This window comes from Xenopus laevis, chromosome 2L (assembly GCF_017654675.1).
Source record: "Xenopus laevis strain J_2021 chromosome 2L, Xenopus_laevis_v10.1, whole genome shotgun sequence".
Classification (NCBI taxonomy): Eukaryota; Metazoa; Chordata; class Amphibia; order Anura; family Pipidae; genus Xenopus; species Xenopus laevis.
This window is the reverse complement of record NC_054373.1, coordinates 65,819,084-65,891,172: the sequence shown is the minus strand read 5'-3', so window position 1 is coordinate 65,891,172 and position 72,089 is coordinate 65,819,084. Positions and strand designations below refer to the sequence as shown.

The following is a 72,089-nucleotide window of genomic DNA, read 5'->3' as shown; positions in this document are numbered from 1 at the left end:
AGGTCCAGAGTTTTGTTTCACCCCCCATGCTAGCCTACAAAAGAGCTAAAAATCTGAGAGACCATTTAGTCAAGGCTGATGTTGGGAGCCAAAAATCCCAGAAAGGACCTTTTTTACATAGACCCAAGTTTGGTACCTTCCCATGCTTACACTGTTGTCAGTGCAATTCAGTATTAAAAGGGACCCACATTCTGGCAAACAATACAATATACAATACCTGTGAATCCACATATGTTATCTACTTATTAAAATGCCCTTGTGGATTATTGTACATAGGGGAAACCACCCAAAAAAATTAAAGATCACATATCAAAACATAAATCCACTATCCGCAAGGGACTCACCTCTCTACTAGTACCTGATCATTTTCAAACAGCAGGACATTCTGTCAATTGAAATTCCATCGATTCAGTTTCAACACTTAGGAGAGGAGGCAACAGACTATTAGCATTAAAAAAACTAGAGATGCACTGGATACACAGACTTGATACAGTGTGGCCTAAGGGCCTGAATAAAGATTATAGCCCAGCAATGTTTATCTACCAGTAGGTATGTAGACTAATTACCCACACTGATATGTTTTGGGGTAAGATAGAAATCAATATGATTAACAATTTTTCCTTCTTTTTTAAGGTCACTGAATAAGCAATCTGAGTTCTGGTACCGATATCTGCATGATTCGATGAAAATGAATGCAGTACAGGTACCGATTATGCGTCTCAGAAAAATCAGTGTTTATTAACACAATTTTAAATCCTTTAGGATGTATTATGAGGTCAATTGAATTGTCGTAAATTACACAATGGGACTACTGAGAGTCTGCGGATTTTTTTTCATCACATACACAATTTTTGGACTTTGTGCACAAATATGGATATGTTTATATGAAGGATGGCACACAAGGACTTTTATATAAGAACCACATATGATGTAGAAAATATTTTCTCTGTATATACCAAAAGGTGTGTTATAACTTCCCCTTTACCTTTTTTCACTTCCTGCCATCACTTTGCCCCCTTGTTAAGCTATTAAACACAGTACACAGTGTGAAATTTTAGGCTTGATAAAGGTGCCCAGCGTGGTCCAAAACGTTGCCTTATTTTTATCTACTAAGAGCCAGTAACGGAACTAGGTGGGGGTGGGCCCTGGTGTGGGCCGTGCAGCCGCCCCCCCCCTCGTCCGTGTGAATTTATTTTGTGGCTGCAGCCGACTCCAGCCGACTCCAGCCGGCTGCAGCGTGCGCGATCTGCCGGGGAGGCCCTGTGGGGGTGCAGGCCCTGGCCCAGTTGCACCCCCTGCTCCCCCGGTAGTTACGCCACTGCTAAGAGCCAATAAATTACCTTTATAATTGAAACCTGGAGCTCACAGGCAGGATTTTGGGCCTTAAGTAATAACTAAGAGGTACAATTCACAAGGTGGTTTCTGTTCTGATCAGTTCAAAGGGCCACTTCAGTACTAAGTTCACAATCTTACTTATACTTGTGAGTCAGTTCCTTAGCTGCCTTACCCACCTGCAGCACTAATCAATAACAGGAATAACATTTTAGTAGCTCAAAGTGTGATGATTTCATTCTGTATCTCAATGGTTTCATTCCCGCACACAGACACTTTTAGAAACCAAGAGACTTTTGCTACATCATTAAAATAAAAACATAGAAGGTGAGGGTGAAAATGCCTTAATTCATCAAGTTCAGTTTTCAATGACTGATGGACCTCAGCCCAATATGCACTGGTCCAAGACCACAGATTTTGCTTGCTGATTATAGAGATACAATAGGCAACATAAGTGAAGCCCAAGAATGTGGTTGCCAGTGTATTGCTGTTAAATGTTGCATCTATCTCAGCAAAATAGGGGCATAGTGAACTTCTGGTGGCACTTATGCGATATGTCCTCAGAAGAACAGATGAGAAGTGCAAGTAAGCAACCTCTGCGAGGGGTGAGCACTGCAGCAGTGAAGGAGCTGGAGAGAGAGGCCTGGCAGGCACTCGGCAAGCAGGACGTGGGAAAACTGTTGGCACTGGGACTCGCAGAAGAGGCAGGACTGAGCTGACCAAGGGGAGACTGAAATGGAGGGAAGCATTAGGGGACATGCCAGCATTAAAAGAGAGTTCAGAGCAGCACAGAAGTTGGATGCGCTGCATAGTGAGGCTGAGAGGAACAGTGGCCCACAACAAATTGACAGGGGTCTACTTCACAGCACACACAGAGGAGAGGAGGCCAGTTCAGGAGCTGTGCTAGTGCAAGAAGATAGCCGACATTTGTGGGTATGAAGGTACAGCCTGCTGGGGTTCAAGGAACAGTAACACCAAAAAATGAGAGTTAAAGTAATGAAAATATCATGTACTGTTGCCCTGCACTGGCAAAACTGATTGCTCCAGAAACACTACTATAGTTCATATAAACAAGCTGATCTGTAGCAATGGCAGAAATAAAGAAAAAAATGGCTATATGGCACAGGTTAAATAGTGGCTAACAGATAACACCATTATGTTCTACAGTTGATATGCTGTGTAGCCTGAGCCTTTTCTACTTTGAATGGCTATCCCCATTGCTACACAGCAGCTTATTTATATAAACAATAGTAGTGTTTCAGAAGCAAACACACCAGTTTTAATGATGCAGGACAACACTGCATTATTTTTGTATTCCTTTAAAACCCATTTATTTTATGGTTACTCTTCCTTTAACTGGGTTGGAGGGGGCTCCTCTCTCCCTTTACCTTTACAGGTAGTTTCAGGACATGGTCCAAGCAGACGGGGACAGACCAGCAGGAGATGCTGCAGGACCCAGCTCTATGGCAGCTATGAGCAAACACGTGACACTTTTTGCAGTACAAGGTAGAGTCCTGCATCGGGTCGGGTACCCATGGAATACCCACAATGTGATCGGGTCTCTGACAGATCATACTTTTTGTGCCCACTGTGTGGGTGGCCCGTGGGTACCCAGTGAGGTGTACTACAGGCAGCCATTCTTGGGGTAAATTAGGAAAACCTATGCTTCTGATGATAAAAAACGATCGGTGTAATATCAATTCCTGTTGGCATGACATCCTTACCATTTGGCGCAGTGATAGCTGCGGGGAGCGGGTCAGGCGAAAATCATTGGGCATCAGAACGCAGGTATGCAGTACTGGGTATGGCTTAGGCTAACTGGGTCTGGGTTGGGCATGGGTCTTTAAAAAGAGACTGTGGAGGTCTCTAGCACAGGGGCACCAATGGCAGCAGAGGTCTGTTTTCGTGGCACCTGGTCATCAATTAGGGGAGCTGGGGTGGCAGACACACCTCTGCCCACCAAGGAACAAAAGAAGGATGAGGGTCAGAGTTCTGATACTGAAGGGCAGCATTAGAGAGAAAATTTGGAAATGGAAATATATAGACATATTTATCTTATTGCCCCTTGAAAGATTTCATATAGAGAAGTGGGGAAAAAGGAAAAGAACGTCGCAAGGAGAAGGGCAAGTATAAATTGAGATATTGGTTGATTTCTCAGACATTTGGGAATTGACTCCAAGCCTCTTCCATATTGGGCAGCATCACTGGGAAAAATATCCAGAGTACTGTTAAGGCTTATTCTGTTACTTAGGCACTATTTGGGAGGTGCATAGGTGGATGGCATAGATTAAAGGGGACGTGTCACCCTGACATAAAAAGCTGTATAATAAGAGTACTTTTCGAATTAAGCATGAAATGAGAGTGTGTGATAATATTGTGACTAACTGCCAATGTATCCTGGATACAATTGAGCTGTGGGCTACTCCCAGCAGTGAGTGTGTTGGCTCCTAAGAGGGACCTACATGCAATATTTCAATGTGTGATGGTTGTCCACAATAAGCCTTAAATGTACCTGAACATGTTGAAATATTGCATGTAGGTCCCTCTTAGGGGGTTAGTGCAACCTGTCTTGGTGATCTTCCCCAGCACTAGGGATCCCACTGGGTATCTTGCTCCTTGGCACTTTCTTGCTCCTGAGCTCACCCACACGTGTCCCTCTCTGGTAGCTTGATCACCACAAGGGTGCTAACCCCAACTACTGTCCTTGTTGGAGCCAGAAAGCTGGTCACTAAATACACTGTCTCAAACTTTCACTCCTAGAGTGACTAGTACACAAACTCCTATCACTTAATAGAACTGTCCCTAACCAGGGCCTGTCCCAGCTCAGACCCAATCCTGTACCCACCTCCCCACAATGTGACAAAGATAAAGAGAGCTCTGAGCACGTGTGAACTCCCTTTTAAACACTGCCACCTACTGGGCAAGCAATGAACCAGATCAGATTACTGATAACCAGGGCCGCCATCAGGGGGGCACAAGGGGTACTGCTGTACCGGGCCCCGGCCTGAAGGGGGGGCCTGGCCATGCTGCACTTTCAAAATAGCCGGCCCCCCCTTGACTGGTGGGAGTTAATATTTGGCCAGAGACTATATGTTTATAATATGCAGGGAGTGCGCCCGGCCTGTGATCCCTTCCCGACATGCCCCATGTGACATGCTCTAATGCGTTCCGTGTCAGTTACTGATAAAGTTCAGTGAGAGCCCTGCATTCTGACCTCATATCCGGGGGGAGCGGCGCTGAGTGTGTGCGTGGATCTGAATGTCACCATGGAAACCCCTTTGGCTGGTGAGCTGTGGCCCTGAGGGGAGGCACTGCTAGGGTGGGTATGGTAATGTTGCACTGCGGCTGCCAGGAAGAGGAGAATTGTGTTATAGCTCAGGATTGTGCCTTTATTATAGTGCCAGGGAGAGAGGGGGAGGTGGTTGTTAATAGGTTTAGTGTAGTGTGAGGTGTTAGTTTACGTGGGGTAATTGTGTGTGGGGGGTAGTGTGTTACACTGGTATTTATTGCACAGGGAAGGGGTGTGATTTATAACTGTGGGTTGGGCCTAATGTTATTTTGTTGTGGGAGAAGGTTTGTGATAGTTTTGTGATGTTTTATAATACATGGGGAGTTCATGTGCTGTGTTGTATGTGATGTGTGTTTAGTGGCTTGCAGGGTAGTGGTAGTTGTAGTAGCTTTGGGTTAGTGAGCAGTATTGCTATTTTAAGGGGTTAATATGCAGTATTGCAGCTGGGGGAAGGGTTGCCATCTGGCAGGTAAAAATGATGGTTGATACCAATGTTATTAATAGGGAAAAAAGATAAATATAGAGGAAGGCAGGTGAAATGATCCCAATGTTATTAATAGGGAATGAAGATAAATATATAGGAAGGCCAGTATTTTTTTTCCAAAAAAGGTGGCACGCTATTGACCGCGCTGAAACTGTGCCACCTCCCCTCTCCTGAAGTCCCAAACAGCCGAAGTCCTGAAGCGGCGAAAAGACCTTTTTAACTGTGGTTTGGAGTGGGCGGGATCTGGGGTGGGGTTTGGGGGCGGGCCCAAAATAATTTTTTGTTGTACGGGGCCCTGTGATTTCTAATGGCGGCCCTGCTGATAACATTTAGGAAATGTTTTTCACCCAGGGCTCACTATGGACCACTGAGGTCTCCAAACTACAGGGGAAAACCTCAGAGTCTCTACACATATATTGCTTGCCCCTTCTCTATGCCAGAGGCGAAGCAGCCAATTACTTTCACTTTCCATTCTGCACTTCCTTGATGTCACTGCACTCCTCACATGCCTCACCATCTAATTCAGGGGTCCCCAACCCTTTTTACTCCCGAGCCACATTTAAATCTAAAAAAAGTTGGAGAGCTTCATTCAAGTTCATATAGCTTCATGCTATAAGTCCTAAGGGGTGCTAAATATGGGCTGTAGTTTCCTATTGGTATCCCCTTTGTGGACTGGCAGCCTAAAGAAGGCAACTAAATGTTGCCTTCTAGCCAGTAATTAAAAAATAAGCACCTGCTTTGAGGCAATTGAGATCAACATCCAAGGTCTGAAAGCAACATGTTGCTCACGAGCCACTGGTTGGGGATCACTGATCTTATTGGTTGGCCAGTGCAAGAATCAACTAGGTGCCTGATTCTGGTGCTTAAAAAAGATTTTGGCACAATGAAAAGCTTTTCTTAATAACAATGTCCACAAAATGGCACCTGCCTGTTTCATGTGATTTTTGAATTCCAAGACTAAAACAGACACATTTTAAATGATTTATAAAGCGTAAGTGAAGTTTATTTTGCTTGACTAACATCATAAGAGCATTTTGGAAGGCCTCTTTGTCCAGCTTGACAGGGTTTGCAACTTCATTACAAAGTAAAATTATTTCAGTTGGTATTCTCTTTAGAATTTCTTGGGGTCTTCCACATTAGAGAATAAGTTAGTAGTACTAAAAAGACAGGAGGTGGGTCCTGTTACAGTTGTGCGGTTCAGTGTTGTAAATAAGAATCTTTGAGTCCAAAACAAACAAGGGTGGTAAAGGGCTGTTGATTCAATTGCATCAGGTTTCGGGGTGTAAGATATGTCCTGTTCTATGCTTCCTTCTCCAGGGTATGAAGCTCTCAGTGGCCATCCTTGTTGGTACATGCGGATGAGTCGATTCTGTCATAATTTCAGTTTGTTGCTGTGTTTCCGCAATGCTTGACAGGTTTGGGTTTTGTTGCACAGGAATACTGTTTCCTTTAGAAATGGGGCAGCGACTGAAGCTGCCAGGAGAGTGTTAGGTGAGTCCAAGATATGGAGAATTTTGATTTGGGAATTCAACTGTTTTCAGTTGTATATTGTGCTGAATTTGGTTTAATGTTGCAAAAGGATAAAAAAGGATTTGTTAAGAGTTTGGAAGAGGGCCCAAAAGTTGCTCCTAATCTGGTCCCAGATAGTCCCCTGGTTGGTATGGAGGGGTGCTAGGTCACATAAGGCACTTGCTAGAAAAAAGGCTAAAGTCAATTTGGCTATGTTGAGGTGGCATATCGATCAGACTGAGGATGCTAGAGGGGGAAGGGATGTATTTCAGCCAGAATTGGGGTCACCTTAATGACATGGGCCTAGATATTTTTTAACTTTGGCCTCAGAGAATGGGTGGAGGTTGCTCTACAAGTGTGGAGGGGTATTCGGGGCTGAGTTCAAGTCCCTCATACTGTGGCGGGAGCCTGGCAGTGGAGATAATTTTTGTGACAGGTCCCAGTTGAGTGAGTTACCAGTTTATTCAGTGGGACATTGAGTCTCCTCTCTAAGAGCAATGGTTCTCTGGGAGGTGTTACATTACAGTTAGATACCTTGGTTTCAGCATGTAATCCTGTGTACCCACCATGCTGGAGGGCACAAGCAGCTGGTGGCCTGGTATGATTGTCATGAAACCAGTTTGGTCCATTGTCAGGGACTTTTGAGTTTTAAAATATCACTGTTAATATTTTAATCACTGTTTACCTATTATGTAATATTTATAGTTATGCATTATTGCTGTTGTCGTATAATAAAGCTGTGGCCAATATAAATTCCATGAGTTCAAATTGTAAGTGGTAATTATTTATAGGCCGGTAGTTTGTGAGAAAGGGACGTTATTTGGCACTGTCCATGTTATATGTCCCCTTGTTTCCGCACATGCATGCCTTTACCAAAATCTGTGCCATTTGCAGGCACCTAGACATTACTGACTATATGTACCTATTGAAAGGAAACTGCAAAGGGAATGTAAATGTTCCATTTCTAAAACTTGTATTTTGTAACTTTATGCATTGAAATCTATCAATAAGTTTTCTATTTACATTGTCTTGTTAGTTAAGACAATCCTGCATTTATTTGTAATCCTAGATATCTGAATTTCGATAGGGAGACAAAGTGGGAAAATGACAAATGCTCTGGAAGGCTACAAATGTATCGTTATTACTACTTTTTATTACTAATCTTTCAGTTCAGGCCCTTTTCTATTCATATTCCAGTCTCTTATTCAAATTAATGCATTATTGGTAGGGTAATTTGGACCCTAGCAACCAGATTGCTGAAATTGCAATCTGGAGAGCTGCTGAATAAAAAGCTAAAAAACACAAAAAATTAAAACCAATTGCAAATTGGTCTCAGAATACCACTCTCTACATCATATTAAAAGCTAATTCAAAGGTGAACAGACCCGTTTATAGTAAATATAATCAGATTGTTCCTTAATTCTATAAAAAGAAAGTCCAAACCTGGCTGGATTCTGGTGCTGTTCATCAAGACGGTGGCCTGCCTGTTACATGCTGTTTGTGCTGGAACTATGTGTGCATCTGATGATCTGTGAGTAACTGCTTTGTACTTGGCTTGGGGGAGGGGTGGATTTAGGGAGGCTGCAGCCGGGCAAAGGGAGACCTTACTGTGTCAGTTACAGATCGAGTGTGCGAGTTACTGTGTATGTATCTGTCTGTATGTGTGTCACTGTGTGTGGGTATGTCTGTATGTGTGTCACTGTGTGTATCTGTCTGTATGTGTGTCATTGTGTGTGTGTTTATCTGTCTGTATGTGTGTCACTGTGTGTGTGTATCTGTCTGTATGTGTGTCACTGTATGTGTGTGTGTTTGTATATGTTTCTCTATATGTGTGTTACTTATTTACAATTTGTAAAATGAACATGGTAATCAGGGGTGTGACCACAAAAATGGGCGTAGCCAAACCGCACTACGTGGGCCAATTAAAAATGGAGAGGACCTGCACAGCGTACCTACGTACTTCACCTCGAGTGAGTGGCCCAGCTGTTTGTGTATTTTACTGCATATGGCCCTTGGTGAAAAAAGTTTGGACACCCCTGCTCTTTATATATATCTCTATTAAATCAGCTGTATGACCTTTATAAATATATTTATACATTTTACTACTACTGCATACAGAGACGAGCAAGTGGATGGAGGTAGAGAAACATGTGGCAAGTGCATTTGGGAGAAAATACTGCATTATTTGGAGAAGACATTAATTTAATACCTCACGTAGTAGTGGTGTAGGCACAGGCGGAGGGTTTTTTTGGTTTGGGTAGGCTAATTACAGCTACGGTATGTACTCATTTGTTTCATAGTCAAATGCAGTGCCAACCTGATACATAATGCCCCAGAATAGAGTTCCAATGCCAGTGGCATTAAAATGTCTCCATGCAGTAAGATAAAAAGATAGGGGCAGCTCTGTGCCAGAATACCTGGCAGTGTAAGCATGGTACCAATTCAATAAAGAATCCCCCAGACCACATGCGATAATAAAACTTAAATTTCCCTTTTATAATATTCAAGAAAACATGACTGTAAATACATTCCCAAAAAGAATGGGCAGTTCTTAGCAACTTTTCAGTTGGCCTTCATTTTAAATTTTTTTTAGGGCTATTGAATTATTTGCCTTCTTCCTCTGACTTTTTACAGTTTCAAATGGGGGTCATTGACCCTAGCAGCCAAAAACGATTGCTCTGTAAGACTACTATTTTATTGTTTTTGTTACTTTTTATGATTTATCTTTCTATTCAGGTCCTCACTATTCATCTTCCAGTCAATGATTATCTGACACCCAACTGCTGAATGAAGAGAAATAGATGCTGATTTAGTATCAGCATCTTGTTTCGGTATGCTAAAGCTTATATTAAATTTTCATTTTCGCAATAGTTCTTCTTTAAGTACCACAGAACGTGGATAAAAGACTGTAAATGCCCTCGATCATAGATTCTATGTTAAGCAACACTTCCAGGCAGGGTAGTGGCCTCAGTAGCGTGTTCAGGTTGTATTCATGCCCCCACAAAAAATGTTTACCATATAGGCATCTAAGGGCTGTCCCCTTAAAGGGGTTGTTCACCTTTGAAATAACTTTTAGTATGATGTAGAGAGTGATATTCTAAGACAATTTGTTTTTATTATTGAAGGTTTTTGAGTTATTTAGCCTTTTAGTCAGCAACCATGCATTGATTTGAATAAGAGACTTGAATATGAATAGGAGGGCCTGAATAGAAGGATCAGTAATAAAAAGTAACAATACATTTGTAGCCTTACAGAGCATTTGTTTTCTAGAAGGGAGTCAGCGATACCCATTTAAAAGCTGCAAAGGGTCAGATGAAAAAGGCAAATAACTATAAAAAATAAATAATGAAAACCAATTGGAAAGTTGCTTAGAATTGGCTGTTCTATAACATAATAAAAGTTACCTTAAAGGTGAACCTCCCCTTTAAAGCTGTCATCCTAGGCACAGGCCCTAGATTCCCTATATGGTAAATACGCCCCTTTCAAAACCACTCATTTTTCTCTCATTCACAGCCTTTAGTCAAGGAGCAGAAGCAGGAAATAAGCAGGCTCTGATAGGCAGCAGCAGATGCAAGGGAAATAAATTGCTGCTGCCTGTACTTCTTGTACCCTCCAAAGTCAATCACAGCAGCTCTCCTCTGGTTTCAGAAGTCCTTCTGCATCTACAGCCTCTTCAGCTAGAGCAGGGGTAGGCAACCCGCAGCTCCGGAGTCTCATGCGGCTCTTCATCCTGCTTGCTGAGGCTCGGTCTTGCGGCTTTGCCTGACCTGTTGTCTATACAGCCCTCGCACCTGCTGGCGGCTTCTTGAGTGTGCGACCACGGTAAGCTAACGGTTAGCTTACCGCGGTTGCACACTCAGGAAGCCGCCAGCAGTTGTGAGGGCTATATAGACGTCTCAGGAGTGACAGGCAAGACCGAGCCACAGCAAGATGATTCGTGGGAGGAGGGGGTTATTCCTTCTCTGTACAGAGTGCTGGAAAGGCCCCATCTAGAATATGTAGAAAGAACCTCACGGAACACAGGTCTGCATGAAGTTTTCAGTGATTTATTGAAGCGGAGTGCACTGCAACGTTTCGGGGTCACCCCCTTTGCTTGACAAAGGGGGTGACCCCGAAACGTTGCAGTGCACTCCGCTTCAATAAATCACTGAAAACTTCATGCAGACCTGTGTGCCGTGAGGTTCTTTCTACATTACTGTTTTGGGGGGTTGCCGAGCCTCCACCCACGTGCACCAGGCATATCTTCACTTATCGACAAGGTGGGTGTGCTAATCCACACTACATTGACTGGCAGCAAGGAGAGAAAGTTCCCCCCTCCAAAGGAATGCAGAGAACAAACTTACAGAACAGCAGGAGCTTTGATAGTGTCTGTGGGAGGAGGGGCTGCTAGTGCAGCTGTAGAGCAGAACCTAGGAAAGTGAAAGTAATTGGTTCCCTGCACACCATGTGACCTCTCTCCTCCTGACATCACACGCATGGGCAGAGAGGGGAGGGGGAGTGTACAGCTAGATTCTCATGTCGTAGTGCAACCTGGCTTTTCATTACAGAGTGGCTGCCTCCAAGCACACAGGTAATGCTGTGCCTGCTGTTAGAGCAGCACAGGATGAATGTGTAATGAGCAGAAATGGAAGCCCCCATGACAAAATACAAACTAAAATAACTTATGCATGGATTTGTGGATTAACATTTTATTTGCCAGACAGTGTTTATGGATGTGTGTTTTTTATAAAAATGCAAAAAAAAAAAAAGTTTAAAATGACGACAGATTCCCTTTAAGGGGAACAAAAGTAAAATACTGATATCTCTCTTCTTTCATTTTTCCTTTACTTCCTGACCCCAGAGGCTCTTCGAAGCAGATATAAGTACACCATTTTGCTGCATCAGACACCAGGAGGGTTTTAGATCCCTCTTCTTTCTTTTTACCTTCCTCTTTACCATTCTCGCTTGTCACATCTGTAACTGGCCAACTAACTAACAACCTCAGCCCTTGACCTTCCTATTCCCCCAGTGGCTGCTGTTAAGCATTATTCCTGGCCCTGTACCCTAAACCTGTTGTTGAACCAGCCAACACAGTCGCCACTCCAGACACCACACTAACTATGGTGGCTCCAATACCAGGAGCAGACTGCTGCTGGGGCTCCCATACTGCCACTGGCATAGGCTGCCCTTGTAACTCCCCCTACTTCCCATCTAGCTGACAGCTCCTTTAAACCGATCTTGAAACCCCTCAAATCCTGTCCACTACCCCACCTGCACTTGTACCCCCAGTAATGGACTTATCCGCCACCAGAATTACCATAGATGCTGCAGACTATCCCAATTATGACTGACAAAACTGCTGCATTGAAATGGTCTGTGCCCCATGTCCTACCTGCAGGTCCTGTTGCCTCATCCTCTGGTGTTGTGTACTGTCTTTTTGTTTTGTGTTCCATGAACATCTGTAAGGATACAAGCACATAAGATACCCCAGCCCAGCTACCCATAGAAGGTGCTGCCATACTCCCCACTGCATCCCTTATCACCAGCATCACTTCCTGCTAAGCTGACCATTCTCTCCATTTAAGCTTGCATTTTGGAATCCCCTATTCTGCTGGTTGCCTCCCTCTGCAGCAGATCTCCCAACACTCCCTTTCTGTCTGTGCTTATCTTTACTCTCCCCAATACCATTGCCGCTTGTACTTCTACTCCCTGCTCTGTGCCCGACCACTGATGTCCCTCTGCTGAAATGGCTCCATCCACTCATGCTATCGTGTCTGCACTCACGCCACTCAAAAGAGCCACTGTTCCCCACGTCTGTGTGTGCCCCCACCTCCTCTCACTGGTCCAAGCTCTCCTCTGTGCTGCACGTGTAAGGGAAGCACTTGTGCAGCCTGTTTCCTGTACCGTGGGCTGCTGTCCAGAGAAGGGCTCAGACAATCTGGGAATGGGAGCTTCGTGTGAGTCGCACCTCCTCCTCCTCCCTGTTTGCTGAAATCCGAGCCAAAACTTCCTGTAATGGTGCCATGGCAAGAGACTCTCTCCTGTCCTGCTAGTTGTTTTTCTCTCTCTCCGCAAAATGGATTCCCTTCCTGTCATCGTGTGATTCAAGTTACCACACTAGTTCCACCCCGTTTACTACGTCTACTAATCCGGCTAAACGTAACCCTTCTGTGGCCAGGACTTTCCTGTCCTTTGCATGGCAGTGGGCCAATAAGGGGTTAATCCCCCGCCGGAAGGCGGCACAGGAAGTACAATAAAAGTCCATCCGGGTCCCCCCGCACCCATCTCAATTTTCCTGTCGAAGATACCCCCCATACCAGAGGTGCTACTCTCTCCCTCTGAAGCGCCTGGGACCGAGGTTCTTACCTTGTGTGTGTTCCAGGGGAAGCCGGCGGGCTTCTGGCCTTTGTTGCCGATGGCGCAATCAGCCGCAATGCTGCCTTAACGGAGGTAGCGCATGCGCGATAAGACGCCAGCGCCCATCTCTCTAATGGCGCCTACGTTTTCACGCTGCGAATTTACGCACGCGCCTTTTCGCGCCGGTTTAAAAGGACGAGCGCATCACAGGTTAGTTCCTCTTATGATTTCAAACGAACTGGCTGGTGTTCTTTTCTGGCAAGACAAGACTGAGGAATCTGTGTGCACCTGTATTCTCGATTGATCCCAGGTGTAAGTTACATGGAGGTTTTAAACGCTGGAGCCTTATTCTTTGGAATATCTTTTTAATTACTTGACAATGTTATTTATTTCCTCCAGACTGTCAATTATGAGCTGCAGACGCTCAGGCTCCAGGGGGTAAGGCACTAAGAGAGTTTTTTTCCATCGTGATTGATACAAACTACAAGCAGCGGTGAGTAATTATAATACCTTATTTTTCAGGAGTCCCCCATTAAGAGAGGAATCTCAAAGAAGGAAGACTCCCAGAACTGATTGTATTGCATGCGGAGAAGCAGCAATTCTAGGCAAAAGGCTCTGTGAGAAGTGTCTGCAGGAAGTGGCTGGGCCCTCCTCTGATCAACTGCACTCTATTAAAGACTGGATGCAGACTACCATAAAAAAATCTATGAGTGATATGGTCAATGTAGTTACTGAGAAAGTACTACACAATCTAGATGAAAGACACAAGGCACCCTCCTCTATGACTGAGGTCAGTGACAGACCTCACAGGAACACGCACTACTCCAGTGTTTCTGAAGGGGAGCTATCTTTAACCGATCAAGAAGAAGAAGAACAGTCTGAAGATACCTGTTCTTTCAACCTTGAATACCTAGAGCCACTCATCAAAGCAATGAGATTTTCTCTGGAACTTGACAATACTGAGGATACTCCTAAACATGACAAAATGTTCAGATCAGCGGTCAAAAAAGGAGAAAAATTCCCGGTACACAGAGTCATTAAAGAAACCATTTTAGAGGAATGGAAGACGCCAGATAAAAAACTTAATTTCTCCAGAAGACTTAAAAAGATGTATCCATTCGAAGAAGAGGACTCAAAACTCTGGCAAGCCTCCCCTAAGGTGGATGCGGCCATCACTAGAGTGGCTCGACGTACTACCTTGCCTGTGGACGAAGGAGTCTCGCTAAAAGATGCGATGGAAAGAAGACAAGACATGACACTCAAAAAATCGTATCTAACATGTGGAATGTCCAACCAAGCCTCCATAGCCATTACCACTCTGGCCAGAGCCAACCACATTTGGATAGAAGAACTGGAACAAGCTGTCAAAGCGGGAACAGACAGAAAAAAGCTTATTGAAATGATCCAAGATGTCAAAACCGCAAACGAATTCACTACGGAAGCATCCATGGATCTTGTCAGACTCTCGGCCAAAGCTATGGGCCTTAGTGTGGCGGCCCGTAGAGCTCTCTGGCTGCGCCACTGGCATGCTGACCCGCAAAGTAAACATAACCTTTGCTCCCTCCCATTTGAAGGGTCACTTCTGTTTGGTGAAAGACTCGACAAAATCATATCCAAAGCCTCTGCAGGAAAATCGGCTTTTCTTCCTCAGGACAAAAGAGACAAGAGGCCCTTTAGAAAAAATCCCCTGCAGGAGGCCAAACAGTATAGACCGGGAAAGCCCTTTACTAGGCAACCCTGGAGAAGAACCCAGGGACAAGGGGCACCTGGAAGAAGGGACTTCAAACAGGACAAAAAATCGGCATGAGGGTGCGCGAGCCCCTCTGTCTTGCCTTGGAGGAAGACTTCAGAATTTCAGGACAGTGTGGGCTCAACACGTATCAGATCAATGGGTTGTAAAAACCCTAAGCAATGGTTATGCCCTGGATCTTCAAAAATTTCCGACGTTTTACTTTGTGTCTTCAGAAAAGCCTCGATCCCCACTAGCTGTTTCTACCCTAAAGATGATCCTTGGGGACCTACTAGACAGAAAGATCATCACAGAAGTCCCCAAAAGAGAACATTACAGAGGTATATATTCTCACCTATTCTTAAGAAGAAAAAAGAATGGGGATTTCAGAGTAATTCTGAACTTAGGCCATCTGAACAAATTCCTCAGAACAAAAAAATTCAAAATGGAGACACTGAGGTCTATATGCCAGTTCATAAACCATGGAGACTGGATGCTCAAGATAGATATACAAGATGCCTATCTGCATGTTCCAGTGTGGGAACCACACAAACAATTCCTACGGTTCCTGATCCTGGGAAAGCACTTTCAATACCAAGCGCTCCCATTCGGACTAGCTTCAGCCCCAAGAGTTTTCACAAAGGTGCTTGCTCCCATGATGGCTTTCTTAAGGCTAAAGGGGATCCAGATTTTCGCATATCTAGACGATATATTGGTGAAAGCTCCTTCCAAAAAACTCCTCCTACAACACCTGAGTATAGTTCTAGATACTCTGAAAAAATGGGGGTGGCTCGTCAACTGGGAAAAGTCCATGTTGGAGCCAACACAACAGATTCAATTTCTGGGAGTTATCATAGACTCCAAAAAACTTCAAGTAAGTCTAACAGAGGAAAGGATTTCAGACATACAACACCAAGCAGATTATCTGTCTCGTCATCCATCCTTGACTGCCAAGAGATGTCAACAAATTCTGGGGAAACTTATGTCCACCATAGAGGCGGTGAAATGGGCACGAATTCAAGCAAGACCTCTCCAGATAGAATTCTTGAACCAATGGAACAGGAATCACCTGGAAAACTCCCAGTTGATTCACCTATCACAGACGACGATCACTCATCTCTCATGGTGGCTCAGGAGAGAGAACTTGCAAGTTCCTGTATCTATCGCCTCCCCTACTTGGGAAACACTGACCACGGATGCAAGCAGAGCGGGGTGGGGAGCACACTTCAAACACTTCCAAATTCAAGGGAAGTGGACACCCATAGAAAGCAAAAAATCCTCCAATTGGAGGGAACTGAAGGCGGTGCTACTAGCGATCCTACACTTCCAAAAACACCTCAGAAAAAAATCTATACTGATCAAATCAGACAACCTAACCACAGTGAGTTATATAAACAACCAGGGAGGAACCAGATCCAAACAACTGTTGTGCTTGACCACAACTATTTTCGAATGGGCTCAAAACAATGCGAACCACCTCAAAGCCTCCTACATACCAGGGACATCGAACACCTTAGCGGATCTCCTCAGCAGGAAATTTCCGGCTATCGGGGAGTGGGAGTTGAACCAGCAGATTTACGACCTAATATGCCGAAAGTGGGGTCACACATCCATAGACCTGATGGCTACCTTTCAGAACAAGAAGAATCTAGTGTTCTGTTCGTGGGACAAGGACCCCAGAGCGACCTTTTGGGATGCTTTCTCATTCCAATGGAACTTTCAACTGGCTTACATCTTCCCTCCAATCTCGATGTTAGCAAAAACCATCAAAAAAATTCAGGAGGACAAAGCTCAAGTCATCCTCATAGCTCCCTGGTGGCCGAGAAGACTCTGGTTCCCCCTCTTACTTCAGATGTCTCAGGAGGAGCCCTTCAGACTCCCTGTAACTCCGAACCTTTTACACCAGGGATCCCTACTGCACCCAGACCCAGGGTACTGGGCCCTGACTGCTTGGAGATTGAAAGGATAAAACTCAGAAAGGAAGGACTCTCAGAGGGAGCAATCAACACTCTTATTTCTTCTAGAAAGATGTCTACCTCTTCCAAATATAACAAAATCTGGGAGAAATTTTCCAGCTGGGGGTTAGAGAAATTTGGATCGTCTTTCCTCATCTCAGAGGTCACCATCATCGAATTCCTGCAGTCAGGTTTAGAGGCCAGTCTCAGCGCTTCTACCTTGAAAGGTCAGATTTCTGCCATATCTGCTTATACGGACATTCAATGGTCCTCATATCCTCTGATCAAAAAGTTTTTCAAGGGCCTCATCAGAATCCATCCTCCAGTTAAAGACACAGTCCCTCCCTGGGACCTCTCCCTAGTACTGGATGCACTGACCAAAGCACCCTTTGAACCTTTAGATGATTTACCATTAAAAATCCTGACGTTGAAGACGGTCTTCCTACTTGCCATTTCCTCAGCAAAAAGAGTGGGAGAACTACACGCTCTCTCATCTGATGCAACTAAGATCCAGTTCCTTCATGATAAAGTTACTCTAAGAACTCGAGAAAACTTCATTCCCAAGGTTGCCACAAAATTCCACATGTCCCAAGACATAGTGCTTCCTACTTTTTTTGAGAATCCCAAGAACGAAGAAGAGAATAGACTCCACAATCTCGATGTGGTGAGATGCCTAAAGCGCTATATACACAAGGTGTCAAGTTTCAGGAAATCTGAAAATCTTCTTATTCTCTTCGGAGGTCCTAGACAAGGCATGGGAGCTTCCAAAAAAGTAATCTCAGCATGGATTAAAGAATGCATTCTCATGGCCTATTCCTCTCAAACAGTACCTGGGCCATCATCAGTCAAAGCACACTCCACCAGAGGTATAGCGGCGTCTTGGGCCTTCCATGCCCAAGTTCCAGCTGACGAGATCTGCAAAGCTGCTACCTGGAAAAATTTACATACTTTCTCAAAACACTACTGTTTCGATGTTTATTCAAAAAACCTAGCTGGGTTTGGGCTAAGTGTCCTCTCAGCTGCTGCAATAAAAGTTCCTGAATAATCCCTCCCTATGTGTTCTGCTTTTTACATCCCCTTATTGGCCCACTGCCATGCAAAGGACAGGAAAACAGAAAATCTTAACATACTTACCGTGATTTTCATTTCCTGGACTGTAGCATGGCAGTGGGCAGGGGTTTCCCTCCCTATTAGGGGGTATTGTCTCCAGTCGTTGAGATGGGTGCGGGGGGACCCGGATGGACTTTTATTGTACTTCCTGTGCCGCCTTCCGGCGGGGGATTAACCCCTTATTGGCCCACTGCCATGCTACAGTCCAGGAAATGAAAATCACGGTAAGTATGTTAAGATTTTCTGTTGTCCCACCCTGCTATGACCCCCCTCCGCAGTAATTCACTGCTGATATGCTTTCCTTTCGACTTACTTTCTGCTCTGCCCATGTTTTCCAGTGGAAGACACGCCTGTTGTTTTGGCTCCGCCCCAACAACTGGCTTCAGTGTCCGGTAGTTACAGAATCTGTATACAGTCTTCGTTGGTCCGGATTGGAAGCTGGCAGAGCGGGGCCTTCCACACTCCTCAGTACATGAACCCCAGCCGAGTCCGGGGATGGATTGCACTGTGCGCTCATCCCTCCATTCTTTCCACGAGCAGTCATGATGCTCTTGACAAGGAAGCCTGAGGGCCCCATAGCAGCAGGTACAGTGTGCTGAGTTTGTGTATTTGCTAGCGTTGCTCTCTGTGACATGTATGTGTTTAACCATCATATCTTCATGCTTACAACTTGTATCATTTACAACTCACTGGCCTCTTAGGATCAGTCTGTAGTTCAGGTGTCAAATAGTTTGGCAGTGTATGTGTGGTTGTTTATGTGCTCCTACTGTAAGTCTGTCTGGCAGTATACTATAGCTGTGAAGGCCACATTAAATGCCACAGTGCACCAACATGTAGCTTGTGTGTGTGCATATAAAATCTGAGAATGGAAAGCCAGCATGTCTATGTGTTAGAATGGTATCTAGGGGTTCAAGAGCTCTGCTGATAAAATGTCAAATAGACCAGTGTCAAAACTGACAGTCCATAGGCCAAATGTGCAGCTCCTAAAGTAGTAGCCACAGGGGTGTAACTATAGAGGAAGCAGACCCTGCAACTGCAGGGGGCCAGGAGGTATAGGGGCCCATTAGGTCCAAATTCATATACAATTTAAATAAATATTGGTAAAACTGGTCAACCTGGGGGCCTGAAAAATAATCTGCTGTAGGGCCAGTAATATCTAGTATCTAGTAATCTAACATATTTGTTTTTGGTGCTCCCTGTAATGCAGTAGATATTTATGAATCTTTAGGATGGAACAACTATTTCATATTAGATTTTGTTTTTTTTTCTTCTTATAATACCACAAATGTCCTGAATTTTTGATTGCAATTGCAATATATTGGATGTTTATCAAAACCAGTGACCAGATAAATTTATAGATATTCAGGGTGGATATTGTATTCCTACATTGCTTTGTGTGAGTGTGTATAGATCTGTCTGTGCAGCGCTGCTCACTCTACCATGGTGGGTTACAGAATTGTTATGCCTTTTATGCATGCTACCAACCAACTGGCTCCACCACCTGATGTTTAGAGGGATTGAATTAAAATACAGTAAAGATGCTAATCCTTTGTTTTATGGTGGATTACAGTAATCCTGTTAGGTTTATAACAGCCAGTGTTTATCATTAACCCACTTAACTGTAAGAGCAGAGTGACACATGCTTGACTCCGTATCACAGAGCAAAATTATTTAATTGGTTTTGTATTAATGCTTTTTATGCTGTAGGGCCTTGCTGCCTGTAGGGACTATCAAAGTTGGTCAGCGATGATAGATTTGATGGTAAGAAACAATTTAATTAATGTTGATTGGTACACAATCAGTTTTCTGTGTGCTGTGGTAGAACTGATGATCATGTGTCTAATTTAAATAAGAAGCATATCTGAACTGCCTATGATATCATATATATATATATATATATATATATATATATATATATATATATATATATATATATATATATATATATATATATATATATATATATAATTTCAAGTCTGCTTGATATTTATTTAGATTTTAGTTTTACAAGTACATTACTTATTCAAATATCATATTTTTAATAGATGAAGAAAGAGTTGTGCCTTTTCCGCCACATCTGAGTCCAAAATAACATTTCTCCTTTCTTCTTGGCTTCCTCTCTTTTCTTCTAAGAGATAAGCGTTCCCATTTAGGGTGATGACACCCTGTGCTACCGCGAACGAGAAATCTCCTGAAAATGCCATACCTCCAGTTTAGTATATAAATTATGACATTTTTAGCCACATTCATTTTAAGAGTTTAGTTCTTCTTTAAGTTAACTTTTAGCAGGTTTTGGTCTTCGTTATTTATTTGTTATAGCTTTTGAGTTATTTGCCTTCCTCTTCTACATCTTCCCAGCTTTCAAATGGGGGTAACTGACCCCATCAGGCAAAAAATTGTTGCTCTGTAAGGCTACCATTTAATTTTATTGATACTTTGTTTAATTTATCTTAAAATTCAGTCCCCCTTCCAGCTTTTTATTCAAACAACTGCCTGATGGCTGGGGAAAAGAAGACTCTAGCAACCAGATAGCTACTGAAATACTAAACTGGAGAGCTGTTAATCTAAAAACTAAAAAACTGAAAAACCATAACAAATTAATAATGAAGGCCAATTGCAAACTGTCTTAAAATATCACTGTCTGCATTATACTAAAAGTTAATTTAAAGGTGAACTGCCCAGTGGGCCTTGGACCCTCCATTCCGACACTGGCTATTGAAATAGCAGAAACTGGTCAGATTTAGTGCAAGATCAGGCGTTGTATGGCTGCCATTACTGGAGCTGGGCACGGGGCAGCACAATCCTTCCATAGGCTAATTACAAATGAAAGCAGGACTTCAGACTATGGAGGGATCACTCTGCCCCCATCCCAGCGTCACAGAAGCAAGACAGAAGATCCGTTAGTAGTTTGAGCGGGTCAGCTGCGCAAAGGTTCGCAGGGCTGGGAGGGGGGCTTTGAGGGGAAATTTTCCGGTTGCAGCATCTACTTGATAAGTTCCTATAATTTTTAATCATTTAAATCTGACATTGTCCTTTTATTATATTCCAGCCTCCCAAATGTGGTTTGTTGAATTAGCCTGCCACATGGATACAGTGGCTTGTTGCTATTGAAAAAAGTAGCTTACTGCTTAAGGCACTGTGCTGACACACTGAACTCTGAAGTAGAAAAGCCTGCTATGATTCCTGTTTTGTTTATAGCTATTTGCTAGAACATATTATACTTAAATCCACATACAATGCAGTGCAAACCCTAGTAATTCTATATTATTATGCATATTACAATGCAGAGTTTTATTGTGCATAATCCCTTCATGCTTGCTGTGCCTGCTATCCAGATCAGCAAACTACTTTTTACAGTACACTTCCCTTGTTTTTCTGGTGCATTAAAATGTGTATGATGCAGGAGTCAAGTCAAGTGGATTTTATTGTCATTTCAGCCATAAACAAACGAAATGACGTTCCTCCAGAACCCCCCGGTGCTAAGGAGCTATGTCTATAATGGTGCACATAAAATTATTCATTATTAACATAACTTAATCTTAAAGGGTTTGTTCACCTTCCAAACACTTTTTTCATTTCAGTTGTTTTCAGACTGTTCCCCAGAAATAAAGAATTTTTTCAATTACTTTCCATTGTTTTGTTTTTACTGTTTTTCCAAAATCTAAATTTAAAGTTTAATGTTCCTGTCGCTGGTGTTTCAGTCTGGCAGCTCAGTAATTTAGGTGCAGACTCTCAACTGTTACAATTTTGCAACATTTAGTTGATACATTTTCAGCAGCATCTCTGGAGTATTAGCAACTGTTGTATCAATTCTATCAGCTGCCTTTAATGAAACTCAGGCATTCTGCTCAGCAGGGACAAAGATAAGAAACGTATCAACTAAATGTATCAATTTAGAACAGTTTACAGGGTCGGCGACCCTCCTCATTCCAGAGATGCTTTAGAAAGTGAAATATGACGCTTTACACTTGAATATTAAAAAAAGGTGACAAAAAATTGGAAAAAGTCATTATTTCTGCTGATCTATCTGAAAACAACTAGTTGTTTGAAGGTGAACAACCCCTTGAATTAGATGCATATTTTACAGTATGGATTCATTGTTAAAATAAACAAATTTCAGTTAGTCACATGACACATATCACATCACTGACCACCATTCATAAGGATTTATTTTACAGATCACTAATGGCTCTTTTGTAATACAGGTATGAGATCCGTTATCCAGAAAGGCCGTCTCCCATAGACTCGATTTTATCCAAATAGTACAAAATATTTATTTTTCTCTGTAATAATAAAACAGTACCTTGTACTTGATCCCAACTAAGATATAATTAACCCTTATTGGAAGCAAAATGAGCCTGTTGGATTTATTTAATGTTTAAATAGTTATCTAGTAGAAGATCCCATTTAGGAAAGATCTGTTATCTGGAAAACCCCAGGTCCCAAGCATTCTGGATAACAGGTCACATACCTGTATTATAAAGAGAATAATGTATCCCCTATAACAGTGATCCCCAACCAGTAGCTCGTGAGCAACATGTTGCTCTCTAACCCCTTGGATGTTGCTCCCAGTGGCCTCAAAGCAGGAGCTTATTTTTGAATTCCAGGCTTGGAGGCAAGTTTTGGTTGTATAAAAAATAGATGTACTGCCAAACAGAGCCTCAATGTAGGTTGACAATCCATATAGGGGCTACCAAATGGCCAATCACAGCCCTTATTTGGCAGCCCAAAACATTTTTCATGCTTGTGTTGCTCCCCAACTCCTTTTACTTCTGAATGTTGCTCACGGGTTCAAAAGGTTGGGGATCCCTGCCCTATAATAACATTTTAGCATACTAGGGGATTGAATTGAAAGTTTTTACACAGTCAATGAAAGTTATATTTAAAAAATACTGTGTTCGAGTATTTTTGCATGTTTATAACCGACCAGGTTATTGAGTTTTTAGGTTTTTTTTCAGTTCTATCATAGAGTACTGATTATAACTGACAACATCATCAAGCACCCTTAATAAGGATATATTTTACAGGATATTCATGACATATTCATATTAATTGACTGCAGAATCTTGGCATAGAGCCATTGCTATTATCGTTGTAGTGTTCTAAGACAATCTGAAACAATGTTGAAGCCACGTAGTGTATGTTTCTTGGGCCAAAATCTCTGTACAATAGGCTGTACCTCTGAGTTATTTTTCTTCATTACCGGTGGAATAGTAAGTGTTTTTGGACTGAAAAGCACTTACACCAGCTGCCATTTTATAATTAAAGCCAATGGTAGGAGGTTATGGGCATTTTCATCTTGCTGTGTGGTTTACTGAAATCTGCATGTATGATAAATGTACTCCAATGACTTAACTAGACTAGAGAAGCTTTTGTCCCTTTTCGTGTAGTTTCAGTGCTGGGTTGATGTCACTTCTGGTCCAAACTGGTGTCACATCCGGTTTCGCATGTATCCCAGGTTGGAGGGTAGGTTGGGCTATTGTGGGTCTTGTAACGGATAAGTGGAGGAAATTTGTGGGTTGCAGGTCATGGGTCACAGGTATGGGTCGAGTACGAGTCTAACAAAATGGACCCTCTCAGGTCTCTACCTGGATAGTCTGTTTGTGTTTCTTTTGTAGCTAAGTACCTGATGTTTAAATGCCATACATTTTTAAGCAGCACAACATTACATCTGTTACAAAGTGTTTATAAAGTGTTTATAGCAGCACAGATAAATGAAAAAAGAATTAGTTTTTTTAAATTGTGGCTTTTGTCTGGGGTCTACTTGGCAGTTGCCATTGTTTTGTGAAGTAGTGTACCCTACTTCTACTGACTGTTCTCATACTTGGACAATTAATAATAGATATCCTAATACTAGTCCATGTTGTTGTTTTTTTTTGCTTTGGCTTAACAATTTCAATTTTCCAAGAAATACTCTTTCAAAGCTCAAACTTTGATTCTCTTGAATCCATACACATATTCACTTTCATTTATACATTCCTATAATTTCCGTTTGGACATTTCCCATTGTTCCATTATATTCATATAAACATTGTACATCCTTTACACATAAGCCTTTCTTGGATGGTGTTTACTTGGAAAATGCCTGTGCCTCGTGCGTATGAGATGTTTGACTTTTTCTCCTTTTTTAGTGATAAGATCGATTCAAGCATTTTCAGCATTCTCTGGTGGTGTGTATGAAAGGTATGTTTACTTTAGGGCAGTGGGTCAATTATTTCTCATACTGCATGTCCGAGGGACAAATTTTATTAAAATAATGATTTCATACAAGAAAGTCTAAGAAGCCCTTGCTCAAATGAGGGGAGGAGCTTAAAATCAAGTTGGATTGCCCTGCTTTAGAGTCCAGGTATAATACAAAAGTGAAGATTTTTTTTTTTATTATTTCCAAGGATCGGGGGCAAAAAGTCATCCAAATGATAATCAGGTTTGTGGCGTCGGTGTATAAGTCCTTCGACTCCGACTCCTCATTTAATGGTACAGTCGACTGTAATGGAACAGTAGCACCATAAACTGAAAGTGTATCAAAGTAATTAAATATAATGTACTGTTGCCCTGCACTGGTAAATCTGTGTACTTGCTTCAGTAAGACTATAATAGTGTACTGTATATAAATAAACCACTGTGTAGCCATGAGGGCAGCCATATTAACTGAACCGAGCATGTAGCTGTCGAATAGCTGTTAAATAAAGTATTCTTCTTAGAAACAGAATTGCTTCTGCCATATCCTCCTTCATAGAAGCTCTTAAATCTGATTTGATTATTTTCAGTGCTTGTATAAAAAAGTATTAAAGTTATTAGGAGTCAGTACATTTTTGGTGACTCCGACTCCAGATACCCAAAATTGCTTCCGACTCCACAGCTCTGATAAATAAAGACTTGCTATAATATCTCAATAGCTCATAATATCAAATGTTTATACTGATAAATTAAATTCAGTGATGATAATTGGAAGGCTATTTTGGCTGAAGATATATTTCAAACACGGGCAGTATATTAGCAGTGATTATGGCCATAACAGTGAGGTCTTCAAAGATGTGTATTTTGACAGTGTGTTTGTGAAACTCATCTTCCCAAGTCTTTTTTTTTTTGAGGGGGGCAACGCATGGGCTGCTGCGGCCCTAAAATATTCACTGTGTGGCCATTGACCAATATAACAATAGATTTAGTAGATTCAGCAGAACACCCAATGGAATCAATTTAAGAAATATAAAGGAAATGGTTTACCTATAATGGATTCTGTGGAAGATGGCCATCCTGTAAATTGAAGCTCTCTGGATAATGGGTTTCCAAAAAGGGATCCTACTACCAGGATAGTGGTGGAGTGGTTTAATTAGACAAAATAACAGGCTAAAATGTCATTCAAAAGGACTGGTGTTCTTTGGTTTCAATTCTGCTGTGAGTGACAGAATAACAATAGGGAACAGTTTAAGGACATTCACAAAGAGTTTATTTGCAACATAACAGGAGGTTACCATATAAACTGAAATGACGTTTCCATATGAACTGAACAGGCCGGCAAGGTTCTAAATACAAAACATGCTTCCATGCCTGGCAGGGATGATACTTAAAAACTATTACACACAGTCAAACAAGCACACAAAATAATATAGGAATGCACAGTATCTATAATTGTTGCATTCGGCCAAACACCAAATCCAACATATACAATTTGATTGAATATTGAACCGAATGTGAACCCTAATTTCATAGTTTAAAAAATTGCATAAATAGTTTCCGTGGACAAGAAATGTAATTTTCAGTTATCCAGTGCTTTAAAGTCTCCTGACTTACAGGTATGGGACCTGTTAACGAGATTGCTCGGGACCTGGGGTTTTCCGAATAATGGATCTTTCTGTAATTTGGCTCTTCGTGCCTTAAGTCTAATAGAAAATGTAAAAAAAATTCAAAAAATGTAAACATTAAATAACACCAATAGGCTGGTTTTCCATCCTATAAGGATTAACTATATCTTAGTTTGGATCAAATACAAGGTATTGTTTTATTAATACATAGAAAAAGGAAATTATCTTTAAAAATTTGGATTATTTGATTATAATGTTGTCTGCGGGAAACAGCCTTTCCCCTGGCCCTCTCCATGTCTATACTCTGCGGGACAGCCCCTCCCCTCTCTCCAATAAAGAACCCAACCCCCTAACATAATAAATTAGGAGGAAGTCCCCCCCTCGGTGTCTTTTTTGGGTTCTTTTTCTCTCTCCGGCTCCTGGAGCAGGAGCCTATTCTTTTTCAGGGGAAGGAGCAGGGGCTGCTGACTAACGTCCCAGAGACAAGGGTTTTGCCCACGGGGCTTTCCCTTAGCAGCTTACCTCACCATATCGGAAGCGTCGAGCTTTCAGCTGCGTCTCCCTGTTTCTATGCCTCAACCGGCCTGCCTCACCAAGGGCGTCCGGCGGCTTGGGGCTGGTAAGTTCCAGCGTATCCTCAATTTTTGGGAACAGGAGGGGTGGCAGCAGATTGTTAGGACTCCGTCCAGGGCACTGCAGAACCGGCGACTAGCGTGTGACGTCACTTCCGGGTTTTCCGTGGAGGCGCCTCCGCCATGTTTTTGGTGGATGCCTATGCATTCTATGACAGGCTCCAATAACGGCGCTTACCTAGCGCAAGATTGGCGCAAGTGTTTCCTGTCAAGGGGAGGAGCAGGAAGGCCTATATAAGGCATTCACCTTACTAGGGCTGTTTCTCCTGTTGATTTTGTGCGACTCACATTTGCAGTGCCTGGAGGTAAGAGAGGGACTTTGAAAGGGGTACCTGCCCAGAATCTAGCAGGTTCTGATTATTTTGCGTTATTGTTGTTGCAGGTGGTTTTTTTTTTTGTAGCCCCTTTCCTGTCCCAGCTGCCACCCCAAATAAGTCTCCTTCCCCTGGTTGAGGTAAGTTTTAAAAAAAAAATAAAAAAAAATATCCACTTAAATGTGGTTATGTTTTAGCACTGATATGCCATGTCTTTTCTGGTTATAGTGCCAACATGAGACCATCCAGGTCAAAAGAAAGATCAAGGGAGATCTTAGAGGATAACGAGGATGCCCAACAGACCTCAAACATCATTTGCCTGGGTTGTACAGAACCTCCATTACCGGACAAGAAGTTATGTCAGGCATGCCTTACAGCTGCATCAGGCATACAGGCAGGTTCAAATGCAGGAATTCTGGCTTTGATTAAAGATATGGTGGCCAAGGAAATTTCTAATGCTACGGCTTCTACATCAAGGGCTCCTCAGGTTGAACTGGACCTAGATCCGGAAGAGACTCGGGGAGCAAGATTCTCGGAGGACCAGTTTTCTTCATCTTCTGAAGAAGAAGAGGAGGTTCAATCTTCCTTTGATTTTACTCTCATTCAACCTTTGATTAAGGCAGTAAGAGCGTCCTTAGCCTTAGAAGACGGAAACCAGGCTTCCACCTCTTCATCCTTTTTACCATGCTCTAAACTGAAGGGGCAGACTTTCCCATTACACCAGGAAGTAATGGATCTGATAAAGACGGAGTGGGATATTCCGTCTAAACGCATTACTATGCAATCCAGAGACAATAGGCTTTATCCTTTTAAGGAAGAGGAAGTCAAGGACTTTTGTACTATGCCTAGAGTAGATGCTCCAATTCTGAGCATTTCCAAGAATACATTGCTGCCCATTGAGGATCATGCAGTTATGAAAGACCCGATGGATAAAAGAATGGATGCAGACTTGAAGAGAATATTCTCCACAGCGGGTGAAAGTCTGAAACCAGCAATTGCTAACCTTTCAGTAGCAAAAGCATTGGAGGTTTGGTTGGCTAACTTGGAGGCAGCCTTAAAGGAAGGTCGAGAGACATCGGAAATTCTCGAAGGCCTTAAGGAACTAAGGCTGGGATCTGTATTTCTAATGAATTCATCTGTAGACCAGATCCGGTTTGCTTCTAGGTCCTTGGCCGTGTCTGTCTCAGCAAGAAGAGCATTATGGCTTCGAGCTTGGGAGGCAGATTCCGCCTCTAAGTCGGCTCTATGTTCCTTACCCTTCCAAGGACAGGTGCTGTTCGGGAAAAGGTTAGAGGATCTAATATCCAAAGCCTCGGGAGGCAAGAGTCAATTGCTTCCTCAGAGGAAGAAACGTCAGCCGTGGAAACTATCATCGCGGGGAAGATCTTCGACTAGATCCAGATTTATGCCATATGACCGGAGGCATTTTCGTCCAACAAGGGAAACTTCTAGACAGGACAGTTGGAAGGCAGGTCAATCCGGTTTCTTTCGCCTTCCCAAAGGCAAGGCAGCGGAGAATTCCCGTAAACCATTATGAAGGTGGTGCAACCCAGGAGCCTGCTCTGGGGGGAAGACTATGTCTTTTTCAGGCAGCCTGGGAATTATCCATAGAAGACAGATGGGTCCTAAGGATCATAAATCACGGTTACGAGTTGGAATTCAATGCAAATCCTCCTTTTCCGGGTTTTTTAAAATCCCCATTACCAACGGACATCTGCAAGAGAGATGCTCTAAAAGCGTGTCTTATCAAGCTGGAAAATCAACAGGTGATAGGGCACATTCCACTAGACCAGAGAGGAAAAGGAGTCTACTCTCGGTTTTTCATAGTAAAAAAAGCATCAGGTTCATGGAGACCAATATTAGACCTGGGAAGGGTCAACAAAGTATTAAGAATCCAGCATTTCAAAATGGAGTCAATCAAATCAATAAGATCGGCCATATCACCAGGGGACTGGATGTGCACTATGGACATAAAAGATGCGTATCATCATATCCCCATAGCCTCAGCGGATCAAAAATTCCTTCGCTTTGCGATAGAAAAACATCACTACCAATTCAGGTGCCTACCCTTCGGGCTAGCAACAGCCCCAAGAGTATTCTCGAAGGTGTTGGTGACTCTGGTGGCTCATCTCAGATGGAAAGGGATACGTCTATTCCATTATTTGGACGACATCATTTTGTTGGCTTCATCAAAGGATCTAGCAATTGCCCAGAGGGATCTGTGTCTAAAGACCTTGACAGCCCATGGATGGCTCATCAATCTATCAAAGAGTCATCTCATCCCATCGCAGAATATTACTTACCTGGGAGCCTCAATAGACACAGTGTCAGGACACCTGGGGTTATCTGCAGTAAGACAAAAATCTCTTGCTTCAATAGCAGAAATTCTAAGTACAACATCAGAAGCCCCGGCGGGGACATTTCAGAAAATTTTGGGAATGATGTCTTCTTCGATTGGACTACTCCCGTGGGCTCACTGGAGGATGAGGCCTCTGCAAATGTCCTTCCTACAACAATGGGACGGGGAGTCTCAGACCCAATTGATTGCAATGTCATCCCAGATAAGAGGATCTCTCCTTTGGTGGAAAGACAAGAACAAACTAAAAAAGGGCTCCGAATTATATCCAGGTCCATGGGTCGTAATGTCCACAGACGCCTCAGGCCTAGGTTGGGGAGCAGAGCTGGGTTCCAGAATTGCACAAGGTCGCTGGCTTTATCCATCATCACACGTACCATCAAACGTCCTGGAACTAAGGGCAATAAAACAAGCTTGTCTCTTCTTCCAAGACCAGCTCAGAGGAAGCAGATTAAAAATAAAGTCCGACAATGTCACAGCCGTAGCCTTCTTAAGAAAACAAGGAGGCACAAGGAGTCTAGGCCTACTGGAGGAGGTCCAACCCATATTTCAGTGGGCAGAAGACTTTTTAGTGGATCTTACAGCAGTCTACGTTCCAGGCAAGTCAAACACAGTGGCAGATCTGCTCAGCAGAAAATTCGCAGAAAGACACGAGTGGGAACTGAGCCAGGAGGTCTTCAATGCACTAGTGCAGAAGTGGGGCCAACCTTCAATAGATTTGATGGCCACATCCATCAACACCAAGTGTCCTCATTTCTTCACAAGGAGTTGGGATGCGAAGGCAATGGCAGTAGATGCCCTGACACAGTCATGGAAGTTCCATTTAGGTTATATCTTTCCTCCTCTTCCTCTGATTCCGAAGGTGATACAAAAGATCAAGGAGGATCAAGCAGATGTGATTTGCATCGCTCCAGCTTGGGCGCGAAGGCCTTGGTTTACAGACCTGATTCAGCTGTCAATAGACCATCCTTGGAGGCTTCCGACAGCAGGACACCTATTGATTCAGGGACCATTCATACATCCGGATCCAGAATCTCTAGCCCTCACGGCATGGAGACTGAGAGGCAAAAATTAGAAGCCCACGGTCTTTCCAATAGAGTTATTCATACATTGTTACAATCCAGGAAACCTTCAACCAGTAACAGATATGCCAAGGTGTGGGATTTGTTCCTGACCCAATCTAATTTAAATTCCACAGAATCTATTTCAGCCTCTAACATTTTGGAGTTTCTTCAATCAGGCATGGAAAGAGGCTTAAGCGTGAGTACCTTAAGAACACATGTTTCGGCAATCTCGGCAATATCAGGAACATCATGGGCTCAGCATCCGCTCATAGTTCGGTTTTTCAAAGCAGCAGTAAGAATTTTACCAGTAAAACGTTCAACATTCCCGAGCTGGGACTTACCACTGGTTTTACGAATGCTTTCTTCAGGCCCATTTTCAATCAGGAGTCCTATTTCCCTGTGGTTCTTAACTCTGAAAGTGGTGTTCTTAGTGGCTATAACCTCAGCCAAGAGGGTGGGGGAGTTACAAGCCTTAAGATATGCCGAAGACAGTCCGGCCATTTTCCAGGACAGACTAATTTTGAGATTTTGTCCTACATTCAAGCCAAAGGTGGTTTCTCCCTTTCACTTAAAGGATGAAATTGTAGTTCCTACATTTACACATCAAGACACGGATCCAGAATGGAAAGAACTGGATGTGGCGGAACATGTGAAGATGTATTGTGAGGCAACTACAGCTATCAGAAAATCGGAAAGGTTTTTTGTCTTACCAGGAGGGGCAAGAAAAGGCGAAGCAGCAGCTAGCTCCACAATTTCCAAATGGATATGCATGGTTATCAAGAAGGCCTATTCTCAGGCAGACCTCACAGAACCAAATAAAATCAAAGCACATTCAACCAGGGGCCAGGCAGCTTCATGGGCAGCAGAAGCGGGGGTTTCCCTGGAGGTCATATGCAAAGCGGCATCTTGGTCTTCTCCGAGCACTTTCATCTCACACTACAAGTTGGACGTTAGATCGTCAGAATATGCACAATTTGGTTCTAGCATTCTAAAATCAGCCGGTCGGCCAAATAAATAAAAATTTCAGCAATTAAGGCGTTAAGTCTTTTACTGACCCACCCAGGGACAGGCAGCTTGCTAAATCCCGCAGAGTATAGACATGGAGAGGGCCAGGGGAAAGGGAAGATTGTTTCATACTTACCGTGATCTTCCTTTCCCTGGCCCTCTCCATGTCAGGTTTTCCCTCCCATGGTAATAATAAGGTATAGAACTTTGTACCAGACACCGAGGGGGGGGACTTCCTCCTAATTTATTATGTTAGGGGGTTGGGTTCTTTATTGGAGAGAGGGGAGGGGCTGTCCCGCAGAGTATAGACATGGAGAGGGCCAGGGAAAGGAAGATCACGGTAAGTATGAAACAATCTTCCCTTTCCATAACTCAGAGCTTTTTGGATATCGGGTTTCTGGGTAACGAATCCCATACCTGTACTACCTGATCGCATGGGACCTGTACTACCTAATCGCAATTATTTGCCTTTCAATTTTTTTTTTTTAAATCGTTTTTATTGTTTTCAACAAACATGTCAAATACAGAAATAAAAAGAAAAGAAAACAAAAGTACATATCAAACATTCGTGGTGCCTTTCAATTTTCAAGAAGAATTAGAGGCTCAGCAGGTTTTAGGTAGCTTTTTATTTTCTTTAAAAAACATGAATGCAGCAAAACAATTTAAATCTAAATTTTTATGCCAAAAAATCAGTCCCTAAGTGTTCACCTAAAACTGAACCAAATCCTGCAAAGCATGTTGGGATTCTGCTGAATCCTGAACTGTCTTGGATCAACCGCGTCCAAAAGTCTGCACAGTATCCAACACTATCCTCCTACTTCTTCCCTGCTGTATTCTGTGCAGAAAACTAAGAGCAAGCAACTACCAGGCAGGAAGAGAGACCTTGTGCATCCTCTGATGCAGTGAAGTACCTCAGTCCAAACTAATATGGCAACTGCATTTTTAAACAAAAAGAGAGAAGTTCTGTGGCTGCTTACATGGGTATGGTAAAGTAAATATAATACAGGTATGGGACCTGTTAACCAGAAGCTTATTATTACAAAGAAAAAGGAAATCATTTTTAATTTAAATCATTCACTAAACGACGAAGCGTCTAACGCTAGCGTGAATGCGCCAGCGTAGCACATTTTCGTTAATTTGCCGATTCACTTATGGACACTGGCGTAAATTTGCTAGTGTTACTTCCCACCCTTACGCCTGGCGAATTTGCGCAAGGGACGTAACTACGCAAATTCACTAACGCGCAAATTATTCTGAACGCTTTTACGCCAGACTTCCTTCGCCACCTCAGACTAGGCGAGGTGCAATAGAATAGATAGGGATTGCTTCAAAAAAAATTAAAAATTTTTCTAAGTCCCAAAAAACGCTGGCTTTTTTAATTTTTTATGGGTGATAGGCTGAAAAAGATCGAATTTTTTTTGGGGCTACCCTTCTTACCCCCTACATTTCCTAACTCATGGCAACTTAACTATACAGTGGGCACATGTGTAGGGCAAAATAAAAATTTTATTTGCTGTTTTTTTTAAACATTGTTTTTTTTTTTTTATTAGAAGTCCAGCATAAACAAACAAGTTATTTCACTCTTGTAACAATACAATTTTGTCATTCAATGTTGCATATAGACATTTGTCCAATAAAGTGTTGATTTATACAAGAAAGTGCACATTGTTATTTGCTGTTTTGAAGGTTTCCCAGGCTTGTGTAGTGCTGCTACATATACCTCCATTGTAACTTGAATTTGGCGACGTATGCAAATTAAGCATTGCTAGCGTAACTTTGCTTTGCTTGGCGAATTAACGCTAACTGCGCAACCTTACGCTTCCCCTGACCGCAACTTTGGATTTTAGTGAATTTGCGTAGCGCTGGCGAAAATACGCCTGGCGACGTGCAGTGAAGCGGACGCTGGCGCAACAAAGAATCTTAGTGAATGTCCCACTATGGGAGACAACCTTTTCGTAATTCGGAGGTTTCTGGATAACAAGTTTCCGGATAACAGATACCATACCTGTAAATTGAGTTCTGTCAGGCAATACTATGGCTAATACTGGAGTTAAATTGAAAATCCAGTAGCTTTCCTTCTGCTTTAACCCAGGGAGCACAGAGCTGTCAGGCACTCATTGATCACTTCAGTGACAGGCATGGTGTTGGCCTGTGTGGAGCTACTGTACTTGATCATTTCTGACTCATTCCCACCCTCGTCACAGAGTTACTAATAGCCTCAAAGATAAGCATTACATTTGCCTGTTGTTACCCACTCCAGTTACTAATTTTTCCATATCACATATTTCTCTTCCTTTTTTTTTACCTGTCCGCGTTCTTTCTTCTCTGTTTCCACTTTCCTCTACCTTTCCATCTGTGGTCTGTAAGAGCATTTGATTGGCTGTAATGCACATGTGCCTGGTCTACAAGCTTTTTGTTGCACAATTGTTTCAACTGAAAAACCGGTCCTATTCTAATTAACCAGCTGGAACATGGGCCTTGGCAGTGAGGTGCACCTTACACCCATTTGCCAGATGTCCCATAACAGATGTTTGCCTTGGTTTTCCCTTTATTTATTTATACACATATGCAGTATAACTTTACACTTAACATTATTTTTGCTGTAGTTAGTGGTAACTTGTGTGGAACACACAAAGCAGTATGTTCATAGGTTTGTTTTTAATTGGTAAATTACCAATTGGTTTAGTGGTTTTATATTACGGTATAGGTATGTGGTGTCTTATTTGGAAAATGAGGAGTACATCCGTGACCTAATGTGGTACTCATCTAACTGAATCTTTCATGTTTCCAGTCGGTGTCTGAAGGATCCTAACAGTGGTGTAACTAAGATATTACTGGGCCCCACAGCAAATTATTTTTCAGGCCCCCAAAATGTCTAGAGGTTGACTTGTTTTTCCAATATTTATTGAAATTGTATATGAATTAGGGCCTCATGAGGCCCCTACACTAACTGGACCCCCCTGCAGCCTCAGGGTCTGCTTCCTCTGTAGTTATGCCACTGATTCCTAATGGGATGTATTAGTTGATGTTTTATACATAGGCCAGTAGACTGACAAGTAGGCTGACAAAGTAAGCAGCCAATATATACTTGATTATGGCAGCTTTAGACCTGTTTTTGTTTTTTTCATCCTTGTAATAACTGACTTTTTTTCCCTTACAGTGAGATATGGTGATGGCTTGTATGATTCATATATGAGGCTTGATCAGATGGCAGCACAAGATGCGGCAGAGGATAAAGAAAGCCCGTCCACTCTACCTTCATTTGGGAGACTTGCTGTAAGTAGCAGATTGGTTTTCTTTCTTATTATTATGCTTATTATCAATTGTGCTAGATTCCAGTTGCTTTGGCACAGTTAAATCTGTGAAGAAACATTAACAGAGTATTTGAGTAAACATCATGTTGTTCAGTCAGATGCTGGCTGACATATTGATTAGGATAATCAATGCCTGTAGGCGCTTAATTTTATGTTTATAACTGTGGATTCTGCTGCCTCTCTTTGCTGTCACGTTGCACATCCTATATGCAGATAGATTAAATTAAGCAGATGGGCTCTTGTAATAGTTGTGAAAACCCAGAAATTTGTATTGAGAAATAGGTTGTCTTTACACTTGCATTTCATCTGCAATTCAGATTTAAGCTTTTACCTCATAGTCTCTTGTATATTTAATAACTGTAATGCTGGCCATAGATGTGCAGATGACAACAATGACCTTCACGTACAATATCTAGTTTCAGTACCCAAATTGACTTTTTTGGAATGGATAGCACTGGGCTGTGGCTGTGGGTGACCAAATCAGTCAAAGATTAATAGGTTAACTCATTAACTAGGCGAAAAATGAGCAGGATTTCATATCTATAAAACAGCCTATCCAAAAAACACTCAACATTTCAGGTACCAAATTACCATTTTTTTATTTCTTCGTTAATGGAGTTTGGTATGACGACTGCTAAAAAGTGGCCAGTGAGTAGTGAGCACCTGTAACAACTCTGAAAAATTTGTCCTGACTACTAATGCACATTTATCAAAATGAAGCCTGTCTAGTCTAATAATTATTTTGCTTTATGGTTGGCAGGGTGACTGACCATATCAAACAGATAACTTCCAGATATTTGAATAGCTTCATCGTGGGAAAATGCCTTCCACTGAATTTTGCCACAGTTAAGCTATTGAAATGTTTTATCTCTGTCATTGGTCATAGGGTGATTGTACATGAGGTGCTTTGTCAAAAATACCTTCACTCCAGAAAGAATGTAAATGTCATTAGGTAAAACTTTTTGAAGCCAATCTTGTGCGATTACCCAATTTAATTGTTTTACCTATTGTGATTTACATTTGTGCTGGTACAAAAGTGAGACGATTTGTCATCTGCGGGAAAGTAAATTTCCCATGCAGACTAAGCAACCCATGTGCCATTAATTAAAGCTTCACTTTGTAGAGACAGAATAAAAAAAATCTATGTTAAAGTTAAAAAAAGACAGCAAAACAATTAAAACCATTTGCAAAACTCCTAGATTACTTTATTACCAACATACTAAAGTTAATTTAAAAGGGAAACTGCTACACAATGTTCAACAACCCTATGGGTTCTCTGCAGAGAAATTCTTAATCCATATATATCATCTGTATCCAAGCGTCCAAGCACCATGAAAAAGACACCTCAATTCATAGTCGGTTTTAAAAATGTTTTTTATTGACTCCTGAGGCAGTAGTTGTTTTGGAAACAAATTTTCTTCAAAATACAATGTCACTTTTGTAACACTAATATAAAACGTAGAAATACCCACCTTTCTGTGAATAGTAAATAATTGATTAAAAAATTATACCCCCAAACAACTGATAAAGGTAGCAAGGAGGACTTTCTTACCCTTGTATAATCCCCTATGTATTTTGCTGCATTGCAGTTAAATTATCTATTTAACCTTATTACAGAAGTCAAGTTTACATTCCCATTTTACACTTATCACTAATGATCTGTAAAAGACCAGCGCTGCTACTTACCTCATTAGCAACAGAACAGCTGCTGTGTTGTAACTGATACTGCTGTTTGTGTATAAGTTTCCATAGAGAAGTAGAGTCCTAACAGCAAAGCATGTGCCAGAAGCCACAGTCCAGTCATTGTTGCATTTTGTCCCTCTGCTGTCATTACAATATGAGGCTGTCTAGATTCTGTGCAACAACATCAATATACTGTAAAGTACAAGCTTATTTTCCATTGTATACACACACATTTTCCAATGTATACACAAACACATCTTCCAATGTATATATACACACACACCTCATCATACATTTCAAGGGATCACAAAGTTGGAATGTAGCAAACTTTTAAAAGCAGCCTATAAGACTTTTGATTTTATTTTTTAAGCAGACTAGGTTAGCAAAACTGATCTGCTATGGATAACTAGACAAAGTGATTTTAGTTTGTTACTGTACAGCACAAAGTGATGAGCAATATTAAAACCTTGTTCTGGCAGGTTTCATCATATTATAAAGAAACTCTCTTTGAATATCAGAAAATAAATCCTGACTATATTCTTTTAATATTTGGGAACCATCTGCATTTTTGCCACATGGACAAAAAGGAGAAAAGCATGCCCATCTGGTGAGTGGGTGAGAAGATAAGCGTTTGTTATTAAAAGCATTTTGTACTCTGAAGCTGATTTTCCAATGTCTCTCTTTGACCATAATCAATCACCCACTCAGTTCTCGGATTAGACCTGGCATCCTGGCACTGTAAAAAGCATTGGTGCAAATCCATGCCTAAGACAAGTTATCAATTCTTCTGCTGCCAGAAAGGACAGCAGCTCATTTCTGTACACAACAGACATAGCTATGATAAGCTTTCATGTCTTTTCCTGATGCACCAAGTATTTGCAAGGAATTATGGGATTCATTACTGCATGGTAGAGTAATACAGAAACATAAATTATGCGTCTTTTTCTTGGTTTACTTTAATTTAGCAAGTTTTTCTTTTCTGCACTGAAAATATTTCTGCCAACCAACTACACTCCGGTTGGGGGTAACAGTTGTTTTTTTTTTTTGTTTTTAATTGCCCCCCTGCCAGTGCTAGGACACCCGCTCCCGGTTTGAGTGGCCATTTTGGTGGCACACGCATGCACAAAATGAGCAAATGCTGCAACTTGCTCATTATGCGCATGATGTCAGAAGCTAATTATGCACATGCTCTCTGCACAACATGGGCTCTCGCACCGGGAGCTCCATCCCAGGGGGACATGTCCTAGCGCTGATGACGGGCAAGTTTTTTATAAATAATCTACTGTTGCCCGAAGCTTTGGTTGGGAAACATATTTTCACCCAATAGGAGCCCTTTAAGTTTGCTAACAAAATAATGTTTGGATCAAGTACTGTTTTATTATTACAGAGAAAAAGGAAATCATTGGATTATTTGGATAAAATGGAGTGTATGGCCTTTTCGTAATTTGGAGCTGTAATTTAGATTAACTGTATGGAGTTAACAGTCTCTGAATTAACCACATTGCTTAAATAACCTGAATGTCTCTAATAATTTGTGCAGTGAGTTGAATGACTTTGTTTTCATGTGGAGTCGCAGATAAGCAAGTTTTATGATGATCAGTATACACACAAGATTTAACTAGAATAACAAATAATATTGAGCAGTTGTATCTGTACTAGTACTTGTACTTGTTGTTGTTTTCATTAGCAATATGTGCAGAGTTATGCTAATACTTCACTGGTTATTGCTCCTTAGCGCTATACCCAGGGGATGCTGTGACCTGAATGGACCGATATTTAAATACATTACATTTGAAAGCAAACACAAATAAAGTGAATGCAGTAAGCAAACACATACAGACCTGATTTTTCATTTTGACTAATTAAATACAGTGGTCTGAGGCCAAAGTGTGACCTGTAATTCTGAATAAAACCTGTAATTATAAATGAAATTTGTACACAATGAATTTTCAAAAGACAGGAGTACCTACTAGGATCCATAGATATACATGCAACAACATTTCCAAATGTCCAGATAGATGTTTTTTCTGACATTTGATCAGGCAGTGGGGCTTGAAAAAAGTGCAATGCTAACAGTAATACACAGCAGTAGATATTGTACATGGGAAAAGTAGGGAGTAGGGACTATTCTCCTTTTATACTGTATCCTTTATAGTTCTGTGACATATTAATACATTCCATTATATTTTATCAACTATCCATTTCAATTTCATTACAATGTTGGTACAACGCTTCTATTGCATGAACCAAAAAAAGTATAATTAAAACACCAGAGTTGCAATTTAGGGCAATGTCAAACTTGGAGATTAGTTGTCTGCGATAAATGTTCACTACTGCGGGCGACCAGTCTCCTGCAAGTGCTTTCCCACTACAAATAATGTAAATAGCAGGTGGAAAAACATATGTGGTGCTTCTGCCTTCTGCTTTGGGCTGCTTTGGAAAAATTAAGCGTCACATATGTTCTCACACCAGCGATTCACATTCCCCCACATGCTGTGTCTGCTTACCATATGTAAAATTTAAAAGGTATCACTACAGAGATGAACTGGCCCCTGCATTGTTTAGACCTCAAATTCAGACTGTAATCCCCTGTATTGTTCACACCTGTGATCCCCCTGCATTGATCACACTTGTGACACCTCTATTGTTTATATCCTAAAGCCTGTACTGTTCACACGTTATTTAAAATGCTAATGGTTCACCAGCACTGTGTCACTGTATATAGTTCATATTAGAATGATAGGTTTTCCTGTCTCCTGCTCTGTTCTGCCTTCATCCCTGTGTGTGCCATTCTCTGCTTGCCCAGTGCTGCTTTTGTGTGCCATTCTCTGATTGCCCAGTGCTGCTTGTGTGTGCCATTCTCTGCCCAGTGCTGCTTTTGTGTGCCATTCTCTGATTGCCCAGTGCTGCTTGTGTGTGCCATTCTCTGATTGCCCAGTGCTGCTTGTGTGTGCCATTCTCTACTTGCCCAGTGCTGCTTGTGTGTGCCATTCTCTAATTGCCCAGTGCTGCCTGTGTGTGCCATTCTCGGCTTGCCCAGTGCTGCCTGTGTGTCATTCTCTGCTTGCCCAGTGCTGCCTGTGTGCCATTCTCTGCTTGCCCAGTGCTACCTGTGTGTGCCATTCTCTGCTTGCACAGTGGTGCTTGTGTGTGCCATTCTCTGCTTGCCCAGTGCTGCCTGTGTGTGCCATTCTCTAATTGCCCAGTGGTGCCTGTGTGTGCCATTCTCTGCTTGCCCAGTGCTGCCTGTGTGTGCCATTCTCTGTTTGTCCAGTGCTGCCTGTGTGTGCCATTCTCTGTTTGTCCAGTGCTGCTTGTGTGTGCCATTCTCTAATTGCCCAGTGCTGCCTGTGTGCGCCATACTCTGCTTGGCCAGTGCTGCCTGTGTGTGCCATTCTCTGCTTGCCCAGTGCTGCCTGTGTGTGCCATTCTCTGTTTGTCCAGTGCTGCTTGTGTGTGCCATTCTCTGCTTGCCCTACGCTACCTGTGGGATGTAAGCCTGTTAGGGGTTTGTTCTTGGGGTTTGCATTTGGAAATTGTTGTTAAGGGCCCCTAAGGTGTTTAATAATGTGTTGGGGGGTTGTTGTATTATCCACAGGGGAGGATGAAGCTTATGGATTTAAGGGTATGTTTTAACATGACTTCAATTTTTCACATATGAGTGATGAGGCATTTCCTTGCAGTGAGCACCAACCATTTGGTTTTTTGGTGTGCTACCACGTTAATGTGGATATGATCTTTAAAGTTCTTGTGGTAACATGGGTGTGGTTTACAGTGGGTGTGGTTTAAAAGGGGGAGTGGCCAACACTGACTTCTATTACCGGCCTTCCACAACATAGGCCAGTAAAATTTTGGCCCTCGGTACCACAGAAGTTGGACAGCACTGACCTAAGGTATATGCCTGGAACAAACAATAACAGGCAACAGTGTTTGGAGGAAAATTCAGCCAGAAAGTCCAATAGTAAAAAATGCAAATGGAACACTGGGAGAGAAAAACTGCAGGCAGCTGGATGCTAGTGATCTTCATTTTTCGGCTGATGCTGAACTCTCTTTTTCAACTTTTCATTAAAGATTTAGACCAGTTATCCCCAACCAGTAGCTTGTGAGCAACATGTTGCTCTCCAACCCCTTGGATGTTGCTCCCAGTGGCCTCAAAGCAGGTGCTTATTTTTGAATTCCAGGCTTGGAGGCAAGTTTTAGTTGCATAAAAACCAGATGAACTGCCAAATAGAGTCTCTTGTACAATGCCAGTCCGCATAGAGACTACCAATAGCCAATCACAGCCCTTATATGGTACCCCTGTGACCCATTTTTTCATGCTTGTGTTGCTCTCCAACTCTTTTTTACATTTGAATGTGGCTCACGGTTATAAAAGGTTGGGGACCCCTGATTTAGACTGTTGTAGCATGTGTATATATATATATATAAATATTCTTTGAAAAAAGCCCAAAGGGGGGCCAAAATGTTGGACACTAGATTTATGCAAATAAAATGATATGATTCACCTAAGTGGAGTGCGGATCAATGTGATCAATTATGCATAAGATATTTGATCCAGCAGCCTGATTAGCACAAAAAAAAAAATCCGGATTTGAGTGTGGCTGCCATTGGACACACACACACACACACACACACACACACACACACACACACACACACACACACACACACACACACACACACACACACACACACACACACACACACACACACACACACACACACACACACACACACACACACACACACACACACACACACACACACACACACACACACACACACACACACACACACACACACACACACACACACACACACACGTTCCAAGACCATATAAATGTCAAAGGCCAAGTGTTTTTATACAGGTCATGGAACTCCAAGGTGACTTCTAATTTCCTCATATTTTGCAACAGGGGGTACTTTATTTATTATAATATACAAGTTTCAGTGAGTCATATGACAGAGATGACATCAATAAGCTCTGATTATATCATCACTAAGCACCATTTATATGGATATAATTTACAGGATAGTCGTGGCTCTTGTGTATTCTGTATATGTATACAATATATTATAAAGGGATGTGGGGGGAAGGTAGGGAGAACCAATTAACTTAAAATTAATTGAATTCATGTTCTTTGTTTAAAAAGAGAGACTAAAATTGGTCTTAGTCTCAGAAGTGTTAAAATGCCAAGTGCTTTTCACATGGGTCTCCAGTTTAGAAAAGCTGTACATCATTGCATGACCCTAAAGAACGGCAGCAATCTTTTGACTTTTCATGTTGCGAGGATAATTCTCATTTGCTTCCCAGAACAGTGATGTAATTAGCCCTAGAGGGCAATTAAAAAGCACATTAGAAAAGCACTTGCTTTTTTTTTTTTTTTTTTTTTTTTTAACTTGTGTTTATTACGTAAACACAAGCTTGTTTAGTACTAGAAATTATATTGCAAGCAGGATCCACGGATGCTGATTTCCTTGCTTTCCAAAGTGCAGATAAAGTTTCTTCGAGCAATATTGATTCATGAATTTGCTGTGAGTTGGACAGACAACAGTCGCTTTTATATTGAACATACATATATGGGATATGATATATAAAATCATATTTGAATTTTATTGATTGTATCTGCAAATGTAAAAATTACTGTAATGTTTGAGCACTGCTTGTACTATTCTATTGTTACTAAATGCAATGCTTATCAAAGTGTGTTTGTTTCCAAATTGACTGATTGTGCTTAATTTGTTTTACATTATAGTCGGATTAGCTCAGTTTTCATTCATGGGGAATTTGCAAAATCGCCAAGCAAGATCATATAGTAATCTAAGGGTTGGTACCCTAGGACTCCACTTTAGGCATGGATATCTATGGTTACATAATAGACTGAAGGTTTTCTGTCAAATGGATTTTTATTTGCATTTACAAGAAGCTTCAGGAAAGAAAATGGCTCCTAGTGCATGGACAATGAAAGGAAAGAATTCTCTATAAAAGGAGGCATAGTAACAGTGCTACGCAATATGTTGGCGCTATATAAATACATGTTTAATCTACAACAATTCTAGCTCACGTCTTTAATTAAGCTTTGGTTCTCCTTTAAGTACAGGCAAAACAAACCGGGCGAAATCATTCATTCATGAATCATATTATTTTTCAGTCTCTGTCCTTGCAAGGCAGGCAACTGTATCCAGCCTGGAAAGTTGTTTAAATTACACGAGTCCTGGCATATTCATGTACAGCCAGGATTATTTATAATTTGGCTCCTTTACCTAAATGCTATTTCTAGTGCTTGTTAATGTTTCTTACATAGTCAGCATTACAAAGTTTGCCCCAGTGACTATAACTGGAAGCAGATGTCATTGCTAGAGAAGTGTTACAGTGACCATCTAAAAAGTGTTTAGATCCAGTTTTAGACTGTAGGTATTCTCACTTAAAAGAATAGTTGTGTTTAAAATACAATTTTATATTTAAAATCATGAGAAGGAGTGGAATGAGCCTGAGCATCCAGACACTTTAAAACTGACTTCTACGTCTTAAGAATAATTCAGTATGTATTTGCATGAGTATGTGTACTATAAATGCAGAAAAAACACTTACATGTTTTATTTCAGTTGTTGATTACTAATGATTATACGAGATTCTGTTTCTCTTTCTGCTATTACAGTAAACATTTGATGGAAGTAAATAAGAACAGTAAACCGTAATTCTGCAGCAACAATTTCCCTTATTTCGGTTAAAAGTAGCCTACTATTTTTTAGATCCCAAGTGCTTAAATTTCCATTTATGTATGTAGGGCTGAATAGCTTTATCAAATATATTTACTGTGTTGGAAAATGGATCCAGATTAATCCAATAAATTGCTGATATTGTAAATGTTTTTTCTTATATTTTTTTCTCATATTTTATCTTCACAGATAAGTGGAAATAAACTTGCAATGAAGGATCAACAACAAGTTAAAGTACAACAGTTATTTGAGGACTCCAGTAACAGAAGGGTTGGTGCAGGTGTTCCAAGTACAGAAAGTGCATTTCCCTTGCTGACCAAAGAGAAGAGTTTAGACAGCTCAGGAACTTCAAAGTCTAGTGAGAGCTCTGCCAAGTCATCAAAGGCCACATACCTGGCTCCTGAGCAAGCAGTGAAGCAATACAAGCACCAGCTCTCTGCTTATGAACTACAAGAAATCAGTAGTTTTTCTGAGATACATTTTGTGGGTCCAAATGCAAAGAAGAGACAAGGAGTTGTAGGCGGTCCTAATAATGGAGGCTACGATGATGATCAAGGAGGCTACAATTTGGTGCCACATGACCATGTGGCATACCGATATGAAGTTCTTAAGGTTATTGGGAAGGGCAGCTTTGGCCAAGTTGCAAAGGTTTATGACCACAAGCTTCACCAGCATTTGGCAGTAAAGATGGTCCGGAATGAAAAGAGATTTCACCGGCAGGCTGCAGAGGAGATCCGCATCCTGGAACACCTCAAGAAACAGGACAAGACTGGCAGTATGAATGTGATTCACATGCTGGAGAGTTTCACTTTCCGAAATCACATTTGTATGACATTTGAGCTTCTCAGCATGAATTTATATGAGTTAATCAAACGAAACAAGTTCCAGGGTTTTAGTCTGCAACTTGTTCGCAAATTTGCCCATTCAATCCTGCAGTGCTTGGAAGCTTTATACAGGAATAAGATCATCCACTGTGACCTAAAGCCTGAAAATATACTCCTCAAACAGCAAGGGCGTAGTGGTATTAAAGTGATAGATTTTGGTTCTAGTTGCTTTGATCACCAAAGAGTCTATACATATATACAGTCCCGTTTCTACAGAGCACCTGAGGTTATACTGGGAAGTCGTTACGGTATGCCCATTGATATATGGAGTTTTGGTTGCATATTAGTTGAGCTCCTTACTGGTTATCCATTGTTTCCTGGTGAGGATGAGGGAGACCAACTAGCTTGTATGATGGAGCTTCTTGGTGCGCCACCTCCAAAGCTTCTAGAACAAGCCAAAAGAGCAAAGAACTTTATTAACTCCAAGGGATACCCACGCTATTGTACTGTCACCACACTTCCTAATGGGACAACAGTTCTCAATGGCAGCAGGTCACGCAGAGGTAAAATGCGTGGTGCGCCTGGCTGCAAAGACTGGGTTGCAGCTTTGAAGGGCTGTGAAGATACCCTTTTCATCGATTTTTTGAAGGGTTGTCTCACCTGGGACCCAGTTGCACGTATGACCCCTAGCCAGGCCATGCGACATCAGTGGATTTCCAAGCGATTGCCTAAGCCTTCAGTCACTGAGAAGTCTTCAGGTAAAAGAATTACCAGCCAAACCAGCTCTTTTCCAGGAATTGGCTCCAAACTGCCTCCAGTCGTAGGCGTGGGCAACAAATTACGGGCCAATTTAATGAATGACTCCAATGGAAGTATACCACTTCGAACAGTTCTACCCAAGCTAGTTAGCTAATCCTGACTGGTACTAAGATGAGTTGATATTGTGACTTGATTTTATTAAAAATGAGGGAAGAAAGGTATCCTTAATGATCAGACTCTGTGTTTCCCATATTAATTGTATTTAAAGGGCTAAACATTTCAGTTTCCATCTGGTACATACTTGATTTCCTCTATTTTATAGGTCAGTATGTTTTGTCAAAATACAAAGCAATAATAATTTAGAAAAGACAAATTACAAGAATAGACTAACTTTTATTTTGTTCATGCATTCAAAGACTAAAATCCTGTAATCATGACAGGAGGTACTATTTAGCCTATCTGCTCAGTTGGTCTCTTCTCACTGCAGCCATTTAATTTGTCTGCCACAACAAAGTTTCAGTCAAATGGCAGAAGACGCCATGAGTTGGTAATTTGCAAACTACATCATCTCCGTGAAAGTAGAAGTAAAAATAGGCTTGTGTCACACCAGGAGATCTACTTGTTTGGAATGGATTTTCATTTTCTATGATGGATTAAGTACATTTTTCCTGCTTTTATTGGCAGTTGATAATTTCCTGATACAAAATAGCCTTATCAGTACAGTGCAATGTCACACTGGGCAGTTTTTGTGCATTTTGCCTGCCATGTTTTTCAGTAGCCAAAACACACAAATATGCCCTCTATGACTGTCACCAAGAGATTCAGTTATAATGGACGGTATATTGCATATTGGCTTTATATATTAAGGTTACTGACAAATATGGCAAGGCTGAAAATAACCCACATGTCATTGCCATTAGGTGATAATGATCAGTCACCTTGTTTGCTGGAAAGACTGTGAAAGTTGCATATTATTATTGTCATCAATGAAACAGAGGGTCAAATAGCATAGTTTCAGAAAGCATAGGAACCATATAGCCTATAGATTTGACTGGCACAGTAGCAGATGATGTTTGGTTGCATCATCTTTCCTAGACTTCCATTTTTTGTCCTTGCCGCTTAAAATAAAGTAGCAAGTGGGTGATGTTTACAACTGAAGCTTGACTGCACCTCTCACTTCACACAAAATGTACTTCTCATTGCCATGTTTGGCCATTCTCCTTCTTAAAAAGCCACTTGGGACAGATTTATGTAGGAATCAAACTGGGAAATCTTATTTATCAACAAAATTTTCCTGACATTCAGGAAAATATTTTAACCGCAGATAGATGTGTTATTTGCCAAAATGTGGCAGTAATCTAACTCATTCACCCTCCGTGGGTATTAACACATACCCAAACCGATCGCATGCAAGAAATTAAAAAAATAAAATGATCTTGGGAAATTGGCCGTTTTGTTATTGATATGTTTAAAAGCCATAGTACCTTTCTAATTTGCCATTTCTACCATACTAGAGGTGTGTATCGTAAAACATGATATTGGTGTTGAGTTAATGGACAAAAATGTTAAATTATCTAAAAGCCACATGCAGTGTTGCGTAAAGTAGAAGAATGTTGTTTAAAACATAATTTTTTTTCTCCTGCTTTTTATCATATGCTTTTCTTGCTTCTTATGTGAGTTGTACTCCCTTATGAACAAAACACTCGAATAAAGGAGTGTTTTACACCTTCCCTAAGGCTAGGGTTGCCATGTTTTTTAATAAGAAAAGGATACATGCTTTGCTGTATTTTTAACTTTCTTCCCTATTAATAATATTGACATCAAGCATAATTTTCACTGGCCAGGTGGCAACCCTTCCTATATTCTTGTTGTTTTTTCCTATTAATAACATTGGCATCAAGTAATTTTTACCGGCTAGGCCGTTAAAATGCCGGCCAGGTGGCAACCCTATCTATGAGTAACAACTGCCCTTGCTGTTTTATTATTACCTGCCCTGGAAAAAGTAAATGAGATAATCAAGAACTTGTCAACTTGTTGCTCTCAGTCCCAGTGGGCATTGGGCCCTGTGGTTTTTAGTTAGATGTTCATTTATGATCCTTTAGCAGTGCTTCTGGGAAGTACAGTTATGGCAGGAAAGCTGTATGTGTACCTGTGGTGCTTTGGAAAGTATAGGTTGATGCAAAGAAAGCAAGATCATGCAAAGACAGGCAAAAACATACCCTCCTGAAAAAATATGACATTATATTCCTTTTATTTTATATATTTTTAAATATTTTTCTATGCCATTTATATTGGTCAATAACTGTACTGTGGTTGCTTATTATAGTCAGCTCATCCATAACCTGATGTCTGGTAAAAAATAATATTAAAAAAATGCAGTCCAATTAGAGTAATGTGAAGAATAGAAGTACTGTATATGGGTAAAACTGTGTGCTTTCTTTAAAATAGCCACTTTTAAGTACTTTAATATATATTTATTACACACAAAAAGCTTTAAATATGCAATTGAACTCCATGAGAGTTAAAATTGTATCCTCTTTACTAATAAAGCACTCCACTGATTATGTTGAATAAAATCCTCTTTACATAATGATAATCATCATCATTTCAAATTTCATATCTTAGTTCAAATTGTTCATTGTACTGAATTGTTTAAATACAGATATAGGGTGGTGGTGGTGGATATAACGTAGCGTGTCCAGTGCCTCGAAGCCGAGTAAATCTGCCTTTCAGGGTTGCCATCAGAAACCTGTTTTCCCCTGGGCCAGGGACAAGTGTAACATTTAGAGACCTTTGTGAAACAATGAACTACATAAAATGAATTTCAGGGCCTCCAATCTGTATACCTGAGAGCTGCCCTGCTGCCTTTTATAATATAGACTGGGCTTATACTATCAAGTTTTTGACCAACTCGTTTAAAGGCATGTGCAACTCCTCTTTATATCCCCCTTGGAGTTATTGCTAGACAGTTGCATAATGCAATCTCCTTTCTCAGGGCTTCCCATAGATTATATTAAGGGGCAGATTTATCAAGGTTCGTATTTCGAACTGAAAAAAACTTTGAAATTCGACCATCGGATAGGCTAGTTCGACATTCGAAGTTGAAGGATTTTTAAGATCGTACGATCGTACTTAGAAACGAATGATTGGAACGATTTAATCGTACGATCGTATGATTTTACAAAAAAATTCTTCGACTTCCCAACTACTGGCTATAGGTTCTAGGAGGTCCGATTTTACAAAAAAATTCTTCGACTTCCCAAATACTGGCTATAGGTTCTAGGAGGTCCCCATAGGCTAACATAGCAATTCGGCAGGTTTAAGGTGGCGAAGTGTCGAAGTCAAAGTTTTTTAAAGAGACAGTACTTCGATTATCGAATGGTACGCAAAAATTACTTCAAAATTCGAAGTTTTTGAATTCGAATATTCACTTCGAATTCACTTCGACTCTTAGTAAATGTGCCCCTAAGTGTATGTGACTGGAGAATTCTTCCTTGTTGTAAAGAGCTGTTCTGTCATTATCCCATAATCTTCCTTACATCCCTCTAAAGCCTTGCTGTCAGTGTTTGTGATAACTTATTCAAAGGTGCACATACACCTGCTCCACGTTTGCTCATGGTTAGAAGTGAGAGTTATCAGAGAACAATACCAAGAATGATATTCCCCTTATTTAGCAAATTACATTTTTGAGGTTAATATATATAGGTTTAAGGGTTGCACAGATTGTAGTGTAACCTGTACCCTTTAAATCACTGGATAAATTAAGCAGACCCTTGCCTATTTTGATTTCATTATCAAACATGGAGCTTGAGTATATGCAGTAAATTTTGAATGGGTAACTTACCTTAATTAAAAGAAACATTTTAACAAATCTGTGAATATGTTATACATTGTTTATTTTGTGTACGATTTGTAGACACGTCTCATCAAAATTGTTAGATCCTGTTTTATTTACCCCCATCTTGTGATACCATCCCTATCGTAATTAATAGGCAAACTGGGACAATATCTCTTCCCACCCCATTAACCAACATTTAGAAAAAAAATCAGTGAAAATTAACCTGCATATTAAAATATTATTAAAATGATATTGTGCAGAAGAAAACTGTAAGTTAAATTTTCATGCATTTTTAAGTATACAGTAGGTTCGGCAGAACCTGGTTACTGTCACTTCAATCTTTGCAATGCCTTATCCAACCCAATGTTTTCAGCTATACACTAGTAATCACTATCTCACCTTAGCCTAATAGCTTATGCCTAAACTGCACACACAAGAAACTATGCAAAAATGAATCTGCTACTTGTGCAGTAGTATTAGGCCATTTTTATACTTCTTTTGGGTTATGTAATAAAAGGCACTAAGTTTGCCCAGGAGCAGCAACCCATAGCATCCAACAGCTAGCATGTACCGGTCACCTTTTTAAGCAACCTTATTGGTTGCTATAGGTTGTTGCTCCTGGGCAAACTTTTATTATACATAGGATATACTCCTAGCTACATCACCGCTCCCAGTGATTGGACCTTGGCTGGTGGTTTGGAGTTACAGTTGCATGAAGTCATTGGATCACTGTTGACTTTTCTGAGCTGAAAATCCACTCTGGCCAATGGGAAGGCAAAGAGTGACACCCTACCTACAGCTTTATTTGTTACATATCTTTGGTTGTAACTGTCTTATTAATAGAAAATGAAGGAATTATTAAACTATACTAGAAAACATCTTGAAAAGATCTCTGTTTCTCAGATATATTCTACTTTAACAGGCCATGAACTACCTGTGTAGTTCAGTAATAGTTAATCATGAAGGTGGGCTGCCCAGAAAGTGAAGATGGCTGTAGTCATGTTTGTTATTTGGCTTGGAGTATGTGTTGCAGGTGCTGAATTAGTTGTCGGACTGAATTGTTTTGAACGTTGAAGGAACAGTAACCCCAAAAAATGAAAGTTTTTTAAAGTAATGAAAATAAAATGTACGGTTGTGCTGCCTGGGTACAACTGGTGTGTTTGTTTCAAAAATAGTTTATATAAACAAGCTGAAGCATGTAGCCATGGGGCAGCCTTTCAAAACTGAAAAAGGAGAAAAATCACAAAGATACAAAGCAGATGACATATAAGCTCTGTAGTATACAATGTGGTCATTCAGAACTCATCTGTTATCTTCTGTGTATCTTGTGCTTCAATGGCTGCCCCCATGATTACACGGCAGCTTGTTTATATAAACTATAGTTGTGTTTCTGAAGCAAACACACCAGTTATAGCATTGCAGAGCAACAGTACTGTACATTATATTGTCAGTCCTTGAAAACACTTTAATTTTTTGGCGTTACTGTTCCTTTAAGTGATCTGTAAATAGGGCTGTCGGTGAGCCATTCATTATATTGCAGTGGCTCTAGTGATTTAGGGGTTAATGAGTTTACATTTGTGGTGGAAATGAGTGTGCTGGTGTGTCACGTGGCCACATCCCACAGGTGTCCTCGGGGACAATGGCAAGTAGATCAGAGAGATAATGAGGGGTGGAAGACATCTCACATCACAGGCAGTAATGACAAAACACAGGATAAACAGCAGTGAAACAGCCGCACCCTGTCTATAGTTCCTCCTTCATCTAAAACATATAGTGGAGCTTTGCGTGGGTGGGTGTTTCCCGAAAACACACAATATTCTTTAACTTATAACTGCCAAAATAACAGAATTCTGTTCGGCCTGTGCTAAGCCAGGCTGGAGTGCGCTGCTGCTAAAAGAATTTTGTACTCCTTTAATCCTAGAGACCTAATTTTTCTTGTTGTAGAAAGACTGTTTTCTAAAGATTATGTACTGTACAATTGTCAAAGGGCATTCAGAGATGGTTTCCTGTAAACAGAAAGCATGGAGGAAATCCTTCCTGCCCCTGTATGACTATTTGCACGTTTCAGTGCTGAATGTGAGCTGGGTGTTGTCACTAGCATAGCACCATAGGCTCTGTTATTTCTGCTTATTGCTGCTTTAGCCTATCAAAATTCCCCTTTCTTGAAACATAATTCTCTTCCTTATGTTATGCACTCCTAAATAGGGCTGGCCAGTTCTTACTAAATGAATGCAATTTTTCTAAAATGTACATATTTTTTCAAACTGCTGTGGATTTGTCTACTTTGATTTGCTGAGCTTTCTTATCTAAATGACTTTGCTAAATAATCATGTTCAGGACTCAAAATGTAAATGTGATGTTAATGATGGGATTCATCGATGTGGTTTAAATGCTCTGTTATAAAAGTATCTAGTATCACCTCTATAAAGAATGGCTGATCTGCTGCTTTGTGAGGAAAAGGAACTAAGTATAGCTATTTCATCTATTCCTGCGCATGCACCAAATGAACTTTATTTCACAATTCATTGTTCTTCTCTACTGATGTCCACATAGAAGCCCCTAATCTAGTACTGGGCACATATTTGTTCTTTACATAGAAAGTCAGTTCCTGTCTGCTTACTTCCTGTAGCTGGTACAAGTATGGGATCCGTTATCTGGAAACCCGTTATCCTGAAACCCATTATCCAGAAAGCTCTGAATTACAGGGAAACTGTCTCCCATAGACTCCGTTTTATCCAAAGAATCCAGATGTACCTTGTACTTGATCCAAACTAAGATACAATTATTTCTTATTGGAAGCAAAACCAGCCTATTGGATCTATTTAATGTTTAAATGATTTTCTAATAGACCTACATATCCATTATCTGGAAAACCCCAGGTCCCAAGCATTGTGGATGACAGGTCCTATAACTAATACTAATTATATTGCAGCTGCAAGTGATTGACACGCATAGATTCAGATACTAATCTCCAGCCTTCCCTTTAAAGGTACGGTTATAGCTAGTAAAGAACCAACCAACATAATCTATTGTAAATTAATATTTTCATTGTTATCTAATGGTCCAACACTTCTTGTGCTTGGCCATTCACATGGATGGTCAGAATGCAGTGAAGCATAACTAGAATGGGAGGGAGGTGCGGCCCCTCTTGCTTTTAGGATCAATTTAAGAAATCTCTGCACACTGTATCTCACTACAGCAAAGTAAACCAAGGCTTTTCTACAACATTTTATTTGTATTAAGGAACAGTGGATTTCCTAAAAAAAAGTAACATATCCATTTAGAAAAAATTTAGCTCCCAAAAATCATTAGTTCTCATTATAGACACAGACTTCAAGTACCTGGTCTATACGCAAAAAGAACAATTTTTCAGAATAGAAAGGTGTGCATATGTAGGCCATAGAGTTTTGGTGAATTAAATAGAGCATTACTACTTCTTAGACTGTGGAAATACATACGCAAGTATAATGAGGTTAAACAGGTGATAATAAAATGTGCTTACACTGCCTAGTGACTCAGACACTGTTCACCATGGGCCTAGTCACAGTTTCACAACAGTGACATTCTCAAAAACCAATCCCGCCTTGCACTTGTGCAGCTTTAGCAAAGTAATATTAATCAGCACACGTGCATCCTAGGCCACAAAGGGATTTGCAGTATAATCTTTCCTTTCACAGTTACTTGTTGCGTCAAATTAAATCCTCACAATGCAGGCTCCAGTGAGATCCGTGTTGGTGTCTCTGCTGAGTGAACCTGGCACGTGGTCACATCTTATATTTCTAGAGCATCTGAAATCTCTCTGTATATCTTGTAAATGTATTTTTCCTTTAGTTACTGTGTGCTGTTTGTGTTGTACATATGTGAACTTTTTAAAGCATTTTTTTAGTTTTTAACATTGGACCTTGGAATTCCATTTTTTAGAAGAATAAAACGGACGTGTGGAAGTTGGAATCCTTTGGGTTCAGCCTAACATTTCTACCAAATGATTTTCCATGAAATATGCAAATACTTGTTACAAATATTTGTACAATAGGGTCCAAATGTACTTTCTGTCCATATTGAAATAAAAATGTTTTTTTTTGCAAATTCGTGTCATGTTTATTCTTTATATTTAATCCACACCAGTCAATCACTTTTAGTATAGGGGTAATTAGGCCCTTTTTATAACAAGTTGTTTCAGACTTTTAAAGTTGTGGCAGACGGGGAGATTAGTCGCGCATCGACAAATCTCCTCTTCTGCGGGCGACTAATCTCCCTATACTGCTATAATACGAATTGCCTGCGGGATCGCTTCGCATTTCCGAATTTCCGAATCCTAGGCCTTCTGAAATCTTTGCTATTTATCACCTGTGTTTGCTATTACACAATTTGAGTGGTTAAGCAGAGACCGTATTGTCTATGGCAGGGTATTTTCTGAGAACAGAATCTTAGCTTGTGATTTATCTTCCCAATCCACTGACTTGAGCCCTTCTAGATGAGGTCAGTCCCACAACACTGGATACTCAAATAATAAAATATGAGCGCACAGAACTGTACATTATGTATTAATAAAGTAGCGCTTTTTTTTCTGACCCTATTTGGAAATTATTGTGAAGGAGCATCTCTGAGAACCAGGCAGAGTCTGACGGGGCCAGTGGGACACTGGGAAAAAATCGGCCCTCGTGGGCCACACCAACCAAACCCAATCCCCACCTGCCCTTGGCTGTCACTCCCTGCTGCCCTCCCCAGACTGTGGCAAAAGTAAGTATAAGGCAGGCTGGTGGTGGGAGCTACAGAGGGGGTGTGGGTCCCGGCCCTGATGAGCCTCGCACATCCCAGTCTGACCCTGGAGGCAGGCGCTAGTGTGGGCACAGTAGAATGAAGTCAGTGCCATTATTATAAGGGGCATGACACTGTGCCACACCACACGCTTTATTTCTGAGCTTCCTGCCCATTCCTATTGCTCAGCATCCTACCAGCCTTGTTCCATTGTGTCCTGCCTTTGTGTTGGGAGACTCCTGGCCTGTGTCTTGAAATGCTTCTGTTATCACTGCCTGTCTTGCCTATCCTGCCTGTACCTAAAAAAGGAAAAGCCAGTGCTGCTTGTACTCCGTACCATTTTTTCTGGAAAAGGTGGCAACCCTATTCACAAGTGTAGAGTAACATGATAGCTACCGTTTATTTGCAGAAGTAAATACACTTACAATATTTACAGTAAGTTGAGTCCTGAAAAGTAAATACTAGCTAGAAAATAGTTTTCTTTTCTATGAATTCTTGCTCATAATATCTCTTTAACCTGTGCTTCATTTCCACCTTTTTCCTTTTGCTGCTAGACAGTTAGCCTATCATGCTGTAAATAAGGCTCCATATCTAGAATTGCAGGGTTGTGGCACACAAGGTGATTGAAGAGAAATTTCAGCCTCTCTAGCGACACTGATGAAGAAGTGAAATTTATTTCAGGGACATTAAAAGAATACAAATTTCTCTAGTGTGTTGTATTATTCTCTCCATTGACCACCATATCTTTCAAAAAAATTCTAAAATATTTGTAGATATTTTCTCTTATCACGTCACTCTCTATATCACATGTAGTGACTATTATGTTTGTCTTTTCATGTCCCAAACTCCCCAAATTACTGCTGTCTATGGATATCAGGGGAAAATGTAGGTAAAGATTTCCACATGGTTATCACATGAAAACTAGTACAACTGCATATGTGCTGGGTTTCGTCCAAAAATCCGAAAACATTTTGGATTTCGGGTGATAAGCCGAAAAAAACGAGGAATTCTGCATCAAATCTGAAAAATTCGTGCAATCTGGGTTTTCCCGACCCAACTTTTCAGGTCATTTTATTGCTAAATAATATAAAATCATGGATGGGAGTATGGTTGAGCTTGATTTAATTAAAATATGAGAAGTTTTAGTAAATAACCTGACGCTCAAGCTTTGGGCTTTTTAGTAAAATTTTACTTCCCTTAGTGCGCTACAACTAGCATCCAGGCCTTACAGAGCTCATTATTTGTGCCCTGTCACATGGTTCTCTGCCAAAAAAATACATTAGAAATGTAATTTGTTTACAGTTGCTAATAGCAGTTGGCACCCAATGATGCTTTTGCTTTTATTTTCTAGCTTGCAATACATAGTTTAAAACTAACTGCTAATTATAAATGACAAAAAGATTCTTTAGCATATTTAGGGATTCACCTTACCCCATTCAATGACTCCCTATATAAAGAAAACCAGTTTCGGACTGGGGGGCCCAGGGTCTACCGGGTCTGCAGCCTCATGACCCAGAAGCCAGCGAGGCCCAAAAGAGCTGGGGCCTACCAGGTTTTTTCCCCTGTGTCTCGCTGTCCCAGTCCGACCCTGAAGCTAACTATCCCAAACTGATACTTAAACTTAAAAAAGACTTGTCAACCTGGCACACATATCACCTCTCCTGGTTTGGCAGATTAGCAGCTGTCAAGATGACATTACTGCCAAGACTTTTATACCTATTCAGTACATTACCATTACACTACTCTGAAAAAACAGCCTCCTCTTTTTAAAAGGCCATATCAGATTTTGTATGGGAGGGAAAAAGACCTAGAATTAAAGCGGCAATCATGACTAAGACTGGAAGTCCCACACATATACATGTACTAGTTAGCTAGTAGACTAGATGCCATGATCCACATACTCGTCCCAAAAGGTGAACCATGGAAAGAAATTGAGAAACACTTCAAAGCTCCACTACAATTAGCTTAATTATTTTGGGTACTCAAGGCATCCAGACACCTCAATAGGCCTCCTACCCCCATTGCAGCAAGCACTAGACAGGTGGGACTCAATAGCAATCAAGATGAAACTAAGCATCCCTAACACCAGATAAAGAATCATTTTCTACAATTAAGATTTCCCACCAGGCTGCAACCCAATAGACTTTAAACCCTGGATAGAAGCAAATATGCTCACTCTTACAGCCTTTCACCCAGACCAGACCGCGATGTCATTCCAACAATGCCAGGAGAAACACGATATTCCAACACGATACTTTACATAGTAACATAGTAACATAGTAAGTAAGGTTGAAAAAAGACACATGTCCATCGAGTTCAACCTTTTTTTTTTTTGTTTATTAACTACCTATCTGCCAGTTGATCCAGAGGAAGGCAAAAAACCCATCTGAAGCCTCTCCAATTTGCCTTAGAGGGGGAAAAATTCCTTCCTGACTCCAAAATGGCAATCGGATTAGTCCCTGGATCAACTTGGACTATGAGCTATTTCCCATAACCCTGTATTCCCTTACTTGCTAAAAAGCCATCCAACCCCTTCTTAAAGCTATCTAATGTATCAGCCTGTACAACTGATTCAGGGAGAGAATTCCACATCTTCACAGCTCTCACTGTAAAAAACCCCTTCCGAATATTTAGGCGGAACCTCTTTTCTTCTAATCGGAATGGGTGACCTCGTGTCAGCTGGAAAGACCTACTGGTAAATAAAGCATTAGAGAGATTGTTATATGATCCCTTTATATATTTATACATAGTCATCATATCACCCCTTAAGCGCCTCTTCTCCAGCGTGAACATCCCCAATTTGGCCAGTCTTTCCTCATAGCTAAGATTTTCAATACCTTTTACCAGCTTAGTTGCTCTTCTCTGTACCCTCTCTAATACAATAATGTCCTGTTTGAGTGATGGAGACCAAAACTGTACAGCATATTCTAGATGGGGCCTTACAAGTGCTCTATACAGTGGAAGAATGACCCCCTCCTCCCGTGACTCTATGCCCCTTTTAATACAGCTCAAGACCTTATTTGCCCTTGATGCTGCTGACTGGCATTGCTTGCTACAGCCAAGTTTATCATCTACAAGGACTCCAAGGTCCTTTTCCATAATGGATTTGCCTAGTGCAGTCCCATTTAGGGTATAAGTGGCTTGGATATTTTTACATCCCAGGTGCATGACTTTACATTTATCAACATTGAATCTCATTTGCCACTTAGCTGCCCAGATTGCCAGTTTGTCAAGATCCTGTTGCAAGGATGCCACATCCTGGATGGAATTAATTGGGCTGGATAATTTTGTGTCATCTGCAAACACTGATACATTACTTACAACACCCTCCCCTAAGTCATTAATGAACAAGTTAAATAAAAGTGGACCCAATACTGAGCCCTGGGGGACCCCACTAAGAACCTTACTCCAAGTAGAGAATGTCCCATTAACAACCACCCTCTGTACCCGATCCTGTAGCCAGTTTCCTATCCATGTGCAAACGACTTCATTAAGCCCAACAGACCTTAGTTTAGAAAGCAGTCGTTTGTGGGGCACAGTATCAAACGCTTTGGCAAAATCCAAATAGATCACATCTACTGCCCCCCCACTATCCAGAATCTTACTTACCACATCATAAAATGCAATCAAATTCGTCTGACATGACCTATCCTTCATAAAGCCATGCTGATTGTTGCTCATAATGCCATTCATTAGGACAAAATTTTGTATGTGATCCCTTAACAAGCCTTCAAATAATTTGCCCACCACAGATGTCAAGCTTACTGGCCTATAATTGCCAGGCTGAGATCGTAATCCCTTTTTAAATATTGGAATAACATCAGCTTTTCTCCAATCCATAGGCACCATACCAGATGACAGTGAATCTGAGAAAATCAGAAATAAGGGCTGGTCTAAAACTGAACTAAGCTCTCTTAGAACCCGGGGGTGTATGCCATCAGGCCCTGGAGCCTTGTTTACATTAATTTGTATTAAAGCTTTTTGAATCATATCCTGAGTCAGCCACTGACTAGATTGAGCTGAACCATTCGTGCAGTTATTAAGTGAGCCTGTGAACCCAGACTCCTCTATTGTATACACTGAAGAAAAGAACTGATTTAACACATTTGCCTTATCTGTATCTGTTACAACCATACTGATACCATTATTTAATGGAGCAACACTCTCAACCTGCATCTTTTTACTATTAATATATTTAAAAAACTTTTTAGGGTTAGTTTTCACCTCCACCGCAATTAACTCTTCATTTCTTTTCTTAGCCTTCCGGATTGCTGATTTACAACATTTATTACAGTGTTTATATTCATTAAATGCAGCTTCTGTCCCTACAGATTTGTAGTTTTTAAATGCCTTTCTCTTCTTTCCCATTAACATCTTTACCTCTGTATTAAGCCACACAGGATGATTCTTAGAGCTTCTACGTTTAGTCCTTAAGGGAATAAATTGAGAACAGTAATGATTTAATATCATTTTAAAGGACAACCATTTCTGTTCTGTGTTTTTAGCTGAAAACCTAATGCCCCAATCAATGCTCTGTAGGGCAGCCCTCAAGGCACTAAAATTAGCTTTGGCAAAATTCATGGTTTTTGTTGCCCCAGTATATTTTTGTTTTTTGCACCAGACATTAAAAGATATAACATTATGGTCACTATTACCCAGGGGTTCAATGACTTGCACATTTGCTATAAGTTCTGGGTCATTTGAGATCACTAAATCAAGAATAGCATTTTTTCTGGTAGGCTCCTCAACAACCTGTGCTAAAAAATTGTCGTGCAATAAGTTTATAAACTTGCTCCCATTAACTGATCTAGCAGTACCGTTGCTCCAGTCAATATCTGGGTAATTAAAATCCCCCATTATCATTACTTTACCTAAACTAGCAGCCTTTTCTATTTGCATTAGGAGCTTTGTCTCTTCCTCCTCACTTACATTAGGGGGTCTATAGCATACTCCTACAATTAATTTGCTGGATTCTTTACAATTGGTGAAGAACTCCACCCATACGACTTCTGGCCCCTCATTTTCTAACATAACCTCCTCCTTTATATGAGCTTTTAAATCCTGCCTAACATACAGACATACCCCTCCTCCTTTTCTATTGCCTCTGTCCCTCCGAAACAAAGTATAGCCACTGATATTTACTGCCCAGTCATGCGACTCATTCAGCCATGTTTCGGCCACACCAATCACATCATATTTTCCTTCCATCACCAGCAGCTCCAGCTCTCCCATTTTACCAGTCAGACTTCTTGCATTTGTAAACATACATTTAATACTGGCACCATATTGAACATATGACATGTGGTCCTCCCTTTAAAACCATCTGCTACAACCACTCCTACCCGACAAACTTAATCTTGTTACTATATAAATGTCTCACATCTGACAACACTGACATACATCAGCCCTATATGACAAAATGGGAACATCTTCTAGACCTTGCAATTTCCTAAAAGTTACTGGTCATACGTGTTGGATGTGGCCAAAAGAACATCTGTGTGTGCAGTCTCTAGCGAGAGAGTATACAAAATCTTATTTAGTTGGTACTATACTCCTACACGCATTAGCAGCAACCCAGATCTCTCCATCTGCTTTAAAGGGTGTGGGAAATGAGTAGCCCAGAAGTTCTGAAAGATGGTAGTGACTCTGCTCTCTAAGGTTCTCCATTGCACCATACAGGAGGCCCTGCTACATATCTATAAAAATCAGAGTCAAGCTAGCCACATACATCCTAACAGCAGCAACATCTTTACTAGCAACTGGAAGCGATAGTTGCATGTGCACACACGCACGGTTGCATGCGTTCGTGCGCAGTCATGCACTTGTATGGGGGGAGAGGGCTGGCAGGCCGGGTTGCCTAGTGTGCCCGGTCGGCTTGGCCCGGCCCTGACTGGTAATTAAAATGAACTGGATGAGGGTGATGGAATCTATCAGAGACAAACTCCTAGATAGGAGCTGGAGTAGGGTTTCCACCCAGCTGGTATGTTACCGGCCTAGCCTGTAAAACACCTGTTAGGGCCGGGGCCGGTATTACAAATTTACCAGCAATGTAGCTGCCGATAATGTGTAATACCCTTAACAAAAGCACTTGGCCCTCCGATGGAAACTTACCTTTCCTTCGACTTTGCCCCTCTCGCAATGTGGTCCTGCCCCCTTTTACGTCACAACCCCGCGGCAACCCCCCTTTTTACATCACAGACCACCCATTTAGTTACCACCCTCACCACTGCCCAGTAAATTTTTTTTAAAAAGGTGGCAACTCTAAGCTGCTGCAGTTTTACCCGTGGCCCCAGCACCTGGAAAGCTTCCAGTCCGGGACCAATACTGCTACCTAATGTAACACATATCTAATGTGATGGGTATTGAATTCTTTAGTTGAAATACAATAAAACCTGAACAACTTTTCTATACTCTCTCTCCCCCCCTTTCTCTTTCCTCCCTTTCTCCTTTTTCCCCTCTTCATTCTTCCCACTACCTGTCCCCTCTTGTTGTAATGCGGCACAAACAGTGGATATATGATACTTATTTATTCAACTTTTTATTTGTTATTAAAGAAAATCAATAAAAAATGTAAATAAAAAAAAAATAACTGCTGATTGATTGTTAGCAGTAATTGAACATGTGCAACTTAGCATCTATGTTTGTAAGTCAGACCCCCACCCCGTGTGCCTCCATCAGCTCAGAGCCATAATCAATAAGAATTGTGCAGTTATAGGAATACTAACACCTACAGAGGAATATCCCCTACCTGTTATTTGTTATTTAACTATAGATGTGTTATTAGATTTATTTAAAAAAAATTAATAATATAATACATAAATGGTACAGTTTACCAGTGTCAAAATGCTGGGGCTATGACAAGAATTAAGGGCTTTATTTCCACTTTCTATTAATATATTTATTGGGGAATGCAATAAAAGTCTTACATTTAACAAAAATGGCAAAACAAAGCATGAATCTACATTTTTAGATTTAGATAGCTGCAGCAAGTCAGTTTAATTTTAGAATTATCTACAGTACATGAATGAGATCCCTTATCTGGAAACCCAGTATCCAGAAAATTCCAAATTTTGGGAAGGCCTTCTCCATTTTTAGCAAATGATTCTAATTTATAAAATTGATTTTCTAGTATAACAAAACAATACCTTGTACTTGATCCTAAATAAGCTGCATGAATCCATATTGGTGGCAAAATAATCCTATTGGGTTTAATGTGTTTAGTAGACTAAAAGTAAGGTCCCTTATCCTGAAATCTCCAGGTCCCAAACATTCTGTATAATAGATCTCATACCAGAAGCATTAGCAATTGAAGCTAATCTGTACCTGAATCCAACTGCGTGCTCACTTGGCTGGCCATCTCTTGAAAGAAAACATTGGGCAGCGCAAGTTGGCACAACCGACTGCTGCTGTGCTAATCTGCTTTTTATGAACATATAAAGATGGGCAGATAAAAGCTGCTGGCAGCTTATTGGCCAGTGTATGGGGCTCTCTGACGAGCTTCCCCGACCAATATCTGGCCAAAAATCAGACCAGAGGTGTTTTTGCCCTCCTCTGGATCAGCTAGCAGTTAGGCAGGTTAAAATAGAGTTTAAAGGTTGAATGTGTGTTTTTTTCAACCTAATTTACTATTATACTATGTTGGATGTTAACCGGGCAGGTTTTTAAATCCCGTTGGATCAATGAGCACATTGGTGTCTTTATGTAGTTCTCCCACCGGCCGCCTGCATTCCCGGCATTGTTATCTGATCATTGGGCCCCAGGTATGTTGACGTGGTTCTTATTTGAGGGGCCCCACTGTATATTTTTGACTATTAATCCCTCGGCCAACAATCAGATCAGCTCAATTTGGACCAGCATGGGGGTGGCCAAATCAGACCCAGATCCACTCAGCAAACCACACCAAATGAGCGCACCTGGCAGTATATGACCATCTTAATTTATATTAATGCCTTTCAATCTCCTTTAATTGTTAGAATCTAATGCACATTTTTAAAGATAATAAACCTGGCCGTAAGCAAATGGAGACAGTGTAAATTGGAAAAGTAATTTTGTTTTCATCAGTCTTTTAAATGGCTTCTCTTGGTTAGTCTGTGCAGAATAATGCATTCTTTCAGAAGCTGGATCGGCTCTTGGGGAATTTAGATTAGCTCAGCAGAGGTAGTTTAATCCAGCCTTACAAGGGAACAGCTGATGTTGCAAGGCGGGTGCTTGCTGGGAGAGACAGGACAGCAGACAGCCTGTATTTCATAGGAAGCCTTAGCTAAGGTCGGGTCAGCATGCCAGGTTTCATTCAGCCCATTGGCTAATACACTGCTTTCAGGAAAACCAGACAGAGAATTCTAAAGATGTTTACCAGTTAATCTGGCCTGGTTTTTTCTAACCGAACTGTATAATTACTGGCTTTTTTATGGGTCCCTTACAATTTTGCCCATAAAACCCTGGTGTGATCACACATGCTTTGATTTACCAAAACAGTAAAAACACTATTTAAACTTGTATGTGAAAATGTACAACATGCAGTGAGACTTTATTGCCTCTTAGGGCTGTACAAATTGAATATAATGTAAGTTAATGAAGCATCACAACTACAAACTACAAGCATCCACGATGAAGACACATCGTGCAGCGTTCGCATCCGACAGTTGGATGCATGTAGTTTGTAGCTGCGATGCTTCATTAACTTACATTATATTCTGCCCCTCTGGTCGCCTCATGATGTGCATGCCATCGTTCCCTATTTTAAATATTGTTTTTACTGCAGTTTACTAAAGATTGTTTTTATTTTCCCTCAGGGGTTTTTTCACCTAAAAGTGTTTACCTCTTCTGCAGTTGCACAAACCATTATAATTTGTGACTTTAATGCATTTAATGCATTTCCATCCAATTTCTATTTGGGGGAGATGTGGTACATTACTTCTGAAGAAGTGACTCGTATTAGTCACGAAACGCGTAAAGCTGTGCTTTACGCTGTTCTTTCTCCCTGCCCCATTTCTGTTTCTGTGTGATTTTTATCATATTTGAATAAAGTTTTGGAGTTTTTAACCTTTTGACCGAGTGATTCATTCAACCATGAGGATCGGTTGTATGTTTAGTGTATGCTTCTTGAACTATTCCCGGTGAGCCAGAAGGGGAACGATGTGGTTCAACAACTTGAGGGTGGGTGTAAAAAAAACATTAATATTTCAGTTCAGACAGTGCTATTGCCCCTTTTTCAAATAAGCCCAAATGAATGAGTAAATGTCAAAAGTGAATTATATTTTCACTTTAAAGAGTAAAATGGCACAACAGCTGTATTGAGCGTAAGGTACAAGGATATGGAAAAATACATTGAACCTTGCATGGTTAAGTAAGATATGGCAATGTAATTCAATCAAGATTTAAAATGCTGCATGGCAGTGCACTCACATAAGTTCTTCTGAATCTTAGGAACCAGACTCCTATTTATAGCAGCAAGAAATAGAGAAAGTGTTATTTGTATTTTTAAAAATGTAGAACCTGAAAGCACTTTGCCCAGGGTTACCAATATAAATTATATATAGGGTTACTATACGTAACAACATACAATAATAAACTTTCTAAGCAGCAGGGCCTGATTATATTCACAGACAGACATGTGAAAATTCTGCTGCTCTCTGTTACTTCTGCCAGCTCCTTCTTCGTTACTATTACAAGTATGTCGGCGTTTGTATGGAATGTAAACAGCACGAGCAAGAGATGGCTGAAATTAGAAGCACATCTAGGGTCCATCTCTGAATGACCTGGGAACATGTTGCAGGGGGAAGAGCCAAATCCCTAGCTGGAATTGATCACCTCTTGTGCTTTATATTTAACTATGTGATATTCTATCTAATCCCCTTAGCCTTGGCAGAGTATCCAGTCCCAAAAGAGCCAACATAAGTGGCTTACATTGCATGCGGCTCATGTATTTTTAGCATTGTTTCCATGGAAAATGAGACAATCTTAAGTCAAAACTAGGCCTCTCCAAAAATAGTGTTCTTTTTCTGAAATATATATATATACAAATGCAAGGCGGCAGCACTCCAAGGATTTTAAGACAAGTTAAAGTGTCAAACAAAACAGGTTTATTGAATCCAATGTTTCAGTTCCTCACAGGAACTTTCTTCAGGGAAAACAGAACACAGTGCACAGTGAGACGCTTAAAACTGCAAATTCGCGCCAAGCAAGGTTACTAGGCAACCCATACACAAAGTTCATAGGAAGCCTTAGCTAAGGTCGGGTCAGCATGCCAGGTTTCATTCAGCCCATTGGCTAATACACTGCTTTCAGGAAAACCAGACAGAGAATTCTAAAGATGTTTACCAGTTAATCTGGCCTGGTTTTTTCTAACCGAACTGTATAATTACTGGCTTTTTTATGGGTCCCTTACAATTTTGCCCATAAAACCCTGGTGTGATCACACATGCTTTGATTTACCAAAACAGTAAAAACACTATTTAAACTTGTATGTGAAAATGTACAACATGCAGTGAGACTTTATTGCCTCTTAGGGCTGTACAAATTGAATATAATGTAAGTTAATGAAGCATCACAACTACAAACTACAAGCATCCACGATGAAGACACATCATGCAGCGTTCGCATCCGACAGTTGGATGCATGTAGTTTGTAGCTGCGATGCTTCATTAACTTACATTATATTCTGCCCCTCTGGTCGCCTCATGATGTGCATGCCATCGTTCCCTATTTTAAATATTGTTTTTACTGCAGTTTACTAAAGATTGTTTTTATTTTCCCTCAGGGGTTTTTTCACCTAAAAGTGTTTACCTCTTCTGCAGTTGCACAAACCATTATAATTTGTGACTTTAATGCATTTAATGCATTTCCATCCAATTTCTATTTGGGGGAGATGTGGTACATTACTTCTGAAGAAGTGACTCGTATTAGTCACGAAACGCGTAAAGCTGTGCTTTACGCTGTTCTTTCTCCCTGCCCCATTTCTGTTTCTGTGTGATTTTTATCATATTTGAATAAAGTTTTGGAGTTTTTAACCTTTTGACCGAGTGATTCATTCAACCATGAGGATCGGTTGTATGTTTAGTGTATGCTTCTTGAACTATTCCCGGTGAGCCAGAAGGGGAACGATGTGGTTCAACAACTTGAGGATGGGTGTAAAAAAAACATTAATATTTCAGTTCAGACAGTGCTATTGCCCCTTTTTCAAATAAGCCCAAATGAATGAGTAAATGTCAAAAGTGAATTATATTTTCACTTTAAAGAGTAAAATGGCACAACAGCTGTATTGAGCGTAAGGTACAAGGATATGGAAAAATACATTGAACCTTGCATGGTTAAGTAAGATATGGCAATGTAATTCAATCAAGATTTAAAATGCTGCATGGCAGTGCACTCACATAAGTTCTTCTGAATCTTAGGAACCAGACTCCTATTTATAGCAGCAAGAAATAGAGAAAGTGTTATTTGTATTTTTAAAAATGTAGAACCTGAAAGCACTTTGCCCAGGGTTACCAATATAAATTATATATAGGGTTACTATACGTAACAACATACAATAATAAACTTTCTAAGCAGCAGGGCCTGATTATATTCACAGACAGACATGTGAAAATTCTGCTGCTCTCTGTTACTTCTGCCAGCTCCTTCTTCGTTACTATTACAAGTATGTCGGCGTTTGTATGGAATGTAAACAGCACGAGCAAGAGATGGCTGAAATTAGAAGCACATCTAGGGTCCATCTCTGAATGACCTGGGAACATGTTGCAGGGGGAAGAGCCAAATCCCTAGCTGGAATTGATCACCTCTTGTGCTTTATATTTAACTATGTGATATTCTATCTAATCCCCTTAGCCTTGGCAGAGTATCCAGTCCCAAAAGAGCCAACATAAGTGGCTTACATTGCATGCGGCTCATGTATTTTTAGCATTGTTTCCATGGAAAATGAGACAATCTTAAGTCAAAACTAGGCCTCTCCAAAAATAGTGTTCTTTTTCTGAAATATATATATATACAAATGCAAGGCGGCAGCACTCCAAGGATTTTAAGACAAGTTAAAGTGTCAAACAAAACAGGTTTATTGAATCCAATGTTTCAGTTCCTCACAGGAACTTTCTTCAGGGAAAACAGAACACAGTGCACAGTGAGACGCTTAAAACTGCAAATTCGCGCCAAGCAAGGTTACTAGGCAACCCATACACAAAGTTGAAAAAACCCAGAGACCAAAATAGTGTAGGGAGAAAGTGTATGGTATGAAATCTTAGGAAACTTTAGTCTCGTGAAAAGACCTCCTCACATATACATCGCAATCACAGTGCATAGAACCATAGCTGCATAATCCATAAACCTCGGAGAATGGGGGCGTGTCTAATGACCATCCAGGGTCCTGTAGAGGTGGGTTTGCACAGTGCAGCTAGAATTTCAGTGGGGTGGAGCGGTATGACGTGCAACCTCGGCACGCCCATCTGTAACTGCTCGGATCGCTACACTTAGTCCATATGTTATGCATATGCCTGGAAAAGTTTTTGCCATATTATTCGTCTGCCCCTACTCGCTTGCCGAACCACCTCGCCTACTAGTGATGTACGGGTCAGGATTTTTCTTTTATAGACCCGCGCCGACCCGCCACAATGATGTCACAAAATGACGTCACAATGATGTCACAAAAGGGGCAGGGCGAGCAGATGCGAGACTATAAAACCGGAACCTGGAAGTCAGAAGCCGGCATTTGAAGGTGGCCATCCCCGAGGAGCAGTGCGAGGTCAACCCGAACCCGCCCACGGGTATCGGATCGGCCCGCACATCACTACTAAATACCGACATGCCAGTACCAAATCGCAGCTCGTGTTAGGAGAGCCAACATTTCCGCTCAGGATCCAAAGCCTCCTGTTAGACTGCCAGGTGATCAATCCTAATGCACACCCTATGTAGTGAATCATGGGTCTGAAGATAGGTTAAAAGCAACATTGTTGCAGCTAATACTGTGACAAATGTCAATCCAGAAAAGACATAAAATTGTAATATTAACAGTGTAGTTAATGTAACAGTGGAGAAATCACATAACAGGAAATATTATGTGACAATATTTAGATAAAGCACCCCAATGGCAACAGTTCATTGAATCCACGGGGAGCCACAGTGTCCGGTTTGTGGATCCATCTGGACTCCCTCCTAAGTAATGCTTGGTCCCTGTTGCCCCCCCTGGCAAGGGGAGGGGGGTTGGTGATCTATCGCCATGCACCTGAAAGTGGGAAGTGTGTGTCCTTTTATTAGAAAGTGTTTGGCCACAGGTTGTAAAGCTTGGCCTTCTTTTAATGCTTTACTAAAGGCCGAACGGTAATTGCCAATCCTCTTCTTCAATGTTGTGCACTTTTTGCCAACGTAGTACATGCCACATGGGCAAGTGATGATATAGGCAATGTAGGAAGAACAACAACCCTGTCTGTGCAAGATTTTAAATCTTTTGCCCGTATGTGGATGGGGAAAATCTGGCCCTGTAAGTAAACACTGGCATGTCACACAATCCAGGCATTTGTAGCATCCCAATTTTCTCTGTGAGGCTAGCCAATCGGTCTCTGTGTTGGAGACCCCCTTAAAGTCAGTCCTAACCAGAAGGTCTCTCAGGTTCTTGCCCCTTTTAAAGCCCATCACCGGTTTCTTGGTTGCATGTAGACTCAAGGAATCATCCATGCTCAACATAGGCCAGTGTTTGCTAATACTTGCTGATAGGTAGCGGGATGCTGTTGAAAAAGTGATGGTAAAAATTAAGGGGTTCTTGGATTTCTCTTTGTTCTTTGGGGTAGCGGAGAGGAGATCAGCTTGAGTATGGTGCAGCGCCCTGTCCAGTTGTTCACAGAATGATTCCTGTGAGTACCCTCTGTTTAAAAATCTGTCAAACATCTCACAAAGTATTTCGGCTGTATTCCTAGTACTGTTAATGCGTATTACTCTCAAAAATTGAGAATACAGGATCCCAAGAATTGCGATCAGTAGGTTTTTTGAAAAGTCTGGTACCCACTCCCGAACCCTCTAGAAAAACATTCAGGTCAACAAAGTCGATGTCCTTTTTACTGTGATTGAGAGTAAGTTTGATTGGACTGTATTCAGTTCCTGATGAAATGACAAGAGCTTCCTCCGTGTCTGTCCATATCAAGAAGAGGTCATCTATGTAGCGGAAGTAAGTAAGTATCGATCGCCCAAAGTAGAAATATGTTGATAGTCTCAAATTCTACCATGTAGACGTTGGCATAGGATGGTGCCAATGCACTTCCCATAGCCGTGCCCGACGTTTGGAGATGAAATTTTTACTGTGATTGAGAGTAAGTTTGATTGGACTGTATTCAGTTCCTGATGAAATGACAAGAGCTTCCTCTGTGTCTGTCCATATCAAGAAGAGGTTATCTATGTAGCGGAAGTAAGTAAGTATCGATCGCCCAAAGTGGAAATATGTTGATAGTCTCAAATTCTGGCATGCAGACGTTGGCATAGGATGGTGGCAATGCACTTCCCATAGCCGTGGCCGACGTTTGGAGATAGAACGACTGTTCAAATCTGAAGAAGTTCCAGGATAGTGTAAGTTCAAGGAGGTGAATCAGGGACTCAATGGGTACATCGCTGGGAGGTGTGGCCTGAAGGGCTTTCCTGCAGGCTTGAATCCCCTGGTCATGCGGGATCACCGTATAAAGGCTCTAAATGTCCATGGTGGCCAGTATGCTGTTAGGAGGAATGGATGACAGCTCTTTAAATCTTCTGATAACATGACTGGAATCCTGCGTATATGAGGGCATAGCATGTACAAGGGGCTGCAGATACTGGTCTACAGAGGTGGAAATAGACTGGTACAGGGAGCCTACTGCAGATATGATTGGTCTTCCGGGGGGAGCCGAAAGAGACTTGTGGACTTTGGGCAAAGTATATATAATGGGCATCCTGGGGTATTGTGTAACCAGAAATATGAAGGTATTAACATCAAGCCACCCAGCGTTCTTGGCCATCACCAAAAAAAGTCATCAAGTTCTTTTTTAAATTTGTAAGTAGGATCCCCAGGTAATAGCCTATAGGTCACACTGTCAGAAAGTTGACCCAGGATCTCAGTTCTGTAATAGGAATAATCAAGTAAAACGATGGCCCCATCTTTATCAGCCGGTCTTATAACCAAATCCTTGTCTTTTTTGAGTGTTTTAATGGCTAGTCTTTCTTAATGTTTTTTTTCTGATGTGTATATATATATATATATATATATATATATATATATATATATATATATATAGATAGATAGATAGATAGATAGATAGATAGATAGATAGATAGATAGATAGATATATAGATATATATATATATAGATAGATATATAGATATATATATATATAGATAGATATATAGATATATATATATATAGATAGATATATAGATATATATATATATAGATATATATATATATATATAGATATATGTAGCCTTCAAGAAGGACCAGCACTCCACTTGTTCAGGTGATCAAAAAATCTTTTTATTTCACATCAAGCGTGTATCCAACGTTTCGGCCCACATTGGGGCCTTTATCAAGGATGAATTGCAAGTGAATGGGTGATCATATTTATACACATACAAATTTTCAAAAAAGGGCGCCAAGATGACGTCATCATGACATAATTACAGTGATTGGTGCAGTTCTTTGTACAATGTAAATCAAGTGCATGTCTTACTAAAATGCAGCCACTAGATGTCGCTGGTGTTGCTTTATCTCAGTGCTGTTTCAATATATTGGAACAATCATAATTGTGAATAAATACAAATTGTACAAGAATAAAATCCACGATAAAGAATTTTTTAGTTGTTGCTTACTTTATCTCGAACGGCAGATACATTGTATGGCTTCCTAGAGTAAAGGAAAATAGTTGCACATTACTAATGTTTCCATTTTCTTTAAGGTAATTTATATCTCACTGTTTCGATACATTGTCTATCCTTATCTATTTTTATCTAGGAATCTTACTGCCAATTGGAAAATGGGAAATCTTCACGTAAGGAAACAACTGAGAATCAATTGGCCATTTAGTCCCTTGGGCGCTACACAGTCCAGCTCATGGATCCAGTATGCTTCTTTTCTTAGAAGCATATTGTCATAGTCCCCCCCTCTTGCTCTTTTGGGGATCTGATCTATCGGCATACATCTGAATGCTGCTGGACTGTGCTTTGCCTCCGCCCAATGTTTGGCCACCAGCTGTTGTGAGATATCTTGTCTCTTAGCTTTTTGCACCCTGTCAGGGTCCAATGCCGCCCTTATGCTCGATCTATGCATCGCTATGCGTTCCTTCAGCTGTCTAATGGTTTTCCCACAGTATATGAGGCCACAGGGGCATTTGATTATGTAGACCACCATAGAGCTTTCACAAGTTAATCTTTGCCGAATTTCATATTTTTTACCTGTATGAGGGTGTGTAAAGTTGGCACCTGTTATCAATGTCCCACATGTTACGCAGCCAGTGCATTTAAATACTCCTGGTCTATCTGTTAGGAAATGAGCAGGCTTTATTTTTTGATATTTTTGGACAGGGTCTGAAGGACTCAGTATTTCTTTTAGGTTTCTGCCCCTTCTGTGACTGAAGACAGGTTTTTTGGATATCTTTTTTGAAACCAATTCATCACTGGCTATTAAGGGCCAATGCTTCATTACACTTTTTTTGACCAGAAAACTGTCTGGTCCATATTGGCTAATGTAATAGACATTGTTTTCATTACCCTTATTTTTATCAATGTCTAATTGCCCTTTCATAGCCAGATCTCTGTCCAGGGAAAGAGCCCAATTTTTAGTTTCCAATAGTAATTTTTCGGGGTATCCTCTCTCCAGAAATTTCTTATGCATGGCTGACAAGTCCTGTTCTCTTCTAGTTATGTCACTATCTATTCTCACTACCCTTAACATCTGTGACTTTGGCAAGGAATTCAGTAAGTGTCTGGGGTGGTTGCTGTGGTAATGTACAAGTGTATTCCTATCCGTGGGTTTTGTATAAAGACATGTCTGCAGGGTACCTTCATCTTTATATATTTTCACATCCAAAAAATCAATACTCTGTATGTTATATTTTACAGTAAATTTCACCGGACTATCCAGTTCGTTTAGGCCTTCCACAAAGCTAATCAGACTGTTTTCAGGGCCCAACCACAGGAAGAAGACATCATCGATGTATCTCCTGTAGAAGGCGCCATGCTGTCTGAAATGTATATTATTGAATACATGGTCCCCTTCAAATTTGTGCATAAATGTATTTGCATACATCGGCGCCATTTTTGATCCCATGGCTGTCCCGGTGCTTTGAACAAAATATTGGGTCTCAAATTTGAAATAATTTTTATATAAAATGAATTCAAGTAATTCAAGCATAAATTCAATGGGAGGCCCTTTATAGAGTGGATTATTGGTGACCAGTTCGCGCACCGCCTCTACCCCTGCATCATGTGGGATGCAGGTGTAGAGGCTCTGCACGTCCATTGTCACCAAGATCGCATTTGTTGTGTCGATATCAATACTCTGTATTAACTGCAAAAAATCATTTGTATCCTTTAGGTATCCATAAATGTTCTGTACACATGGCTGCAATAAAAAGTCCACATATTCAGCAATGCCTTCATTAAGGGAACCGTTTGATGAAATTATGGGTCGCCCTGGAGGTCTTTGAGCATCCTTGTGAATTTTGGGTAGTGTATAAATCACTGGACGGACAGGGTGTGATGGCAAGAAATAACAATACATGTCTCTGGAGATCCACCCATTATTCGCAGCAGTCTTGAGGATTTGATTAAGTTCATTACTGAATTTATTGGTGGGATCGAAAGTCAATTTATTATATTTGGAAGAATCCGCTAATTGCGACAAAAGTTCCTGCTTATAGTAATCGTAATCCATAATCACGATCCCACCCCCTTTGTCAGCTGTTTTAATTACAATGTCTCTGTTTTGCTTAAGGGATTTAATGGCTTCCCTTTCTGCTGCTGTAAGGTTACCCCTCCAGTTACGTTTATTTTTATTTAAAGCGGACATGTCCACGTTCAACATACGGTTAAAAGTTTTTATGGATGAATTAGTACTGACAGGATCGTATGTACTCTTCAATTTAAATCTATTTGAGGCATAAGCTTTTCCATCTGAACCTCCACCCGGGGTATCCACATCGGGTATTTCTGCAGCTGGGATGTTGTCTTCACCCAAGTGAGATATTAACCCTCCCATCTCTATATTATCCATAGGAGCATAGCCTTCATTCTGGCTCTCACTTGTGCCCATATTTAAGCGCCCCTTAGTGTTGCCAAAATGTTCCTTTAGCCTAATTTGTCTAGTGAATCTAAAGTTATTTACAGTATGGGAAAAAGGGGTCTCACTCACCATGGGTACGTATCCTAGTCCTTTCTTTAGCAGGGATTCCTCTGGGCCTGTGAGTTGATATGAGGAGAGGTTAAATATTATTCCTTCCCCTTCTTCTGTGTTCGTTGCCGCTGCGGTCGTGTATCTTTTGCCGTTGCTGCGACCCCCCCGACGGGTGGCCTTCCTGGATCCCCGTTGTTGTGCCGGCGTTCCCCCAAAAAAGGCACCTGTTGGCGCGGGGTTTCCTGCGCGCTTGTCTCCCCCTCGCTCTCTGATGCGCCGCTCTGTGCTGATCGCGCTGGGGATCTCCTCGTTCTCCATTCCATCCTCCGCTTCCTCACGCTGGCGTTCTGCTGCCACAGATATACGGTATTCTCCTTATAGTCCTGGATAACCTTTAAGCGCTTTGCGCTTTTGAATGCCAGGAGCTCTGCTTTAAACTTGCCGGTTTGTTCTTCAAGGCGCACCAGCCACTCTGTTTCTCTGTCACTTTGCAGGGTTTTAAGATGCGTCTTATTGAAGCTGGACAGATCACTGCGGACCAATTTTAATTCCCGGCCGACCTCCTCGATCACTAGCAGCATCAAGTCGAGGGAACACCGATCCAACACTTGGCACCAACGCTTGCAGAAATCGGCGTTGTTTCTCCCCAAGGTAGGCGTATTGTTGATCCTGAAGCCTCTCGGTACTTTATTCTCCCTATAATAATCGGAGAGGGAGACTCCATGTAGATGTAGCTCGATTTCCTTTTTCTTTAAGCGTAGAAGCTCGTGATATGCCTCTTTTGCTCCCAAGCTTCCAAATGTTTCCTCGTAAGTCTCTGTGAACAGAATCTTCTGTATCTCTTCCCTTGTAAAGATTTCCCCTTGTGTAGAAGCAAATCTCGTGTTGCCGTCATCCATATCCTTTTTCTTTCAAGGATGGTTTTTACTACAAGATGGGGGG

General features: G+C 41.0%; 3 protein-coding genes across 10 annotated transcripts; 2 read left to right on the top strand and 1 right to left on the bottom strand.

The window, feature by feature from the left end:
• Positions 1–12,777: 12,777 nt before the first annotated feature.
• LOC121399949 (lamina-associated polypeptide 2, isoforms alpha/zeta-like) lies at positions 12,778–17,844 on the top strand. 5 transcript variants are annotated; one of them, XM_041581969.1, is made up of 3 exons: positions 12,778–13,262; positions 13,350–13,388; positions 13,473–15,834. In XM_041581969.1, the coding sequence occupies exons 2-3, from the start codon at positions 13,360–13,362 to the stop codon at positions 14,755–14,757; spliced, it is 1,314 nt and encodes a 437-aa protein (XP_041437903.1). In that variant the 5' UTR covers positions 12,778–13,262; positions 13,350–13,359; the 3' UTR covers positions 14,758–15,834. The 5 variants fall into 5 exon arrangements, with proteins under 5 accessions (XP_041437903.1, XP_041437902.1, XP_041437900.1 ...); XM_041581966.1 differs by having other exon boundaries at positions 12,783–13,262; positions 13,473–17,844; XM_041581968.1 differs by having other exon boundaries at positions 12,778–13,388.
• A 149-nt stretch (positions 17,845–17,993) lies between these two features.
• dyrk3.L (dual specificity tyrosine-(Y)-phosphorylation regulated kinase 3 L homeolog) lies at positions 17,994–45,984 on the top strand. Of its 4 annotated transcripts, none has more exons than XM_018245281.2 (4): positions 17,994–18,329; positions 23,876–23,927; positions 34,078–34,193; positions 42,824–45,984. In XM_018245281.2, exons 2-4 carry the CDS (start codon positions 23,921–23,923, stop codon positions 44,369–44,371), a joined length of 1,671 nt encoding a protein of 556 aa, XP_018100770.1. In that variant the 5' UTR covers positions 17,994–18,329; positions 23,876–23,920; the 3' UTR covers positions 44,372–45,984. The 4 variants fall into 4 exon arrangements, with proteins under 4 accessions (XP_018100770.1, XP_041437013.1, NP_001088793.1 ...); XM_041581079.1 differs by lacking the exon at positions 23,876–23,927 and adding an exon at positions 19,452–19,505 and having other exon boundaries at positions 17,995–18,329; NM_001095324.1 differs by lacking the exon at positions 23,876–23,927 and having other exon boundaries at positions 18,181–18,329; positions 42,824–44,453.
• Positions 45,985–68,540: 22,556 nt separating this feature from the next.
• LOC121399718 lies at positions 68,541–72,046 on the bottom strand. Its single transcript, XM_041581266.1, has 2 exons — positions 71,166–72,046; positions 68,541–68,660 (listed from the first exon to the last, which is right to left on the bottom strand). The coding sequence occupies exon 1, from the start codon at positions 72,044–72,046 to the stop codon at positions 71,243–71,245; it is 804 nt and encodes a 267-aa protein (XP_041437200.1). The 3' UTR covers positions 68,541–68,660; positions 71,166–71,242.
• Positions 72,047–72,089: the final 43 nt, after the last annotated feature.

What these genes read in the sequence shown, in the direction of transcription:
- LOC121399949 (XM_041581966.1), top strand. Translation starts at nt 14,839, where the DNA reads ATGGGTTGTAAAAACCCTAAGCAATGGTTATGCCCTGGATCTTCAAAA.
- dyrk3.L (NM_001095324.1), top strand. Translation starts at nt 18,290, where the DNA reads ATGCTCTTGACAAGGAAGCCTGAGGGCCCCATAGCAGCAG. An exon ending in TGAGGGCCCCATAGCAGCAG is followed by an intron (nt 18,330 to 34,077) that starts GTACAGTGTGCT and finishes TTTCCCTTACAG; the next exon opens with TGAGATATGGTGATGGCTTG. An exon ending in CTTCATTTGGGAGACTTGCT is followed by an intron (nt 34,194 to 42,823) that starts GTAAGTAGCAGA and finishes TTATCTTCACAG; the next exon opens with ATAAGTGGAAATAAACTTGC.
- LOC121399718 (XM_041581266.1), bottom strand. Translation starts at nt 72,046, where the DNA reads ATGGATGACGGCAACACGAGATTTGCTTCTACACAAGGGGAAATCTTT.